This window comes from Apus apus, chromosome 15 (genome assembly GCF_020740795.1).
Source record: "Apus apus isolate bApuApu2 chromosome 15, bApuApu2.pri.cur, whole genome shotgun sequence".
Taxonomy (NCBI): Eukaryota; Metazoa; Chordata; class Aves; order Apodiformes; family Apodidae; genus Apus; species Apus apus.
The window spans coordinates 12513550-12584033 of record NC_067296.1 but is presented as its reverse complement, the minus strand read 5'-3'; the positions used below and the strand labels follow the sequence as shown (position 1 = coordinate 12584033).

Below are 70484 nucleotides of genomic sequence, written 5' to 3'. Positions count from 1 at the left end.
GTGGTTTAGTGCCCTTCTTAAAAGCATCAGGTCAGTGGAGCTGTTCAGAAGGATTTTACTCAGCTTGGAAACTCCTCGTGTTTCAGTTTGGCAGCAAGAGGCAGGTTTTTCCCTCACTTACTCTGTTGTGGATGAGCTCCTGCTCCCCCTCGGTGTCTGCGCCCTCTGATGCTGCTAAATGATGGAAGCTGCAGAGGGCTTCAGCAATTTATTCTGTTTAATTTTCTCCACAAAGGTGTTTTATCCTCACTAATAAAAAGAGTGGAACTTGATCATTTCTAAAATATTGTCCCTTCTAAATCTTTATGGCTCAAAGTGGACTGAGATCATTAGAAGTTACTTTATGTGCAGCTCAATCAGCTCCACGGGGCTACCTCAGTCACTCCGTGCTCGCTCAGAGCAGATCCCATTTCCCAGAGGCAAAAGGACAATACTTAATCACTTCCTCGCTTGTTAGGTGTTTTAACAAGTTGTATTAAGCTTAATCAGTTGGAGCCTTCATGCCAGATTAAAAATGATAGTTCACTTCTCTGTTATTATAGGACATCATTTGTTTTCTTTTATTTTGCCGGGCACTTGCGTGTCGCTGTAATTTCACATGAAAATATATGAGTGATGTCACCCAGAAGTAATTAGGTTTTAAAAGCCTTGATTGCAATAGACAGGAATGTTACAGCTTTATGGTGCCAGCTCATTGCCATCCATTTGATGGCTGTTGATTCTGCAAGTATTTCATAGATCTGTCAATAGGAATAAGTTACCTGATGTTGACTGGAACTATTAATCAGAAGGAAGGAGAATATACATTCATATGTATGTGCTCAGCCTTGGTAGCACAGTGACAGCCTCCCTCCCAACTTTGCAGCACTCCAGGGTTGCTTCAGCACTGAATCCAAAGAGCTGTGGGGAAATCCCAGGCTCCTCAAAGGGTGAGAAACAAATTGCTCTAACACACTGTGCTAGAGAGATCTGTTCTTTGCCATCATTTAAATACTGGCCGTTGCATATGGCCTGAATGCATGGGGGAGAAGACATTGGATTGTTTCAGGCTTCAAATAATATTTTTTAAGGGATTAATCAGATTGCAATGAGGGGGGTGGAGTGCAGGGTGTGGCTGTTGCCTTCCCAGTGTGCTCGTTAGGCAAGAAGCAGGTTGGAGTCAGGAGCTCAGGGGTTTGCAGCTCTTCATTTTAGCTGGGTTGCATTTACATCTGAAATCTCAATTCCAGTTGTGTGGAATTAGACCACTCATGTCCAAAAGCATTTCTGCTGTTGTGAGAATTATGGAAACCTCCTGGTGTGGTGACCAGCAAGGAAACGAGGAGAAACACAGTGTGATGAAATCCTGGTTCTGCTGCAGGTGAGTGCAAAGCCTTCAGTGATCTCTGTGGGACCGGGAATTTGTCCAGCCAGCTAAAGGCTGATTTAGGTTTCAGAGAGAGTGCAGGGCTTGGGAAACAAGGTAGGATAATTTAGGAGAGTTTGTGTGCAGCCCAGCAGTCTGAATTATTTCATAGAGTGATCAAAACCCCTTAGGATTTGTCATGAGAGCTGCGATAAAGAGAAGTTCAGCTGCTTGTTTCACTTCAAGTTCCTAATTTTTAAAAAGTTGGTCCCTTTCCACTAAAGCAGAACTGTCAGATATTTGCTTTGAAAGAGCATTTCTCCTACCTCACCCATTCTTCTGATGTCACCTCACCACTGAGGTGCTCCCCTAAGCCCAGTGAAGGTGCCCCCGGGTAAGAGCTTTGTTGTTCCTCACTCTGCAATCCTTCCCCATGAAATGGATGTGCTGGGACCTATCCCAGTACATAAGAACCTCATCTCTCCCTGGTTAAAACAACCTTTTAATCAAATATTGGGCGAATGTCCCAGGTAGCAAGAGTGGACTTTGCTGTGCCAAGAACAAAGAGTCCATTCCAGAGCTGGGGACCTTCTCCCGCTCAGTTCACTCCAAAACACATTGCCTACAGCTCCAAAAACCTTGGAGTCCAGCAAAGTGTGGCAAAGAGGAGCTCTCCTCTGGAGCACTGCACTGGCATTTCTTTCCCAACATGGGAGCTGTGCCCAGAGGGATCTTATTGTGCCATCCCCAGGAGGTCCAGCCATCCAGGAGGCAGCAGGAGAAAGTTTGCAGGTTCAGGTGCCAACTTCTGGTCATCAAAGAAAGTAGTGAGGAAACTTCTGTCTGCTCGTTATTTTCCTACACTATTGCTGGAGCTCTGACCTCCCTGCAATTTGTAATAGTTTGGTGGCCCCAAGGGTTTCACCATGCAAGGAAGACATCCCCTGGTTTTTCCACCCAAAGTGATCTGCCTTTTATCTGCCAGTATCCCTCAGAGAATCCTTCTCTTGAATCCTGATTAAAATAGAGGCTCTTTTACACTTTCCTTTTTTTTCTATTTTATTTTTTATTTTTCCTTCCCAGAGGAAAATTCTAAACAGCAAACACAGGAAGAAAAAGAAAAGGTTGAATTGCCAGCAGATAAGCACTATTTCACTTGACCCCTGAGCTCTCTCAGTCATTCCTAACAATGGGATGTACTCTTATCTCAGCACACCACTTAACACCCATTAATGCTTTGGGGAGTTAGTCCAGCTCTTTAAGATCCCCATGTAAGGATTTATTTCAAACAGGGAGATGAGGGGGATGCCTGGCTTAGGCAGCTGCTGTGCTGGACTGTCCTGCTCTGTTCACTGTAAATCTTTAACTCAGTCGATTAAGGACCTATTAAGAAAAAGAAAAAACAAACAAACAATCACTTAAAGCAGATTTGCAGCTGGTTTGAACTGGTAAAGCTCCTGCAGTACACACTGGTGCCCATTGGTGCCAGTTTCCTTACTGGGGAGCATCAGCATTGCTCCACAAAGGTAGAGAGGTGAGGGTTGCATCTCCTCAGTGAGCATTGATTCGTTCAGGTTCATTGGCTGATGGTCATGTTGACATGCAATAGAGGAGGGTTTGGTTCCTTGTGGAGCTTGGAGACAACTCCTGACTTTGGGTGCAAATTTTGGAAGATTTTGTTGGGAATTTGGAGTTTTTCTGAATTGTCTCAGTTTGTTTCATTCTTCTGGGATGGCATGAAAATTTAGACTGTACTAAAAATAAAACCTTTTAAAATATAATATCCTGAAGTGCCTTAAAATTGGATTAAATTAAATATTGCTACAAAATTCCTCTGTTCAGGAAGCTCTAGGGAAAAACTCTGGGATAGCTGAGACAGATGCACAGATTTTTCAACCCCTTCTAAAGTTTTTTGTTACTACCAGGCAGAATTTCAGAACTTCAGTGCAAATTTGAAGTGTCACCTTTATAACAGAAATTAATCTTAAATAAAGAGGAAAAAATGGATTTGCCTTCTTATAGCCTACAGTAAATCTACAGTGAATCTACAGTGATTCCCAGCACCATTTGGCAGATACAATTACTTTCAGCAGACCCTTGTTGGGGAAGGCTGGCATCAGCTGAGAGCTCCAGTGCTGTTAGAAAAGTGTTCTCAGACTGACAGCAAAATTTACTGCCTCCTTGTGTGCTTAGAGGAATGGCAGAAAAGTTGGCTTATACCGCTGAAAAGGAAAATTAAGCAGTCAAAATATAAAGAATCATTTATCTTCTTGATTCTGCTGGAGTAGAAGAGGCTGAAAATCATAGAAATGAGCTCATCTCTGCTCTGTCTGCATCTGTCCCTGGTGACTTGGTCCCAGTCACTGGTCCCAGCCAAAATTTGGAACAAGTGGCTTGCCAGAACTGTGAGCACCAATCCCCTTCGTATTTCCAACCAGTCTTAAGTTTCTCAAGGGTTTTGATTGAATGCAACATCTGACTTCAGCCAAGTGTGTTTTCTTTCTAAAACGCTTTCAGCCCCGATTCAGAACTGGTAGGGGAAAAAAAAAATCTATGGCATGAAATATGCTGAGGGTTTAAAGCAAATATTTAGGCAGAAAGCAGCTGGTAAAACTCTAATGAAAGGCTGTATGTAGAGCTAACACATGATTCACTGCATGCCAGCCAGAAGTCTAATCCACCTCCTCTGCTCCTAACTCCTTGTGACACCCTGGGAGCTGGGGCTGAATTGTGTGAGTTGGAGGCAGGAGAGGAGATGCATCCATCGGCCTTTCCCTGTCTGTCCTGGGCTCTGGAACAAGAACCTTGATGGTCATGATTATTTTCCCTGGTTCAGCTTCTCCTGTCCTGGCTTTAAGGACAGATTTTGTCACAGGGGAGCTCAGGTGATGTAGGTTTGGAAGGACAAACTGATCATCCTTAGCAGATGCCATCACTGCTAAATACATCCATGTGCTCCCATTCTTCTCCACACACAGGAGCTTAATAAAATCCCACATATCTGATAAAGAATCCCATTTTCCCCTTTACTTTAGTAACACTTTAAAATAATGGGACATTGATACTGCATTACAAAGCAATCCCCTTGGATAGATCCATGGCATAGTTGTTATTAATATCAAGTGAGTTCACAGTGATTTATGTTATCATGGTGATTTTGCATCTTGTTTATTACCTTCTAGAGATCACTTTGCAGTGATTTTTAAGGTGGCACAGAAATTACCATGTGAACTGTGTCTTCTAAATCAATGCAGTCTTTTCCTGCCTGATAATAAAGCTCTCTTATGGTTTTCAATGAGCAGATATTAGCTAATGCTTAATTACTGTGGAGGGGCATGTACTAAGCACAGGAGAGCCAACAGCATGAATAAAACTCTTAGAGTAAAAATAAATCAGGAGGTACAATAAGGGGCATGTTAATGAATGAAATGTTCACCTCCAGCATTGCCTCAAGGGGGACCAGGGGCTCACTGTGAGATTTTAGGTGAATACTCTGGAAGTATCAATAGCTCTTGTCTTGGCTCTCACATTGACAAAGCTTCTGCTGAGGTGACCCTGTGCTGCAGCACAGCAATGCTTGTGCTTCTGCTTCAGTATTTCATAGCTCCCTCTCTCCTGTGAAGCTGTTGCTGACCCAGCCCACAGCTGCTTAAAGCCCCTGAGCTTTCAGAGGGCTGCCCCACTGCAGAGCTGCCATCTGGGGTTCTCTTCATTGATCCCTGACACCATTTCCCACCGATTTGCAAGGATCAAGCTGCAATTGGCACTGGCAGTTTTGCATCAATGCATCAGTGGTGAGCAGCGAGGCAGGTTTTGCTCTGTTGATGTGGCAGCAGCTGATGCTGATGAGGCTTGTGTGTATCTTCATTATGGGTCAGGTCTTAACCATCCTGAGCAGCTCCCATGGCCACACCAGGAGCAAGAGGAGGCTGCAGCGAGTTCATCTGTGCAAGAGCTGTGCCCTCCATCCCCTGCCCTTGCAATGACCCTTCAGCCTCCAAACTTTCTCCCCTTCAAGAAGACAAGCTACCTTATCCTCTGTTTCATATAATTATAGAATTGTTTGGGCTGGAAAAGGCCTTTAAGATCATCAAGTCAAATCATTAAGCTAGACTAGCAAATTATAGCTGCAATGCCCAACATTGAACAAATCACAGCTGGGCCTTTCAGGAGGTTCCCACCTGCTTCAAAACCAAGACTCATCTTTCTCCCTGGTTTCCCATGAGGAGGCTTTAAAAAAACATATTTTCCAGTTTTTCTCTGCTCATGTGGAGGTGAACAAATGCACTTTACTCTGAGAACAGGGACTTAGCCTCTTCTTCCATTGCGGGTCTCCTGGAAACGGTGTTTGGTGGTGGTTTGGGAGCAGTAAATGGCAGTGATTATCATCATAGAATCATAGGATGGCTTGGGTCAGAAGAGACCTTAAAGATCATCCAGTTCCAACCCCCCTGCATGAGCAGAGACACCTCCCACCAGACCAGGTTGCTCCAAACCCCATCCAACCTGCCCTTGAACGCTTCCAGAGATGGGGCAGCCACAGCTTCTCTGGGCAACCTGAGCCAGTTTCACCTTTCCTACAAGGACAGGCTGAGAGAGTTGGGGTGTTCAGCCTGGAGCAGAGAAAGCTCCAGGGAGACCTTAGAGCACCTTCCAGTGCCTGAAGGGGCTACAGTAAGGCTGGGAAAGGAACTTTGACAAGGGCTTGTAGTGAGAGGACAAGGGGTAATAGATCAAAACTGGAAGAGGGGAGATTTAGGTTAGACATTAGGAGGAAGTTCTTTAGTTTGAGGGTGTGATGGCTGCATGCAAAAAGATACTCAGGTGTGGGAGGGCAAAAGGTACCTGCAGCTGGGTCTGCTCCAGAGTCTGAGTGGAGGAGCAGAAGTACAGCCAGGTTGTTATGGATTCAACAGCTCCTTTTGGTCAGCAGAGCCAAACCCCTGTGTTGCCACCAGCCTGATCATCCTTCTGCATATCATGCTTTGCAACAATGCTTAACCAAAGCTGAATTACAACAGAAGCTTTGAGGATGATTTAGCAAAACATGCTGAACTCAAAAAATCCAGCACTAGCAATAAATACTCGTTGTAATCTTCAAAACAGGAAGCTTAAATGTGACCAATACTCAACAAAGAGCATGCTCTAATTCTTGTCAGACACCCCCATTACTTCCACTTCTCAGCAGGTTTATTTTCATTCCTAGAGGAGCTGCATATAAAATAGATCATTTCAGTGTTACTTCGTAACACGTTCTTACAACTGATACATTGTGTAAATAAAGTGAAACATTAATAAAAATGGCTGATGTCTACCTCTGGCTCTAATTTTAATACTTACGGGGGAGTGAAAAAAACCTCTTGGAATTGATGCTAACAAATTTCACAAACAAGGCACTAAGAAAATGTGAGCACTCCAGGAGAAGGTGGCCACATGGCCAATAAATCGTATTCCTTAAGCCAACTAGTTATTGTCTATAATGCTCATAAAACTCTTCACACAGAAGACCCTTCTGGATGAAATAAACCATCAATCTCCTCTGCATTACTATTCATTTTCCATGTGTGCTGAGAGCAAATGTCATTCAAGGCATTACAGTTCTCTCAAACTATATTAAAATACATAGACTGATGTTATATCTTTTCAAGCCTCCCTGTTCATAAATTGTCGCTGCTGATTGGAACATAAAACATATTTTATAACACCATAAAGCCCCAGAAGATACAAGATCACTCATGTTTGTCTTTATGGCTCAATGTGTAGGACTTTGAGATGCAAAAGCATTGTGTATTTCATAACAGAAATGGTCAGGGCTCCATGGAGAGGGAGCCTCAGACATTTCCATAAAACATTATTACCATATTCCTTGATGACTGAAACACCACAGTGCCCAGAACCCTGAGCCCTTAACTTATGGGCAGTAAAAGGATGAGTTTTCCTAATAAATCAGCTTTGTTTATGGGCAGAGTTATGCTGTCCAATGTTTGGCTGTAACAAGTTATCTCCAGGTATCAGAGTAATGATGGCTTTTTTTCCCATTTTTCTTTTCTTCCCAATATGGTTTAAACCCCCTTGCTTTCTAGGAATAAGTCCCCTGAGAAGTCAATGAGATATTTCCACATATTAGGAAAATAGATCTGCACCTCAGTGGTGCTCCATGGCTCCATCAGACCTGCTATTTCTGGATCCTCCTTGGGGAGTGGTGGCTATCACCTGCCAGCACACTGAGATGGAGGAGCAATTCCTGCCACCAGTGCCTGCAATCCCTGACCCTTTGCCTTATCTGCTCCCAAAGGAGAGCTTTTATGCCCTTCTTACTGCGCTAGAGCAGTGCTGGGATGCTCCAGCACGGAGCCCTGTGCTGCCAGGGATGCACATTATTCTCTAGATGGTCCAGGAGCCTCATGGTGGGGGAAAGACTGGGTTTGGAGCCTCCAATGCTACAGCCAGCCCAGTTAAGAGAGCTGGCAGGAACAGCCCCAACCTGCGCTGGCTCCGGCTTCCCAGGCACAGCAGCACCAGTGTCCCGACAGCCCCAGCAATCCAGCACCACAAGCCAGACCCCTCATCCCATGTGCCATGTAGCTAATACCTTGCTGTTCCTGTGGCTGCCTCTCCACAGAAAGCCATGCAGTATTTCCACCCATTTAAAGATCTATAAGAGGTCTCATCAAAGCCAGGTACAGTTTATATTGCAGAAGGCTGCTGACATGATATAATCCACACTAACAGACAGGCTGTTAAAGGTCAGAGTCTCACTTCACTTCTTTTACTGGCTTTGATGTTGGGAAGATGCTGAATCCTCTCCATGTCTTTTTCTTTTAGAAGGAGAAAAAACACTGTTTACTGTCAGGCTCTTCATCAATGTAATTGGTGGCTTCTCTGGAATCGCCCCTTTAAAAAGTGCTATAAATCAGCTGGAGGAAGCCTGGTCTTTGAAAAAAAAAGGATCATGAGCAAGAGCCTGGAGGATCAGCTCATGTTTGTGCCAGATGTGTGCAGGAGGCAGGCAGGGCTGGAGACTTTCTGTGGCCCTTAGCTGGCAAACCTGGAGGTCACAGATTTCAGACATGAGCATGCCAAAGCCCCAGCAGTTTTGTGGAGCCCCCAGGAGATGCTCCAGGTCTGGATGGACCTTTGGATCCATTTGATGCTTGCATCCACAGTGGAGATGCTGCTCCCAGCACTGTGTGCCAGGTTTTAGTGAGGCTGCTTGCTGCCCTGAGCAGGCATATAACCTGCTATCCCTGGAGCCCACACAAGGTTGCATCCTGCCGAGCTCCCCATCTTGCCCAGCTCCCCATCCTGAACATCTCCCCATCCTGACCCTCTCCCCATCTTGCCCCCCTGAATCCCACCCAACAGAATGGGGAAGGCAGCACTGTGGGAATCCCCAGCCCTTTCTGCTACCCCCTTTCTAAATAGGATTAAAAGGGAGTTTTTGCTGTTGAATCCCTTACTCAGAAAATACTGACATGACCCAAACTTCAAGCTTGCTGGGCTGGAGTTTACCTGGTACCAGGTTCAGCTTCTGGACAAATTTCTCAGTACTGAATCTCTAGCAAGAGACACTGGGCCCATCACTGCAGTCCTCGGGAAGTCCCTGCTGATCTTGCTCACTCACCCCTATGGATCCCAGCAAATGCCAAAGATATTCCTGGGCATGGTGGGGTGAGGTTTGCTGCTGGTGCCATGCTCAGCTCTTTGATCTCAGCAATATTTAAGCTTTGCCTGAAGATGGCACTAAAGAATGGCTGGGGCCAGCGTGCAGCGTCCCAGCAGTGGCTGCACTTGCACTGCAGTTGACACATCTGTTACCATCTGGCTAAAAACTACAGCTCATATTGCCCTTAAATTATGTGTGTCCATCTGCTTTCTCCTGCCAGGTTGGGGTTTGCTGAGAAGAAGACAGTAGAGGTCACTCTGTGCCCAGCAAACCCCAAATCCCTGGGCAAGGGCTGGGCTCTCTCCCTCTCCCCTGCAAAACTTGGGCTTCCCAGTGAGAAACTGGTCTCTTGCTTTTCATGTTCAAGAGTTTCAACCACCTTGCTCCTGATTTGGTGAAAGTGAGCAGCAATTTTAATCTGTTCATGCAAATGGCACTGCAGAGGCTCCCAGGGAGCAGTTAAGGTGCTGAAGTGATCATAAACCCCTTGTAGCAGGGCAGCATGGTGGGGTAGTTGTTCCCTCTTTCTTCTCCTTCCCCAGCACACACTTGCAGCTCCATTAAAAACAATCCACAACATGGAGCAGTTACCCAACAGCCCAGCATCCACAAAGGGCCTTGTGTCTCCCTCCTGCAATACTGACCATGAGGTATGGCTCCCAAAAAATTTAAATCCCTGGGCATTGATGCTGAAGATCCCCAAAGTCCCCAGGCTGCCCAGGTGGAGACATTTCAAAAGCACTTTCTGGAGGGTTCCCAGCGGGCGACATGGGCAGCTGAGGGAGAATTCCTGGGCCAAGGGCCAGGTGGTGCAGGGAGTGACTGGGGAAAAGTCAGAGATTACCTGATTTATGCCCATGAGGGTTCTGGGGAGGAGGCCACGTGCCCGGGCACGGGGCAGCACTCGTCCGGTGACGGGCAAGAGCGGCTCCATGTTATCGCTCCATGAGATGGGAACTGGTGCTGCTGGTACCGCCTCACGCCCTGAGCCTTTGTTTCCAGCTGAAGGCAGAGAAAAGTCTTGGTGCAGGCAGCAGGTGGGGGTTATGGACAGGAAAAGATGAACCTCACTTAAAACCAGGGAGCAGTTCTGCTGGAGATGGCCAGGAGAAGGATGCTGGCTCTGTCAGTCACCCCCAGTCCCTCTCCATCGGGAACTCTGCTGCAGGCAGGACAAGCAGGCAGGAGGGCAACCTACCAGGCTGATCTCACCATCCAGTCACTGAACAGCATGAAGAATTGATCTGAACTCTCAGATTATTCTTATGCCTGTGCATGAGTATGAACCTGAAAAACTATCACACGTAAAACTTCTCGTTTTTTGGTTACCAGCAATTTCCTGACCACTAGGAAGGGCTCAGGAGAATTTGGGTCCCAACCCAGGATTGATGCAGCCACTCTACATCAGCAGCTCTCACCTCCATACTGCACAAGGCTAATGTCTGGGGAGAGGGGTACATTGCTGTTCCTCCCCTCTGCAGCCTATGCAGAAACATCCCTGGAGTTCAGCCAGACATTTCTGATGCATTGTAAGAAAAAAAGGCGTTTTTTAATGACAAGAATAAAGGACCATGATGGGGTTTAGTGTATTTTCAAGCCCGTACACATGGTCTTTGAATGTGAAGTATACCCGAGGGCTTCCCAAAGAGGATAAGATACGAAAGGAGAGGATAAACTGCCATGCCAAATATCCATATGGCAGCACAGTGTTTGTGTTGGAAGCAGAGCCGAGCCACAAAGTTCAAAGCTTCAAGCAGAGATCCTCCAGAGTTCAAGGTCCCTCCAACTTGATGGGACAATTTTTTCTGATATAGCTGCACACCATGACGTGGCACTGGCACATGCTCAGCAGGGCTGGTGATCGCTCTCTAGTTTGACCCACGACCCAGCTATAAAGTTCATATTTGAGCTGCTCCAGTGTTTTAGCTCATCACCTTTTCTAAGCCATTTCTAGGCAGCTGAAGTTACAGGTATCATGATGTGGACTGGGGCTGCCGGCCTGCCCGGCTCTGAATTCCTGCTTTTCCCTAAATCATGTCATCTGCCTGAGCATCCTTCACCAGCTTCCTAACATTTCCCATTTGTCTTGGCCATTGGAAACCCTTTGGATCTCCCTTTTGTTTACAATGAGTAATGGGCAGGAGTTAACAGAGGTTCCAGAGGAAAAGGTCAGTGTAGTTCAAGCAGCATTAGGAAGACACTCTCAGCCCCGCTTTGATCTGCAGAGGATTTAAGCGGTCAATAAGGCAGCGTGGGGAGCAGCAGCATCTCCCAGATCCCCCCATGGCGGAGCCGCTCCGAGGGCTCCGGTCCCAATCCTGGCCCCGCCAGGCTGCAATTCCTACTGGTCCCTTGGGGTTTATGGCTGGGGAGGGTGTGAGTCACCCAGCCCCGTGTCTGGCGGTGCCATGCACGGCTCCCGGGGCAGCCCGGCACCGCCGCAGCCTCCCGAGGCCTGGTGATTGCTGAGGCAGATTGTTTGCTTCTGCCACGTCCATGGCAATCCAGCAGAAGTTTACAAAGGGCTTGAGCTCAATCGTGAGCTTGTGAAAACACCAGTCAGGGCTCCCTGGCTTCGGGGTTCAAAGTCTGAAGTGTGCCCCATCGATTTGCACCTTTATTTCTTTCTTTTACGGCGGAGCCGCGGATGAGAGCCATTCCGCAGGGATTGCCCTGCCAAGGAAGCAGGATGAAAGCCCTGGAGCTAGAGGGAGTGGGTAGGACTTTTGCTTTTTAACCTTCAAAAGCCTTGGGTTCCTGGAGCCTGCCCAAGTACAGCCAATCCATACGACAGAGGCAGGGCTGGGTATAAGGCAGCCCCATCGCTGAGGCTGCAGGTCAGGGTCTGCTGGAGGGGGGATCACTTGTTCCCAGCAAGGATCTTTTATCTTACTTTGTACCAGAATAAACTCTGGGGTGAATTTAAAGATGTATTTGCCATCTGTAATGCCCCCATGCACAGGTGCTCATTTCATATTCATTACGGCTTTTCTTCTGGTTTATCCTTTAGAAATCAACTCAGCTCAATTAAAAAATGGTGCTGTAATTGTAGTGCAGCTGTTGCTGCACAACTGCTGCTGCAAAGCTGCATGAGTTCACACAGCAATAGCAGCCACATTCCCTGTGGACAGGAGACTTGGCCCCATCCATTGAACTTCCAATGCTTTAACATTTCACCCCACAGTGCACTCACCAGGATTGCAATGGAAAAACAATTATCACTCCACAGTTTCCTCTCCACCCCTTTACCTTTGTGTTTCTCCCTCAGTCTCACCTTTCTTCTGCTCCCTGCCCACGCACAGCCCTTGTGTTTTGCCACCAGTCCCTTTGCCATCCTGACATTTTCCTCTACACCTCTCCCTCTTCTCTGAGGAACATCTCTTCCCTGCCCAGCCTCCTTCTCGGCTCTCTCCCTCCCTGCTCAGCTGTTGCATCTAGCAGCAGGATGCATTTGGAAGGCAGCTTTTACTGAATAAACCATATAAATGAAGTCACTCAGCATCATATGTATCTCCTGCTGGTTCTCCCAGCAGGCTTCCAGATTAGGGGGAAAAAGAAAAAAAGAAAAAGAAAAGAAATCAAAAGGAGCCAGATGCTATGGGGATTGATTATTTCTGAATGATCCTAGGGATAAATAAAGTGTTTGGAAAGTTCTTAAAATACATCAAGATGCTGGGATCTAATTTGCAAAAAGCAGAGGGCAGGAATAAATATGGGTTCAGAGTTTCCAACCACCAGGAAATTATGTTAGGTGGGGTTTCCTCAAGGCCATATCAGGTGTGAAGGTCCAATGGGTGCCTACCACCCTCAGGCTGAAAAGTCTCCATGGATGTCTCCAGGTGAATAATTTTTGGGACTGGTGCCTGCAGGAACAGACTGCAGCACTTTCATTCTCTGTAGGGTCCCGTTCAAAGGACAGAAACATTCTCCTCAGAGCCTGATGGGGCTTGGCAGAAGCAGCTGCTTTACATCCTCTCTTAATCCACCCACACCCTCTCAACCTGGTTTAAATAAGTAGGTGGGCTTCTCCCAAGGCTTAAGCAGGGATGCATATGCTCCTGGGTGCAGGAGACACTTTGGAAATGGGGTCATGAAAGGATATGTCTGGGAGAAACTGCTTGGCAGCTGAAATCCAGGGCTGTGTGGCTGCCTGGGGCTTCCATGGGATGGAGCAGAGTGGTGGGGGGGAGCAAGGGGTCTTGCACAGGCTTTGGGGGAAGCCAGCCTGGGGGCTATGCTCTGAGCTGGCCATAGGGGCTGCACCCTGCACATCCCCATCAGGGCATCCCTGCCCCTGCTACCCCCACCATCCTGCTGCCAAGGACTGAGGGTCCCCCAGCAGGGTCTGGCTGGAGGGGCAGTGAATGCAAACCCAGGAGGGGCAGGACAATCCCTGCATACCCTTGGTGACACTGCAGACCCATCCCCTGCCCAGGCACAAGGACCACAGGGGCCAAGGCAGTGGGGAAAAAGGCAGGCGGATCCCAGCCCCAAGGACATGGGGTTGCTGGAGGAGATAAGCCCTGGGAAAGGTCATTAACCAGAGAGGTTAGTATTTATCCGGACTTAAGACAAAACTATAAGGAAAATACAGTAAAGCAACAAGGTAAATATTTCAAGTGGTGTTTCCATTAACTGCAAAATCCCTTTGCAGGTTTTCCTTGGTTTTGCTCTTGGACTCAAAGTCGTTGTTGCCTTCGGTGACTTTTCGGTTCTTATCTCAGTTCTAAATGTTAAACTCCTTGAGTCAACTGATTCTAATATTTTAGAATGTTGTTTCAGTGATTTATCAGAGCTACACGAGCCAAAGTGAGGTGTTATTTGTAAAAGTTTGTTTGAAGCACTTAAAGGAGAAAACCCATTTCTGAAAACATGAATGAGGTTATTTTTTAAAATAAAGACCTGTACGGGAAAGGACTTGAAATGAAAGAGTGTCATTTTTCTGAAGGAGTTTGACAATGAAAAGCTCTGAAATGAATCACCTTATGGCTCCAAAACAGTATTCCTGCAAGTCTTTCTAAGCTATTAATAAGTGTTAGCATTTCTACTGTATACGCTGTTGTGCAGGATGCATTTCTGCCATCACCACCTTCATTTATATGAGCCTTTTTTGTTGTGCTTTCATTTTTTATATATTTGCAAGCTATTTATTATTTGTTTATTTAAAGTAACTTCTCTGTGTTGCCTTTATATTTCTTGACTGCATTAAAAATACATATTTCAATAGTTTGTGTCTCTTAAGAGAAACTATCTTAATGAGAAAACATTCTATATTCACTCGTTTCTCTCCTAGTACCAACTTCTGCAGGTTTTACAGTCTCTATGCTTCCTCACCCTCTTTTGCAAAGGCTTTTTTTCCCTGTCATGTTTATGCAGGGTATAAAGCAGGTACTGATATTATTTGTTTACAGGGCACCTAACACATTTACAGCTTGGGTCCAGAGGTTCTCCCATAGTACAAGTAAGAGAAATGCAGGTTATTTTTAGTGCAAAATTCCCATATGGCTTTATAAGGGAGATATTTCTGGTGTGCAATATTTGCTTTTAATGATAAGGATTCCAGCTCTGATGATAAACCCTGAATCTTGCAATAAGTGCTGTTTCTTTTTTTTTTCCTTTTCCACTACTCCTGGAGTTGTGTTATTGTGCAATTACCTCCGCTTTTGTTTACTGTAATTTTTTTTAATACTTTATAGCTGCCAAAAATAACTTGAAATGGCAAACCTGATGGTTTTGACATTCAAAGGTATTGAGAAGTGGAAGGTCCTGAGGCTGAGCCACAGCATGAGGATCCTGCTCTGTGATCCAAGGAGTTTGGGTGCCCAGGGGAGGCTGTAAGATACCTGTAACACAGGCACATGGACACGGAAGGTGCCCAGATCAGGAGCAGGCAGCTACAGCTTCCCACAGCATCCCTACTCTGCACAGCAAACCCATTTAACCCCCCACAGGCATCTTCTGAGCCCTGGACAGCCCCGATGTGCTCCTGTCCCACTGTTCCCCCAGAGTGCCAGTGCAGGGACCCTGTGCTTGGTCACCTTTGCAGGGTGACCTGTCAAGAGCAGGGTCAGCTGCAGGTCAGCCCCAAAGAGAGAAAACAGCAATCGCCTCCTGGCTTATCAGTTCTTGGGGCGGGTGGAGAGACACCCATGGGGTGGGCGTGGGGACAGGGGCTTGCAAGGACAGGCCAGGAGGGTCACCCCGGGGTTACTGCCAAACAGCTGCTCTGATGGGGGAACCAGATTTCAAGGCAGATTAATTCCTTTTTGGTGCCTACCTCCGACGCTGTTATGGCTTTGATATAAAGCCAATATACAAGTACCTGCCCTGCTCAAAAAAAAGAGGTGCTTTTCCAGCCAGAATGATAGACATTTCCATGCCTGACGCAGGAGAGAGCAGAGCTTTGCTGATGCGCTGGACAACCCTAAACAAAGCTCTGAATCCTGCTGATATTTGCTCTCATGCACCTTGCAGCCTGAGTATATTTATATATTTAAGGCTTAAAAGAATGAAGCATTGGATCATGAGCTTAACATCAAGGCCACCAGCAGTTCCTTGACACCAATGAAATTATTCCCACGTGGAGCACCGAGCACATCACAGCCTGCTGGGTTGGGACACAGGCAGAGCCTTTCCCAAGCCCTGCTCAGAGACGTTTTGGGGCACATGGGCACAAATTCAGGAAAAACAACCCCATCACACAATGCCCTCTGAGCAGCAAACCCTATCACGGGTAGGGAAAAGCAGAAAACTTGATACCACCCAGAGCTGGGTGAAGCAGCTACCTCTAAACTGCAGCCAATGCTCAGCTTTGGGGGATTTCTCATTTTTTCTGGCTTCTGGTGTGATTTTCCCACCTCAGATGGTCTTCTGTCTGAGCCACACAGCAAAGTGTCTCCAAGCCACTTGCCTCTGCAGGCTGGGAAGCATTTTGAGACCTCCCCAGGTCCGTGTGGCCCTGGTGCAGGGCTGAGTTGCTGCTGCTGGGGCTGACTCTATTTTTCTTTAGCCCAGCTGATCCAATCTGGGAATAAAAACAGAGGGAAACAGATGGTCCATTGTACATGCTTCTCCTGCCCACACCAGCTTCCAAGAAACCTGTGCTGGGGCCAGCTCCTGCCTCTGATTTTCCATGTTTCAGGTTAAATGTTTGCATTAAGAGGAATTTGAGCAGGACAGCTTGTGCTCCTGAGGGTAGGGGAGGCACCTCGGTCACCTCATGCATTGGGATGGTTTTCCTGCTAGTCCTGAAGGAATTGGGTAGAGAAGAAGATCCCCGGGTCAAGAAGGAGTGTCCTGGAGCCAGGATCCCCAGGCATGCCTGCAGGTGTCCTTTTTGTCATCCCTGTTAATTGCTGGGTGGCATCTCAGATGCTACATCAGTAGGAAAATTCTGCAGTATGAAATGTTATTTGATATCAGTAGTTTTGTCTATTACAAATAAGGAAGGGTTTTTACACCTGCAAAGGAAGGCACTTCATGAAGATGTTTCCAAACTCTGTGTTACCATCTTCCTTTCCATTTTTATTGTACCGTATAATAATTTATTGACATGACAGCAGCTTCAGTATCAAACTCTGTTTCCACTTAAACCAGCTCCAAGGAAGTTTCTGTTTCACTTCTGCACTGGGAGCGATGGCTGTATCCAACACAGCAAACACCAGACACATGCAGCTGGTAGCTCCTAACCCTGCTCCCATTTCCTAGGCTTTCTTCCTACCTTAGGAGACAAGGAAAAGCAGAAGGCTGACCCCAAGTATGATGAATTCCTGCTGAGCTTTTTCCCATTAACTTCAGTAAGAGCTTAATCCCCTGCTTTTCAGAAGCTGGGTGGCTGGTGGGGATTTTTGATGGAGGCAAGGGAGAGAAGACAGGGTGTTAACATGTATTTCTGATTAATTACAGTGTTCTCAGGAATAAATGAATAATAGTACTGGTCAGAGCCAGGCATCACACGGGTCTCAGCCCTGCAGGGTAAATGGTGTCTGAATTGTGAGTAATGTTGACCTGGCAGAGGCCAGATAAGATACGGATTTTTCACGTCCAGGACTGGACAGAATTCCACATATTGATAACTAAATGCACCAAACTCCAGCCACGCTTAGCACGCAACTCTTCCTCACTCTCTGGAATAGTTTCCAGCCTGGCAAGATAGCAGAAGTGCCGAGCAGGGCAGCTAATTGGGTATGTGAACTATTAGCCAGGAGATTAAACGGCTTCAATAACTTCCAGCTTGGCTTCCTATCTGGAAAAAGAGTATCTTCTCCTGCTGACCTGGGCGAGAGCTGGAGGCCAAAATCTCACAGCCCTTGGGAAGGATTTCTGCAAGGACCCTGAGAGCTACCGACCCAAATCATGCTCCAGTGCCACCAGATAAAATAACACTTAAACAGGTCTTGGTGCCAAACTGTCCAAACAGCAGAGATCTGGAGAGGATGGTGTTGTTCCTGGGTGTATTTGTGGGCTGAACACTCACCATGCATGTTAAGCCAGCAACTTTTATAAATAGCTCCTAAATTTACCAATAGCTGTCAAAGCCATCTCACTGACCTACGTTAGAGCTGCCCAGAACAACTAGAAGCTCACACAGTTGTTTTCCAAAGCATATTGATCTGCCTAAAATCACCTGTGTTTGTTCTTCAGCATCTTGCAAACATGGAGATACCTCCTTGCTCTGAAAATACGCAGTAAGAATTCAGCAAAAAGAATAGTTTTACTTTCCTGGTTTTATTCCAGTGTATGTTTCTCATATCTATATCTCATATATGCATATTTAATACATTTTTCTATTATTGACTTGTTCAGATGTTTCTTAATGGAAAATGTTCAAAAATTCCAGTTTATGAGCTGTTTTTTGAAGGCAGGTGACTTTTTGACACTGATTTGGATTGAGAAATGGTTTGAGTACTTCAAGTTTCCTACAGAATGTAAACTCCTCCTTCCGGCCAGGTCTGGGAGTGAGGGATAATTTTCCTCCAACTCCAGGTTCTCCCACCTATTCAAAGAAAATTGATATATGTCATGATACACACTTGAATCTCTTGCATTTTTGCCAGGCTAAGTGGAAGAGAAATTGGTTCATCCTTTTTGATGTTGCTGGTGGAGATACTGAGAAATGAGCCATGTTTAACTATACCCTTCTATTAGGAATCTGCTAAAATTGGGGCAGAATGCAAGAAAGCATTTCTCTGGGAACAATTCCTAGCACACACGTGGTAGGAACTAGGTCTCCAGCAATTCTCCCTAATGATGTGGTTCCTATTTGCAGAAAGACACACTCAGGGGTGGGCAGAGTTAAACCAACCTTCGATATTTTAGCAAATAAGGCAACATTCAGTTGCCTTCTTACAAGATGCCAGAATGGCACCCTGCTTCTAAAAAGGTGACAAAAATACAAAACCAAGCAGAAACGTGGGGCCACCCCACTGTGCTGAGCTTTTCAGATCCCCCAGAGCTGCTTTGGTTTCCAAGACATGTCCTCATGGTGTTCATCTGCCCAAACCCGGAGAATTATAGGAGCTTTCCTATTACATTAACAGCTGTTACTACTTGGTGTTGGATGAGTGGGGCAGGGCACATCTCTCTCTTTCTGGACTTTGCAAACTCAGGAAGGTTGTGTCTATTTAGTATTAGATACTATCTCTTGCAAACATGACTTGGAAGCCTGTTTAAAATACCCCTGGGCTTTCCAGCCCAGTACAGCAGCGACACGCAGACCCACATCAAATGCTTCTTTTATGAATCACAAAATAGATGCTCTCCTGCTTATGAGGATGTGTAAACTGGGAGTTATGACTAAAACCAGCATTTGACCTCCTCGCATTCCCAGTTGGATGCATCCTGGCATGCCTCATTGAAGATGCCCGAGTTCTGCGCTTTGCCTTGTCACTCGGGAGATATGGCATACAGATGGAATGATCATATTGGCCTCCAAAGGAAAATATTTAACCCAGAGATGTCAATGGAATATAGAAATGATGGTTAAAATCCCAGAAGCCTGCCTTGTTTTTGTCTTTTTCCTTTCATCTAGCACTTTGGGTCATGCCATCACTTATATGCTTCAGCCCAAACAGGCAATTGCTGAGTTAAGAACCTGGAGTTCAAAGTGAACCATAAACCTTAGTCTATAAGATAAATCATACAAATTACTTTACAGAAATAAATAGAACATTTGGGAGAGAGGTTATCTTCTTGCCTTCAGTTTACATCTCTAATGACTGTAAGTTCATAAATGCATTCTGTCAAGAATATAAACATTGCTTTTATTATACCAAAGACAGATATTTATTGCCAACTTTTACAGTATGGCCAGCCAGCTTAGAGGAAAACCCTGGAATCTGGGCAAGAATGTAGAAACTTTGTGATTATTATTGTTATTAAGTTTGTGGGCATCTTTTTAAGCTCGATAAATGCTTCTCAGAAAAACCTCACCCCACGTGGGTTAAACTGCAGAGATTAGGTTTTTAACCAGTGGATGGGGCTGAGCTTTGCTAAATTTTTCTTGTGCAGGTGCTGCTGATGGGCAGAAAAAGATGTTTCCAGACAAACACACCCAGGTGGGATTTTTCTAAAACTTTTAACTCATTTTTCCTGCAGTTCTCAACCATGATATTACTGTAACTTTGTGGGCTGTGTTTTGGGGCACAGTCCTTGCTCTCCTGCCCCCACTGCCTGAGGATTTTCATTCAGATCAGGCTGTCACACAATCTTTTTTTCTATGACACATCATAATAGGGAGAAAAGAAGTTATTAGATTAATGAACAGCCTTTTGCTGAATGGGTGCTGGAGAGGTCAGGGCAATATGGAGCAAACCCCAAAGGGTGCTTGACTCCTGGATCCCAGCATGGAAATTGGTCTCAATTCCTTCCTTAAAAAGCCACCTCATCCTGCTCTGCCCAGACCAGATTATCGACCCCAGTGAAAAAATACCTTTCTCAGTTGTTCTTTGAAATGCTCCTCCTGAACAGCAGGGGAACAACTCCCATAGGTTTTAGCTCAGGTACCTTGACTGTAGTTCCTGATGTGCAGGAGATATGGGTAGATAACATTTTCCCTGCATGGGTCTGGGAGCACCAAGGTGCCAGGAGGCTGCCTGAGAACCTGGCCTCTCGTCCGTGCTCTGGTGTCAGGATAAGGCTCTCTGGGGAGAGGTTGGGATGTCAGAGACAAGAGGTCCTGCTCCTGTCTCGGGAAGTTGTGACATCCTGTGTTTTCATTGCTTGATGGACTCAGGGTGCTTCTGGAGAAACAAGAGACCAGATCCGGGTCCAAAAGGATAAGAGCAAAACCTCCCTGGGCCCCAGAAGCAGCTATGCAGGGCAGGCAAGAGCCATTTGGGCTCTGGTCCATCTCATCTCACTTTCTCCTCCAAAACAAGTCCCACTGAGCCCAAGCTAAGGTTAATTAGCAAAGCAAATGTGGGCACATTTCCATTCTCAGTGCCTGGGCTGTTTTACATAAGCCCACGGGTATTTCTCAGCTCGGCCAAATCAGCACCTCTCAGGGGCCCTCTTCTGTCCCAGCAAAAGCGCCTGTTTTGGAGCAAGAGCAGAGCAAAGACTCACAGCAAAAGCTTTATCTGCCGCGTATCGCTGGCCTGCATGTGTTCTGTGATTGCAACAGGCATGAATAAGGTATGAGAAGTTGGACACGATGTTGCATTTCCTGCTCGTGCATCTGTTGGATAAGCTGTTTGGAGCCGCCACCGCAGCCAGAGATTGTTTCTTCTCTACATCATGGCAGTCCCTGTGCCTCAGGTCGGTTGGGCTACGTTATGTCTGGTGAGGGAAGGAAGGGAAAGGGAAGAAAGAAGGGCACGTTGAAGACAAAAGGATTTAAGCCCGGACACGCCTGTCAGCACGTGTGTGACACATTCATGGGCTGGTGTGTCAGAAGCAAGGATGTAAAATCTGTGCCTCCCGTTGCGCTCAGCAAATCAAAGGCTGGAAGAAAGGAGGAATTCCTCTGCTCTGGCTACCCCTGCAGATCTTGCCCAAATGTTGCTGGTGTGCTGCTTCCCCATGGTGGTGGGGCTTGGGGGAGCTGTGGGGAAATCTGGGGTGCAGATCAGCTCCGGTGCCCCCCAGGTCCCTACTATAGGGTTGGGAGGATGGGAGGGCTCTGAGTAGCTCCTCAGTGCCAGTGAAAGCAAATTCGTCACCAGTCAGGAGAGATCTCCAGGCCTCTCTCCAAAACAGTGCCTGGCCAGGAAGTAGATGGCAGTGGAAGGGAGAGGAAGGACCATCACGGTTTGGGCACGGGTGAGATTTGGGGCAAAGAACGGGCAGGGATGGGAGGGGGCAGCAGGAGGCAATGGGCTCCATCTCCAGAACAGTGTCAGCAAGTGGTGGCAGCCCTGGTGTCCCCACATTCCCAGTGCCACCACACCCAGATCTCCTCTCCTGGCCCCATCAGAACATATTGGGGGTTGTCAGAACCCCTATATCTCTCCTTGCACATTTTTTGCGTTGCAAACAGGGGCTGCAACGCTGAGGAGAATCTCACCTCAGCCATATAAATCCAGAGGAACATTTAAAAACCTTCCTGATGGGGGGACAACTCTGCCCTCTCACAGCGATGCACCAGAGAGTGTTTTGATAAACTGATTGTCTCCACAGCTCAAGTGGATGGGGGTTTCTGGAGAAAGTCCAGGGATTTTCTGTTCCATTTGACATCTCCCACACAGACTCCTCCCTTTCTTTCCAAACAGAAGTGTTATTTTCCTGCTCTTCCCTTACCTTTTTTGTTTGTTTGTTTTCCAAAGGGAAACAAGACGTGGGATAGAAGGAACACAAACAAACAAACAAAAAGCCAAGAGAAATTATTTTTGCATTGAATCATGCAGGAAAAGGCACACTCCTTTCAGATGGAACCAAACAGCCAAGAAAATTCTGAGAAAAATGTGATTTAATGGGAAAACACATGGAACAAATGGATTTTGTTTCCTCAGAGATGTTTTGCAGAAAGGTCTGTGACTTCTCCAGCACCTCCAGCACCTCCTCCTGTGCTGTCTGCCTTGAGCATGGGGACCACTGGCATAGCCAGAGCCCAGTCCTCATCTCCATCCTCAAGATTGCCCTTCATGGAGAGCTAACCATGCTCTGTAAACAGTGTGTTAACCTTAGATTGATATAGGATTTGATTAATATTTCAATTTAAATGTTGTCTCCAGGCTCTTTATTTCTTGACAGCTCAGTTGGAAGCATCAGTAAATATTTTGCATTTTAGCAAAAATCTGAGAGCAAGAGCGTATTAATTATATCTCTGATGTAGTGTCCATGGTTCAACAAACCCTGTTCCTTGGGAGACCCAGACATCTCCAGCTTTTTCCCTGACAGTCCTCTCTGCTGCACTGGAGCCATCCTCTCAAGGGCTCTTTTCTCATTAGGAACTTTCCAGAGTGATGAATTAATTACAATTTGCACTAAAACCGGGGCATCGTAAGATGAGGTCTGTCATAATCATAGATGAATGAGGTATCTGGATGAACACAGTGAAAACTTCTCTTGGTTGAAGCCATTTATAACACACAAGAATGCCAGGATTAGACCCGTTGTAATAAACAGGCCAGAACAACAGTGATTAGGCATGAAATTGAACAATGGTAAATGTTTAAATACAATGGTTTATACAAGGAGTAGTGTAACAAAATATCTCCCAAGCATGTTACCTGCATGATAAATGAAAACTGAGCTTCAAATAATAATAACAATGTAAAACAATTTGTGAAGCCTTTCCTAAGCAGCACCCTGGTTAGATTCCAAAGAAAATACATGCAAAAAATATTCAAAATCCCATGCATTACATTGACTTTGGCCAGCTCCCAGCTCTTGGGTATAAAGCTTTCTCCTGAAGTTTTGCAAGTAAAACAAGTTCTTTGAATGAGGGCCTGATCCAGCCAGCTGCTGAGCACCCTCTCTTCTTGTGGAGGTCATTGACATCTATGGTTTGTAGGACAGATCTAATATGTAGGTCAAAAACTATAATCCAATCTTGAAATCCATCATATCAAACAGACAAAAAATGAAACTTCCAGGATCCACCCATTGGCTGTGTAATGGGTTCTGCTTTGTTTTTTTTAATGAAAAATATCAGAGATTTGGATGCTTAAGTCACTGCTGGAAACTTTCCTTGCATCCAAAAGACTGACCACGAGGCCCACGTAACTAGAGAGCTGCTCTCAAGGGTAGGGCCAAACCCTCCTTGCTCCACTCGTGGGAGAAGCCTGATGCTTGGAAGCTGCTTCTGGAAATGCTCCTGCACACGAGCAGCCCTTTTGCCCCGAGCACGGTGCAGGATTGGGCTCTGAGCCCTTAATCCCTGTGGTAAGAAGTGGAGCACTGCACACAAGATGTAGCAACAAAACAGATTTAGTTCAAGGTTAGTCTCCAGAACCCTTATCTGATCACTGACAGTAATTTATCACACAGAACCCATCATTAGTGTCAAGCTGTTTTATTACCCACTAACTTAACACTGTTTTACCAAGAGTCAAGTGTGATGTCACTCATGTTAAAGTAATTTACAGCTAATAGATATGAGGTAGGAGTCAATGTTGGCTTGCTGAGTTCCTTTCATACTCAGTGCTAGCTCCTTTCATTTTGCCCAGTAAGTAAATGAGAGAGCAAGGAGAAGCAGCAATAAAGAGGAAACCATCCACGCCCGTGTGCGCCCATGCACACACAGAGGAGCTTCAGAGTTTCCCTGTCTCTTTTCACTTCAAATACAAGAGTTCATATTCATGAACTCTGATATTGCAGACTTGAAATGGCCAGTAATTTAGGAGAGAATAACTAGTAATCTAGTTTGTGTGGTAAGAAATGTGTCATGCTTTGGTCATGTGGAAGCTCCAGCACATCAGCTTAGAGGAAATCCCTTCTGGAGTTACATCATGTACCCCCAGATCCTACAAAATCTGTCTCACCAAGGAAGAATAAGTTGATTTTCAGGGAGAAAATTCCCTTTGTTTGGAACATAAGAAGAAGTTAAAGAAACCTCAACAATGAGTTTTGTTACAAAAAATTGAGATGGTTACGGATGAACATTGTTTTGCTTCCCTGCCTTCCCCATCTCTCCAGCCAATTCTGTTCAGTCTTAAGGTCAAGCCCAGTGCAGGCTGTGTTTATAAGAGAATACATTTCCCATTTCCAAGCACTTGCAGTCTCCTCTAATGAATCCTCCTGCTGACATCTCCAGGATCCATATTCTTACCCCTCTGTACATTCAGAGATAATCCTGACTAATATGCATATATTCAAAGAGGTTTATTGTGGAGAATTGTACATTTGGGATAAGGGAAAGGACATCCTATATCAGTTCACCTCTCCCATTTTATACCCATTAAAAACATTTTTAATCTGTATCTGCTCATATTTCCCCTGGAAGTTCCTAAACTCTGGGCTATTTGTGTGTTGACTTCAAATGTGACCCTTCAAGACGCTGCAGAAAAAGCAGAGAAGGTCTCTAGGGATTAAATTTTAACAGTTCTTGGGATCTCGGGTAAATATCTTGCTCTGACAACACACCTGGACTGTAAATCATTGGAGCATCACTTTGTCAGCCCTGTCACTAACTGTCCTGGTCTGTAAATTCTGTTTGACCAAACAGCTCTTGGAAACACACGATTTCAATGGTGACCTCAGCTTCAACCCAGGACGCCGATTGTATGCAGATTGGCCAACGTCCCCTGAAAGGAAGACCCCAACATTTGGCCGTGGGAAGGGGCCAGCTGACCAGATGTGGGGCTGAAGGTTTGGAAAAGCTGGACAGTGACTAAACTGTACCTAGAGATTGTCTTGGATACAGTCAGATGGGATATAGACACTCATAATTCTCTTCCCTTCCATGGGGAACTGAATAAAGGCTTGCCAGGACTTCTGCTTCTGCGTATCTTTGCTCACTTAAAATTATTCCAGTGGTTCCTTGTAACACATGGCTTTGCTCAGCTTGTTTCTGTGAAATCTCAAGAGTGAGCAGGAGATTGCAAGTGGCTCATTGCCATGTCCTCCCCCAAATGCTGCTTTGGCCGTGGGACTGGTGGGTCTCCACTTTGCAAGGAGAAGGCAGCTGGGTAGGACCAGCTATGGTCTGTGCCCAAAACTCATGTGGTGCAAGATCAGAGTCTGACTTATTTTTGTGTTTACCATCCAGAGGAATAGGAAGAAGATCTTCCCTTCTCCCCAGCTCCAGAGTGTTCAACCATGAAAGCCACCATTTCCCTTGGACAGCTGGGGTGCCCAAAGGCAGAAAGAGGTGCTGTGCTCACAGAACTGCCTCTCTTCCTCTTCCTCTCCATACTGCCTTTTCAACTAATTGGAGCCATGTTTTCATGCTGAAGCAGATGAAAAATGCAGCCAGTGAGGGCTGGAAGGTTGCTGAGAAGGTGAAAAATGAGGCTAGGAGAGGTCAGAGCTGCAGCCAAAGAGATGGAGAGAAGTGGGAAGAGGAGTTTCAGGAGGTGGAGGAGAAGATTGGCTGACCCAAACCAAGGCAGTTCAGCTGTGGCAGAGAAACTGAGAGGGGAAAGCACAGGCTGCAAATGCAGTGAGCAAAGGCAGGAAAAATACGGGGCAGAGTGGCCTTAAAATTAAGCATAGGAGAGCAATGCAGAGAACATCAGATTTCATTCTAGTAGATAAGAAAGAGTGCACCATTCATTTGTCACACCTTTTCAGTACCTTGCTTAGGAGAAGCCATAGTGCCATTTCTCCCTGATGGAAGATTATTTTTAGACACATAAAATATCTGAGGAGAGAGGTGCAAAATGAACATTAGCCCATAAGGCAGATACTGTCCCAAGTTCATTCCTAGGGCATCTGTGTTAACTTCAGTGGAAGACTTCCACAAGAGATTAATTCAGACCTGTATTTATAAGTGCATGTCCGTGTAATGCTGGAGTTTTGAGTCAGTAACTTTACACCAAGACTGCAATGGAGGAAAAAAAAGTGTTTCTACTTATAGATGCCACAATTAAATGGACTATCAGCATTAATATCACAGCTGAGTTTGCAGAAGAAATTGTAGAGGATCTGAAAGTCTGACCATGTTGTTGCAGAGTTAAATAAAACTCCACAAAGTAAAATGAGAGGGTATCATGTTTAGAGACTGTGCTGCCTTCTGGGCCTTCAGAATCACATCCATGCAGTCTCCTGGTCAAAAAACACAGACATCTGCAGTCCCTCAGACCTTGGAAGAAGAAACCATCTTCCACGCAGCCAGATTCTCAAGTGATTTGATTTACTAAGCACTTAACATATTACTACTTATTTTTTAAATCCAGAATTTCTCACCTCCATCTGCTCTGTGCACTCTTAAAATGGAAAAAAACAAAACAAAACAAAACAAAAACAAAATAGAAAATGGGGATCTGGATTCAGAGCAGCTATAAAAACCCCAGCTGGTTTATATCACTGTGATGCAGGTTCATCCTGGCCTGAAGCTACATGCAGAAGAGGGCAGGTGGACCTGCTTACAGCCCTCCAAATCTTTCCCACACTTTTCTCCGAGCAAGCAAGGACAAAGACCCAGGAATGTCTCCAGATGGTGAAGAAACAGTGAGGATGGGAATGCAGGTCCAGCCTTACTGCAGGGAGGCTTGTGTAAGGCATAAACATTCCCAGATGTGTCTCTGTTCTTTGGGTGATTTTGGAAGACCTGCCTCCAAAAGAGACCCATGTTCAGGAGTCATAGACCATCCAAAAGCTCTCTCATTTTTCAGATACAGAGTTTAATGTTGTATTGGAAAAAAACAAACCAGTCTTTCCAGCAAGAAGGCTGGTTGGCACAGTACCCAACTGGGAAGCAGGGGCAGAGCACCAAGGGAGGCAACAACTTCTTGGTCTCCCACTTTTCTCCCAGGCAAATGAATTCAGTAAAAGTCATGGCACTCCTAAAGAAGTGAGGGTCTCTATACTTGCCAACTGGATTTTTCTTTTTTAATCCTTGATATCTCCCCATTTCCAGTTTCTTCATAGTCTACATTGTGAGGTGCTCTGTTTATGAGAGCACTGCTGTTGATATTAGATCTCATGACTCCAGAATCCAAAGTTTTAAGGAAGAATACCCAGTATCACGAGACTTCAAATGAAAAAATGAGCTCATAACCCAGAGATGTCCAGCTGAGAGATTCCACACTACAGGAATGTTCTACAAAGGTCTCCAAATGACTTGGGCACCAGCATCCCATCTCCCAACATTTAGCAGTAACATAATGGTCCCAATTTCCTTCTATTGCTCAGGAAGAGCAAGATCCTTTACACATTTCTCCCAACCAAGCAACAACCAGGTTACATCATGACTTTGGTGGCCAAAGCTCCTCGCTTTCCTCCCTCCCCCACCCCAGGAACAATGGCTAACTGTTCTTTTTCCATCTATAAATTTGTCTGAGTTAACAGTTCCCAAGATCTGGCAGCAAGCTGGAGCTGGGAGTGAGCTGAGAGATAGGAGAGTGACAGTCTGAAATGAAACACAGAGCTGCTGGGCCTGCAGCCGTCAGACAGGAGCCTGGCTCCCTCCCTTAAAGATTAGCAAGACTCCTTCCCTGGAGCCCTCCACATTCCCCAAAATCCTAGCAACAAAGTGCTGTCTCTCAGCCGCCAATGAATCATGTGAATTTAACCTTTCACCTGGCCGCAAGGAGGTTAATATACCAAAATAGCCTTTTTTTTTTTTTTGCCTTTTTTTTTTCTTTCCCCATTTATTGGCCGTAAAGGTAGTGGGGAGTGTGGTGGAAACCCTGCAGAGCTGGAAAGGCTCTGGACATGGTTTTGCTCTTTGCTTGCTGGCTTCTGCCGGGACCAGGCTGGCATTGCCAGCATCAGCCCACCAGCTCACGGGTGTGAGTTTATTGAGGGAAATATTTTCCATCTCACAGTATGGAATGTTTTGGCCTCTCATAGCCTGGCTGGTGGCTCTTTGTGCGCTCATGCTTCAACCCCACAAACATCTACATGGACAAGAAACAGCACACATAAGGTGTCCCCCAGCATGCCTACAAGGCTGGAGCCTGACTCACTGGCTACTCCCACCTGATCCTGCCCAGGGAAAAAACTCCTGGAGGACTTCCCAGGTGTGGTCAGGTCCTCACCCCTTGTGAGGTGCTGAGCCCCTCCTAGGAGGGAGGGGCTGAATATCCATGTCCTTTGGGCTTGGGGCAAAGCTGGAGCCCACAGAGTTCCTCATCAAGGAAATCTGGAGACCACAGTCTGCTCACCTGTGAAGAAATAGGTTTATCACTCTTGGGGTACTCCCAGCAGTGGGTGCTGCAGCTCTGGCCCATGTCCACTGGCACTGACATCATTAGCAGAGGATTTCATGACTGCTCTGAAGCTTGGAGCTAATTCTGCTAGATAAGTCTGGAAGGAAAATGACTTTAAAACAAGCAATGGTCATTTTCAGGAGGCATGTGCCAAGTTACCCGCCTTAGGGGGCACACATGGCAGTCTGCACTCGTACCCTCTAAATATTGAAGGAAGTGGGGTAACTTGTGTAGCTGTGTGTGTAGCTGTGTAACTTTGGCCAGCAAGCAGCTGGGGGAATGGCTGTGGCTGAAACATCCCCATACAACCATTCCACAGGGGACAGCAGGCAACATCAGCTCTATGGGACCTCCTTTATTTTCCATGCCAGTGAAAGCCTAATGGGCTAAGAACACAGGATCTGAGAGAAAGAGGTGGAAAGTTTTTATATACTTCCCTCCTCCCTCAGAGCCCTCATTCCTCAGAGCCACTGCCACATGCATCTAACAGGAGATAAGTATTTTTTGGTGGAGCCTGCTGTTTATTTAACCCTTTTGAGACACAGCCCTCTGGCATCCCCACACTCCTCCAGGCACAAACTCCTGCTGTCCCTGGCTGGCTGGGTTGGGGCAGCTCAGTCCTTGCCCACAGCCCCTTGCTGGCCGGGGCCTCCCCTAGCCCGGGCTGTGTGCATTTCTCTCTTCTCTCCAGCGCTGCCCTGTGAATCAGCCTGGTCTCTGCCTCAGAAGGTACCTGAGCTAGGACCTTGGGCACGGGCCAACCCATCCCCTGGAGACTGGGTAGGAAGGGGCTGGAGGGAGGATGGAAGGAGGGAGGGATGCAAACCGGGGAATGGGGACCACGGATGTGGACCGTGGGGTGCAGAACTGGGCATACAGGCCCCGACGGTGCCCTCCCGTCAATCCCCGCCATTTGTAGCCCACCTGGCTGAGGGAATCAGGCCCCGGGGAGCTTGCTGTACCCCCGGGCAAGTCGTCCTGCGTTTGGGAGCTGGGGGCAGAGCCGGGAAGCTGCTCGGTGCTGCCCGCCGGGGCTGCAGGGGCGCGATACTGGAAGGTTTCCCTTTGCAGCGGGGTGCTCGGTGTGGGCCGGCTAGAAGCGGGCCCGGTGCCTGCTGCGGGGCGGGCAGCCCGGGGCAAAGCTCCCCTTGGGGGACAGCGGGTTGGGCTCAGCTCTAACGCCGGGGCTTGCCCTCCCCGGCATCGCCGAGGGCAACGGGCTGCGAGCCGCGCCTGAGCCCCTGGAAAGGATGCTGCTAGCCCGGGGGAGGCAGAGGGAGGAAAGGGGACCTATTTAATTAATTGCCACCTCCTGGTGCACCAAGGGGGAACGTGAACCCGCAGTTCCCCACTCAGGGTGCGTCTTGCCTCTCCTCTGCCCGGAGCAGCAGGACCAGGTATGTTTCTGCCCTCCTCCCTCCAATTTCCTTTTATTTTTTTCCCTTGGTTTTCACTGGGGGGGGGAAGGGGGAGCTAAAAACCCCCTTGGGGACCGCGTAGGACGCTCCCACGCGTCCGCCCCCGCGCAGGACTCACAAATCAGCCGGAGCGGGATTAGGGCCGAGGGGCCAGGGCGCCGGGCAGTCTGTCCCGGCCCGGGGGAGCCTCACCTGGAGGGGTCAGGGCTCCCTCGGGAGCCGTGCCGTGCCGCGCCGAGACTCACCGGCCCCGCTCGCACGCAGCCGGAGCCAGGCTCTGCCTGGACGGGGGAGACAAGGAGCAGTGACCCCTTCCGAACTCATCCCCTCCCCAAAAACATGTGGCCGTACCCTCCTGGAAGAGCAGGGCTAGGTCCGATCCAGCCCGTCTAATGGGCCGGGAGCCCGGTAAGGGATGTGCATCGGTGGTAAAGCTCCCGGCGATACCGTCGGGGTGACACCGGGATCTCCCGGGAGGCCTTCACGCCTGGCCCCGCTCTGGGCAGGATAGGACGAGAGTGTCTGTTGTTTCCTCCGGGGGTTCCGGGGATCACCGGCGCCGGTGCTTCTGTTAGGGTTTTTTTTTGTGTCCGTCTAAGCCTCGCCGTGAGTCGGGTCCCGGGTAGAGGTACCCGGTGCTCTGTGCCCCGCTGCCACGCTGGGGGTGCCCTCGGTGGGGCGGGGAGCCCCTGCCCGTCCCCGCGGGCTCCGGGTGTCCCTCACCCCGCCGTGACCTCCCCGGGCACAGTGCGAAGACTGCGGACGGGCCATCGAGGGGGGCATCAGTGCCACGCTGGCACCTTCCCTCCTTGCCTCACCTAAAGCATCGCCTGCTCCGGGTCTTCCTCAAAGGAGGATCCCCGTATCCCCTCCTGGCCTCCTGTTACCGAGCGCAACATTGTGAAAGTCGGGTGCTCACACCCCCCGCCCGGTGGGCAGCCCCACGCAGGTCTCACGGGTGGGTGACACCAGCCCGGGCCGCTGTCCTGCTAGGACCAGCATATGGGGACAGTCCAACGGCGACTGGAAATCCCCTCCTGTGTCGGAACACCTGCCCACAGCGCTTCTCCGCGCCCGCGGGCGCTGCCGTGCGCGGCGGCGGGAGGAGCAGCCCGTGGAACCCGCCGACCCTCATCGCGGCCTCGGGTCTCCCAAAGCCCAGCAAGCCCAGGAACCGCCAGGCAGAAAAGTGGTTTGGAAAACTGCTAAAAAAAAAAACCCGAAACAACTGTATGGGTCTGAACACAGACACGCAGCGCGTCCGCGGACAGGTTTTCTCGCACGGCGGTTTCTTCCGGCGTGAACATGCCCACGGGATAAATCCCTTCAGATTTCAGCAGCGCCTCGTTTCTTTCAATGTTTTCACATTTATTTCAACTCCAGAAGCGACCGGACTGGGAAGCTCACACTCATTTAAAAAAAATAATAATAATTAAAAAATCTGATTAAGCGCAGTTAAATAACACCTTGAAATGGTGGAGCCTGGAGAGCCGCGGGTCCCCGCGGCTTCACTCCGCTTTTAACAACCGAAACGAAACGAAGGAACCCCCGGCGGTGGGTCAGTCACAGCCACGAGGGGGTTGAGGCTGATTTTCCGCGGGGACGTTCCTGCCCGTGTTGCTGCGGGGCTCGCTGAGCAGGAACATCCCTTGATTGTAATTTTCTTTTTCTATGGCTTTCCCCCCCTTTTTTTCTTTATCATTTTTCCCTTTTTCTTTTTTTCTCCACCTTGTTTTTTTCTTGTTTTCTGTTTTTTTTGTTTTGTTTCTTTTTTTTCTTCTTTTTCTTTTTTTTGTTGTTTGTTTGTTGTGTTTTGGTTTTTTCCCCTCTTGCTCTGCGGGCACAGGGATACCCTGCGAGCCGTAAACGGCCGTTTTCACTGGCAAATAAATACATCTCCAGCCAGTTGCGTTGCATTATTCCGAGGGAAATAGCTGGCATTCCTACACCAGTTTATTTTGGAGCTGAAATTTCCCACCCTTCCCGCAGCGCTGGTCCCTGCAGAGCCGGGACCGGCCGGGCTCCCCCGGGGCCGGTACCCCGCCGCTGGGCAGTTCTCAGCGGGGTTACCGGAGAGCTCCCGGGACCCAGCTGGGCCCGATCCTGTCGGCAAAGACCTGCGGGCGGTAAAGCTCTGTTCGCCCGTGGATGGAGCAAGTGGCAGATGAGACACGCCGAGGCCTATTTCCCCCCGTTTTTCAGAGGAGGAGAGAGCCGGCGCCTTGGGGCAAAAGAGCAAAAATTCCCCCGTACGCCCCGGAGGCAAAACCCGATAACGATGAAATGATTTCCTAGCTCCGGCGGAGGGTGGGGACCGGACCGGCACCGGGGAGAATTTAAATTGGCCGAATTACTCGGGCTAGGGGGGCAGCGGGAACGAAGTGCTCCTTCCCCTCCTGCACCCGATCCCGTGGAAAAGAGCTTTTGTCCCCGTCGCTGCCCAGGGGTGCAGGGGGGAGGACTCTCTTCACTGTTCCCCCCAGGGAATAGCAGAGTCCCCGCAAAGTGGGGCAGCCCGGCGGCCCCGAGAGGACGGTGAGGGGCAGGAGAGCTGCTCTCAGGAGCGGCCCGGTGGGGCAAAGCAGCCTTCAGCCCCGGGCACGGCCGGGCCGGGCAGGCTGCGAGCGGAGCCCCAGCCTCGGTGGGGCCGTGGGCTGCTTCAGAAAGGCAGGGCGGGCTGGGGGCAGGCTGGTCAGACCCCTCCCTTCCCTCTTAGAATGGGGTTTATTGCAAAGTAGAGCCGAAGCGCTTGTTGGGAGCAAAAAACTCCCTGAGTCCCCCCAGGCAACTTTTCGGTGTATTGCCCAGAATTTACCGGCGGCCCTGGGGGGCTTCGCCTCCCGCAGGGGTATCGGAGCGACCCCCAAACACTCAGCAAGGCCCGTAAAGGAGGGACCCACCCCCCAGCCCCTCCCAGGGGGGCGGGCAGACACCTCCAGCCTTACGAAAGTTGGGGGGGGTCAGGGGGGCGACCATCGGGCCCGGGGCGGTGCGGGACACCCTCGGGGGCCTCATCCTGTCCCCGCTCCGCCCGACGCCCGCGGCCCCGCGCCAGGGCCCAGCCAGCGGGCGCGTCCCCCCCGCCGGGAGCGGAGCCTGAGGGATTTATCCCGGTTCCCCCCCCGTGCCGGGAGGCGCCCAATCCTCGCCGGGACCGGGGCTACCCCCGCCGTCCGTCACGTGGGCCGGGCCGCACCGGGGCCGCCGTAAAGAGCCGCCGCCGCCGCCGCGGCCGCCACTTCCCCGCGGGGCGCAGCCAGGGACGCACCCACGGGAGACGGCGGCGTCTAGAGGGGAGGAACCGGGGGAGGGCAGCCCCTCTCTGCCGGGCGTTCCTGGTTGCTTTGTTTTTCTCCTCCTTCCCCCATAAACTTTATTCTATTTTTTATTATTATTATTTTTATTATTATTATTTTTATTGTTGTGTTTTGTTTTGTTTGTTTTCCCCTGGGATTTTCCTGCATGGTCTGAACGCAGCTTCATGTCCACCCGGCCATGCCTGGCTCCGCTCCCGACCCGCTGCCATGTGAGTACCTGTGCGAGAGGAGCGGCCCGGGAGGGGGGCAGGGGTGGGATGCTTTTGCGGGGATCCGCGGCTTCAGCTCTCCACCCGCACGTGGAGGGCCTGCCTTAGGGTTATTTCGCTTTTGAACATGAAATTGGCAACGCTGGAGGATGGGGGAGATAGAGGATGTCCCGGGTCCGGAACTGCTGCCCGGGGCTGCCGGGACTCCGCTCCCGCGGCCCTGCCCTCCAGCAAGGCCCCGAGCCGCGCTTCAGGCCCGGGGCTCCAAAAAAAAGAAGATGGGAAGGGAAATACTTATTTTGGAAAGAAAAAAAAAAAAAAAAAAAAGTCGAGGTTTTTTTCCACCCCTGAGCAGCGCCCGGGCGGGCCGCGGTGGGAAAGCGCCGGCGGGAGCTGCTGCGCGTTGTGCGGAGCTTGTTTCTCGCCGTGACTCGGTTGCTGCTCTCGGCCCAGCGCCGCGGGTTTCCCCTGCGGGACGAGCTGGCGAGAGGAAAGTTTAAAAGGGGGGAAAAAAAAAAATAGTTACAAAGAACAGCCCCTGTTTGAAAGAGGGAAGAGGCTCTTTCGCTGCGGGAAACGCTGGCGGGTGTGAAGGGCCGCGGGCCGGCATCTCCCGGGCTCTGCTGGGGTCTCATCCCGCGGATCTCGGCTTTCCCCCCACCAGGTTCCTCTGAGTAACCACCTCGGCACCGTCGGGGCGCAGCCGGCCGGGCCCTGAGCAGCCGTCGCCGCCGCTGAGGACGGAACATGTATCAGGGTCTGGCTCTCGCCCCCAACCATGGCCAGTCGGCTTATTCCCACGACTCCAGCAACTTCCTCCACTCGTCGGCCGGCTCGCCCGTCTACGTGCCCACCACCCGGGTACCCTCCGTTCTCCAGACGCTGCCCTACCTGCAAGGCTGCGAGCCGCACCAGAGCCACCTCGGCAACCCCCCGGGCTGGGGGCAGAGCGGCAGCGAGGCCGCTGCCTTCAACGCCGGCAGCCCCCACCCGCCGTCGGGCTTCTCCTACTCCCACAGCCCGCCGGGCAGCAGCCCCACGGGCCGCGACGGTGCCTACCAAGGGTCCCTGCTGCTGGGCGGCGGGGGCCGGGAGCAGTACGGCAACGCTTTGGTGCGCTCCGTTAACGGGTCCTATTCCAGCCCTTACCCCGCCTACGTGACCCCAGAGATACCGCCTTCCTGGACGGCCGGACACTTTGAGAGCAGCGTGCTGCACAGCCTGCAGACGAGGCAGGCGGCTTTACCCGGCCGCAGGTCCACCTTCGGTAGGTCGCTGTCGCCTCTCGTCGTAGCCTCCGGGCTCTGAGTCGTTTCTCGGCTCTCGGCATCCCCATCCCCCTGTGTGTTGGTAGCCCGGCCCCGGGTCGACCTGCCGTTCCCGACGGGAAAGGAGGGGATGACTTTTATCCAGGGATGGAGAGGTGGCCCGGGCACAGGGTGTGTGTGGCTGACCCTCGACAGAGGTGGGGTGTGTGTGTGCGTGACACGAAGGGCAAGGACCGCGTTTCAAAGGAGAGCAGTTCCCCCGCAGGACAGAGGAGCAGAGGCCGTTCAACCCCTTCCCCCCACCCCCCACTCCGATATCTCCTTCCCACAATATCGACTTTGTGCCTGTGCTTCAATACTTACCCTTGTGTTTAAATTAGCGGGGCAGATTTATAGCTCACTCCCTTTTAAGTAATTTATTGTGGTAAATTAGTTTATATTTGAACAGACTCTCGGTCTCCTAATTCTCCTTCACCCAAACAGGTCCGCAGCTGCATCGCTCTGCGGCCTTTAGAGAGACACTGAAACTCACTCAGGCGTTGAACAATAAACCCCACTTCAATTCGTTTGCATCCACACCGCAGAGTCCTTTTAAACCAAGCCCCGAGCAAATAAAACTTTGGGGGTTGATTTTTAAAAGGACTCTCCGTGCGCGGGGTTTATAGCCCGGGGGGTATTTCACCATCCTCCTCCTGCGGTGGTTTGCAGAAGTCCTTTCAAAGCCACTTCAAGATCTCAGCCGCGTTATCATCTTTACTGCGGTGAACCGAATTATCTTATCTTTACCCCAAGAACAAAGTTAAAGCAGGGAAGCAGCCCCCTCCCCACCGAGCTGCCTCCCCGCCTCGGCTCTTCCTCCCGCGCCGGAGGTGCTCGGCAGCGGGTTCTTTCCAGGATTTTCTCTTTGTCTAGGAAAATCCGTTGCGTTGTGCGGGAAGGGATCAACCCGGTCCTGTCGGGGGAGGTGATGGCGCGGAAATCCCTTCCGCGCTTTGATTTGGGTGGTTTGGGATCCGGAATAGCGGCCGCCGTCCTCTCTGCCGTTTATTTTTGCTCTTGAATAATGTAAACGGCTCTTAAGTGCCGTGTACTATTCCTTTTAAAAAGTCAATTAATTATTGCGACTTTTTTTTTTTCCCTTTTAAACTTTTTTCCCCCACTTTTCCATTTTTAATTGTTTTGTTCTGTGGGGTTTGTGTTTTGTTTTGTTTTCCTTTTTCTTTCCGTCGGATCATTATTAATACGATCGAAGTTTAAAAATAGTAATAAGAAGAAGTGTATTTTTCTTCGGAAGAAAATAACATTTCAGATCAAGGGAGTCACTTCAAAAAGAGAGGGAAGGACCATGGGAGGAGAGAGACCGACTCTCGATGGAGGGGTCCCTCGGTTTTGCTCCGGGCTGCCCGTTTCCCGCGGAGCCGGCACCGGGGACGGTGCTCGGAGCGCGTTGCTCCGCATTTTCTTCCCGGGGCTTTCGAAGAGGGGGAGAAAAGTGAGGAAGAGCCTCTCTAGCTGGATTTTTGGGGTCGGGGCGGGTTCCGATGCTCCCCCGGGAAGCCCCGGGCAGCTCAGCGTTGCCAGCCCGGCCGGTGTGGGGCGAGGGGACCACGGGCAGCCCCGAGCCCTTCTCCAGCCGGGCCCTCCCTAACGCGCCTTGTTGGAAATCAGGAAAATCGACCCATTTCCCACCCCTCTCCTCCCCCCCACTTATTTTTTCAGCCCCGTGCAGAGATAACACCGCGCTGATGGGTTCCCTGCCCTTTCCCATCCTGGGAGACCCCAGCCGCGCTCGGGCCTTTGGAGGGGATGGGGAAATATTCTGGCTTTGAGCAAAATATTAAAAGATTAAGGTGGGGAGGGAATAAAGGGGTTTGGTCCACACCGTGTAGGGTGGATGTAAATCCTCCCCGGGCAGGGATTGTCCGGAAGCACAGAGAATTAGGGACCCTTTCCCTCGGGGTTCCCCGTGGGCAGCCCGGTGCCGGGTTTCACTGTGAGGCGGGGGCGGGCACTGACCCCCACATCTTGCCTCTCTCTTCCAGAATATCTGGAGGAGTTCCCCGGGGACGGCCGGGAGTGCGTGAACTGCGGGGCCATGTCCACGCCGCTCTGGAGGAAGGACGGCACCGGGCACTACCTGTGCAACGCCTGCGGGCTCTACCACAAAATGAACGGCATCAACCGGCCGCTCAAGCCGCAGAAGAGGCTGGTAAGAAGGGGGAAACCCCGCAGGGATCCCCTGCTGCAGCCGGGGGGGAGGGGGCTGTCGTGGTGACCGCGCTGTCGGGGTCTCTGTCCTTGTGTTGGGGCCTGTTCCTCCCACTGTTAAAAGGCCATCAGGAGCCCCCGGCTGTGGTGCAGAGCTGGCTGGAAGGCAGAGGGCTTCTTGCCCCAGCATGGCTGGTGGGCAGCGCTGAGATGGGGCAGCAGGGACTGGAGGGGTCCTGAGGCTACACTGGGGGGCTGCACCACAGCTGGGCAGGGCCTGATCAGCCCTGCCTGTCATCCAGAAATCTGGGGGCTTCCCCAGCTCCGTTCTTGCAGTGGGTGCATTGCTTTTTATTCAGTAATAAAGAATAATAATAGTAATTGTAATAATAATAATAATTTCCTGCAGACAGACATGGTCTAGGCAGGGTAGTTGAACAGGAGGTGGGGCTGATCTTGGACTGCCCCTGACAGGTTTTCAGCTGCTCACAATGGGAGCAGGATGAAGCCCAGTTCCCTTGCTGCCTAAGAAGGAGATTTGGAGTTTGGTAGTTCCTGGTTTCTCTACAGGTTAAAGCATTGATTCCCCCCACTAACATGATAGTGGGCTTCCTCCAATTGGGATCCCATCGTGAGAGAGGAAAGAAGCCTCTTTTTTTTTTTTCTTCTTTTTTTTTTTTTTCTTCTTTTTTTTCTTTTCTGGAGTCACTTCGGGATGTTTAAATTTGGTGGTAACAGTTTTGGTTTCAGAGCCTGTCATCAGAAGCCATCATTACAAACAGGATGTTTGTGGGAGCCATGCTGGGGAACAGCTGGCAGCTCCTTTTGCTTTCACTTGAGGTGTATTCCTGCAGTTATTATTTTGCATTGCAAAACAAATTATTAGCAATAACCCAACAGTGACAAGTTTCTGTGTCAGAAAACCATTTTAAAAAAAAGAGCAAGATGTTTCATTCAGATTCCAGAAACGTGGCTCTGGATTTGCAAAATGAAATGAGCCGTGGCTCAGTGGAAAATCACTCTGTTTTGTTCATCATCTAAAAATCGAGGAATTCCAGTGAAACATTTTGGATTATGGTTTCCTTTAGTGTAATGACATTAAATCTGCACCCCAGCAGTGGGCTCTGGTCACTGCTCTGCTGTAAATCTCAGAGATATGTTGCCGATTTCTTCCAAGCAAATACGATCCGTGCATTGAGAGATGGGTCCAAACCAATTTAAACCCAACTCCACATCTCAGGCTGGAATTAAAATGTGGCACTGGACAAATTTCCAAATTACCAGGTATTTGTTTTGTTGTGTTTTGTTGTTTTTTTTAAACAGCTTTTTCCCAAAGGAGCTGGAATGGTCTTTTTGCTGTTGAGTAATTTATTTTGGCGTGTGGGAAGGGAGCCAGCCTTGCATTGCCTGTAGCCTGCCCATGTGGTGTGGGCAGCACTTGGGGATCCTGAGCTCCCTGCCTGCTCCTCTCTCACTGCTGGCACAGCCTTCTACGTAACACCAGTGAGAAATTTTTTGGCAAACATATCAGCAAAGTTTTCTGGTGGAGAGCATTGGTTTGCAGTATTAAGACCGTTGCCCAGTGATGAGCAAATCTTGCCAGGAATTATCAAAGCATTTCTAACCTTTTTTAGGGTTATTTTGGCTATCAAGGCAATAATGGTAAAGCCCAAATGAAAGAGCTGATGCTTATTTGGAGGAAACATTTTGAGAAAGGTGAAGTGTCTGAGGAGATTTTGGTTTATGGGTTAGAAAAGGGGCTGCAATTTTGACTTTCCATCCTGCCTTTCAAATGAAACATTTAAAAATCTTGGATTTTTCCAAGGGTTTGAAATGTCCTGTTGCAACAAGGTCTGCCCTGTCAGAGGAAGAGGATCCACTGATGGTGGACAACAGGGTGCTGGGCATGCTGTGCAAATGCAGCACTGAAGGAGTGACCTGCACCCCTGTGGTGTGGGATGTTTCTTTTCCCAAATGAGTTCCATGGCAGGGGACGTCTTCCCTGCTCATAACCTCCCACATGGGCTGGGTGGGAGCAGAGTGGTGACCAAGGTGCCACACCACTGCTCTAGCAGTGATGAAATCAGCTGTTTCACAACGTGGTGAAACACAGACACGGGGAAGAAAAAATGGTTGGTTTTATCCTTTACGTTACGACCTTTGTTCTGTAAGTAGATGCTGTGCTGGGAGTTACTCTGACTTCTGTTTTCACAAAGCAAAGTCCTGCTGAAAGCCCTGGAGAAGGCAATGTGGCCCAGATGACAGGGGGAATGATGTCCTGCAGCTCAGGAGCACTCAGCCTGCTTGTGCATGGGAGAGCTGAGCAGTAGTAGTGTGGTTTCCAGTTCATTTTTTGGTTTTTGGTGGGTTTTTTTGAGGTAAGGGCAACATCCTCTATGCAGCAGGGACAGCCCTTTCACTACAGCCTCTGTCTGGGTTCAAAGCACTGTGGTTTTCAGCTCAATCCTGGCACATGCAGCTCCACCAGGTAGGAGCAGAGCTGCCTCACATGGGGCAGATCCAGGGGTGGCCACAGCGGCCGCCCTGTGCTCAGCAGCTCCCACACCACCCTCGGCTGAAGGGCCAACCTGGAGTTGAGTTTTGCTGGCTTGGCTCAGGGGATATCTTTTCAGCCTGTCCTTTCTTACAGTTTGCAGTGCTTAGTGGTTTTGGGGACAGTGGTGGAGCAACCTGAAAGGACCTGGAGTTGACAGTGTGTGCCTTAGCTTCCTCCTGGACATCATTGGTTCCCGCTGCTTCCTTGTCCTCTGTGGTGTGGGTTTGCCCAGAGCCATGGTAGCAAAGGCACATCTCAGATGCTGCTGCTGCCTTTGGCTCTGAGCCTTGGATCTGTCTGCTTTCAGGAGCTGAGCTTGGGCATCTCAGCATGCTTTGCTGCAGCCCCTTTCCCATCGACACCACCTCCCTTCCATCCCGCTGGCAAGGGGGACATAGAAGCATTGACTAAGTCTGGGAGCTCAGAGGCTTCTTCCTCTGAAACCCTGTGGTTTCATTTCCACTTTTGAAAAAGAGGTGAAGCAAAGTCTGTGATGGCTTTGGGCTCCTCCAGAGGGACCTGCCCCGCTTACTCTGAATTTTTTGGGCTCCCCAAGCAGCACTTGCACACGGTTGATCCGATAGGCACCAACTCACCATTCCTTGAGCTTATCAGCAGCTCTTGGCTGTCAAGCCCAGACCATGAAGAGTTTTTGTTTTAATGTATGCTGCATTTGTATAAATAAACACTGGAGCACAATGTTGAAGTCAACAACTTCCTAGACAAGGTCAGAATGGTACAAAGGCAGCTGGGTGGAGGCAGGCAGAAATGCATTTTCTTTTAAGGGAACTGCTGGGAAGCCAGCAATAAAGTATTGTGCCCTCGTCCTTCAGAGAGCAACAGTAGCCTTGACTGTCTCTTTCTTGCTGAGCTGTCAGATTGTGGTGTAGGGTCAGGTTCTTGAGGGGTTTCTGTGGTTTAAATTGTAATATTTGGCCATGGAGAATGGTTTCTGCTCTCCCTGGCTTTGCTAGGAGAAGGCAGCCCACAGTGATGTGCAGGAGATGCAGGAAGGACATGCTGAAAACCTGTGAGGAGGTCATGATGCAGTGCTGGGAGGGTGGGCATGGCCCATGGCTCACTGGAGCCACAGGTCTCATTGCCTCCTCATCTGCATACACAAAGATTTGTATGCAATAGGGGAGGGTGTCCCTCCTTTCCAGGGACTTACGGTGGCCCATAAATCTTGGGGCTTTCCAAGAGGCTTTTTGTTGGCCTTCCTCCATCTGCAGGCAATGACAGATCTCAGCAGCCCATGCTGGGTGCAGTTACCCCAGGGCTGAGTGGCTCGAAAATCCCCTCCTCACCTGCAGCAAGAGCTGGATCTCAGAGCCCTTGGACCCCTTGGGTGCTCAGCACCTTCCATTGCTCCTGTTCAGGCTGAGGTCCCTCCTGATTGTAGGGATGAACAGCACAGCCCCAGCAGCTGAAAAACTTTAAGGAAGTTCTGTAGCTGCTCCAGGATCTTTCTGTGACGCCATGTCCCATACTGGGGACAAGGATTGCTGTCCCCTCCTCTGTGCCAGGCTTTTCAGCTCACACTTCAGTGTATTATTATTTTTGCCTGGTTATTTCTTGAAAGCTAAATAATTTCCAAGGCAACATCATTATTTGCAAATAGTTGCTGAGACCTCTTTGCTGAGCAACGAGTGAATCAAAGCTTGGGCATGTCACTTGTGTCTCTTGAAACTCAAAGCTGATCTTTATTTGACTACTAACCTTGTAAAAACATTTCATTTTTATTCCGACTCTTCCCACCTCATTCATCATATTGCTCAGTCATGATATCAAGCAATCAGGGAAGAATAAACAAACAGGGAGTTCTTTATTGTCTGCATCACCTATCATCTGCCTTTGAGAGGAATCAAAGAGATTTTTCTCAAGGCTGAAGGACACGTTCAAACACCTGAGTGGGGAGAGCATGTGATAGTAATTCTGTCACTGGTATCTTTTACTTAGTGAAGTATTTGATTAAAATAATTTCAGTACCTTGTGTTAGGAGACTTTCCAACAAAATTCCTATTGAGCTGGCAAGTCTGTAAGTAGAGACTTGTGAATTTTCCAGTGGCTTGGAGTACAGTTGTCAGAAATGAGTCTGCTGCTTCTGCCAGATTATATCCCTTCTCCATTTGGAAGCATTAACATTTCAGAGCCAGCAATCACTGCACCCACAAAATATGTCATCAATAAATGTTTGCACCGTGTTTCTGCAGCCTGTGAGAGAACAGACTGTCTGTGAGTTGTGCAAAGAATAACCTCCCTGGTCCCATCATGGGCCAGTTCAGTTTGGTTTGGCTCAGTTCAGCCAATTGTCTTAAAACAGAGATGAACTGAGGTGTTGCTAACTTTACTGGTAGTTCTGAGCGCAGAAAACCAGAAGAAGAGCTTGCTTAAAGCATGAGGAGTTTTCTTTGTGGACTTGAAGCCTGGCTGGCATTTTCCACCTCCACCCCATCTGAGTGGATGTCCTGGAGGAAAGTTTTGTGTGTTCTGAGTCCTGATCACATCCACCAGATTTGTTGGAAGTTTGTGAAATGACTTGCAAGGATATTTTCCAGGTTTATCATGCTCAATAAGAAAAGCACTTGCAAATTAGGGTGATCTCATTTGAATGTAATTTCTTTGGTCTGAATTTGCCTATTGCGTGTTTCTCATTTTCCAGGAAACCGGTGTAATTGGAGATTTTCTTTTTAGATGAAAGGAAATTTCCTAATTAATCATTTCTATGTGTGCACTCATGTGTGTGTTTGCTTGTTTTCAAGTCTTCATCTAGACGTGCTGGCCTCTGTTGCACTAACTGCCACACAACCAACACCACCCTCTGGAGAAGGAACGCCGAAGGGGAGCCCGTCTGCAATGCCTGTGGGTTGTACATGAAGCTCCATGGGGTGAGTATCACATCCACATCAGGAGGGACCTTTGGGAGCTGGGGTCACCACCCAGCAGGTTCAAGATATCAGGTCTGGAGACACTAGTCTCTAAACTGGACCCAGAAGAGTCCTAATCCAGTCCTGTCTCCTTAAATAGTTAAAGGCTCAGTCTACTGAGGTTCTCCAGAATAAGGCAAAAGGAGTACTGGAACATCCTCAGGAGGTGCTTGGATAGAGGAGATTTCTGGCACTGGGTGGCTCTTAATTAGGTTATTTGCTGAGTTGCTCCCAAAACAGAAAGCTTAACAGGCTCCAGTAGCTGGAGACTGAAGCTCCCCAAGCCCAGACTGGAGATAAGGAGAACGTTCTTCTAGATGTGGAAAAGAGTGCGTGAAAGATGCTAAGGAGTCCACATGGAGACTGGTGGATAATGTTTATCCACAGAGGATGGGAATTGTTGGTAGCATGTCCATCAGTCAAAGAGAAGACTTCATCCCTCTACATAGGCCTCTTCAAACTTCTGCCATAAAGGTTGAAGTTCCTGTATCCTGTGACCATTCCCTCTGAGCTGTGTAGGCTTCAGTCTGAAACTGTAATTTAATAAGGCCCTGTCATAAAGGTCACTAATAAATCAGGAAAAGGAAAATAGGAAATAAAGGAAAAAACAAAATTTGTGGGAAAGCCTTAGCTGTTAGCCTTATACATCTTCCAGCCAAGGCCTGTTGCAGAGAAAAATAGCATGTAGTGAAGGACAAGGACTTTAGGTGCTTTGCATGAGCTACAGCACATAAATAGGAGAGCAACAATGTATGGGAAGGAGCTAAGTAAAATACAATATTAATGATTCCAAACTTTATGAATGTCAAGGTACCACGACCTCTGGCCATGAAAAAGGAAAGCATCCAGACGAGGAAAAGGAAGCCTAAAAACATTACCAAAGGCAAAACCTCAACAGGTATAGTGCTGCTATGATCCACCACGGGCACTTGGAGCACAGTGCTCCTCAACATGTCTTCTGCAAGAAATTATGATAATTAGAAAATAATATTGTAATTTATTTATTTATTTTCCTCTGATGATTGCTTTACATGTCAGAGCTGTATTAATGCGTAGACCTCATGTGGAAGGAGGATGCTAGGTGGGAAATCTCAGTGTTGGAATATTCCCATGAGGTTCCTCTGTCCTGTGGGCACTCAGCTCCAGCCCAGCTGTGCTCATGTTCAAGCAGATCTGGGCTTAAATGAGTAATGGGGAAAATGGTGCATTAAAGAGTTGAGGGGAAGATATCCTCTTGCATTCAATATTAGTCCATGCAGCCTGTACCAGGAACAGCACTGCCAGGCTGTGGGAGGCTGCTTCTGCTCCTCCATTAGCATCTGGGCAACCAAACAGAAATTCTTACCCTGGTAGAGATGTGGTGGAGAAAGAGAACAGTAGAGTTGTGCCATGAGATGTGACGGTAGCCGTTAAAATACAAATTTACACAAGAACAGATTTGAACCCAGGTTGCTTCACTGTCCTGTACTGATTGTCTTCCAGGGTCTACGACCTCAGCCACGAACTCCCCCTCTTCCATCACCAACTCCGACAGCACGGTCACTTTAAAGTCAGAGCCCAGTGCCACCTCACAGTACCCCGGACAAACCATCGTGTCAGTGTCCCAGGTAAGGCCAGGGGCCTGCAGCCATCACCTGCCAGGGTGGATGCTCCACACGCCTCATTAGTCACTAATCTGAGGGGGCTTGATGAGGCTAAGCAATTAGTTCATTGCCTTGGCAGTCACCAGTCTGATGGGCTGCCTCAGATGGAGGAAAGCAGGGAGCAGGAGCCAAGACTTTGCAGACAAGGAAAGGCTCCAGCCTGTTGGCTCCTCAGCAGCTCTTACATCTTCCAGTGGGGATCTGGGAGGTCCAAGCCCTGCTGCTGCAGAGGCAATCAGTGCCAAACAGGCTTCAGCATAGAGCTGCGTTTCGTTCCCATCTCCTGCCATGAAATCCTGGGAGTTACAACCCTGTCGAGTTGATGGGATCAGCCCAGAGATGCTCAGAGCTCATGGAGCTGCAACACTGTCAGATACCCAGACTGCAAGGCTGACCTCCTACCCCAGGGTTTCTTTGGAACAGGTTGCTGTTTTGCGTTGGCAGAGGGAAAAATGGCTCTAAATCAACCCACACTTCAAAATGTGGTGACCCAGCACTATCTTTGTGGGGTTTGAGCCCTCCCTGAGCTGGACATGTGCACGTGGAGAGGAAGCTCAGCTCCAACACCTGAGTGCCTGACACACTGCCAGCTGTGCTGCATGGGAGAGGGGATTTTGGCTGAAACTAATAAATCTGGTTTGTGCTGAACTCTTAAAAAATATACATGCACCTAGAGAGCTCCAAACTTGACATGTTTAGTCAATAAATAAATGCAGATGGGCCCTGGGATGCCTCCTTCCTGCTGGGTCCTTGTGCTTGCTGGGCATGGAACATCCGTGCTGCTCTGGGATGCTCCAAAGGGCAGAAGCAACATCAGGGATAACCCATCCTGTTTGTAATCCATCCTAGTCCTACCACCACGCTATGACAAGGGGCTGAGTGACCCATTGGCTAATAACAGGCTTTCTAATGACTTTCTGCTTCCCTCCCCGGGGCAGGCACAGAGCCAGTCAGACGAGGGGATGGCCGGTGCCCACGGCGACTTCAAATTCGAACCTGAGGACTACACCTTCTCCCCCACCAGCATGACCCCCCAGCCTGGGCTGAGCATGCCGCTCCGGCAGGACTCCTGGTGTGCCCTGGCACTCGCCTAGAGACCCCCGACCTCCAGCAAGAAGCCTGGGGACCAAGGTTTTTTGGCTGGCCCTGCTAAGGGCTGGCAGGCAGGACGGGCTGCCCCAGTGCTCTGGGGCTGCGGGCAACGAGCGTGGCCAGAGGACAGGTTTCTCTTGGAGGATGCACGTGGAAAACACTGGCTGGACAGGGCTGGGATGGCCCTGCTGTGGCTCCAGCTCCCCAAAAAGCTCATCCTTGGCTGGAGTGACCCAGGGTTGCTTCCCTGAGGCTGGAGCTCTGGGGCCACCTTCCTTTTCCTGGGGAAAGCCTTCTTCCTTTGAGATGAAACCAGCAAATAAATGCATCCCAGAATCTATGTTTATTCGCAGTGATTTCTCCCTCCTATGACTCCTCTGTGTGCAATTTATTCCACTTTCCAATAAAAACTGTAATAACATGGCACCAAATAACTTAATTTTATTAAAATGTAAACTGTGTGGCCTTCTTCATGTTTTATTGGCCACAACAGGAAGAAAAGAAAAAAAAAAAAAAAAAGAAAGCAAAAAAGAAAGCACAACAGTTGTTTAAAACATTTACTGTTTTGTATTAAAAACAAACATCTCTATAGAGTGTTAGCTTCTGAAGCATTTAGCATATCAACACTGAGCTGATGAGTCAGACATGAAATAAACACGCTGCTCTTCCCTTTCCAGCTCCAAATATTTTTTTTATTTTTATTCTGATGTTAGGCAAACCACATGACAAACATGGTCAAAACCGCCCAATAATAAAAGAATACTGAAATGCTGGTTTTCTTTTGTATTTCCTGATTGTTTTTCGTGTTGCCAACTCTGAGCGTTAGGAAGTCAGAAGTTAGCCCTCCAAAAGTTAAGGGGAAGGTTTGAGGGACTGAAAAATAAAGGATGTGTTGGAGGTACATTTGTTTGCATCCAGTTTCAGGGATGTTTTGAATAAAGAATTTCCAACTTTCAGCCATGCAGAGTAAAGATTCCTTTTAAATTATTTTCATGCAAGCCAAGTAGAAAATAATTTATTGGAGCTGAGCTGTGGCAAAAGATCATCGGTGATGCAAAAACAACATCACAATTCCAAAAGCTGGGATCTGTGTTTCTACAAAGCTGCCCCAGGGAAGTGGGAGAGGGGGAGATGTGCTCTACTGAGGGTGTATGCAAGAGGATCCAAAAGCTTCAGAGGAGCATGTGGATGAGGAGAAGACCATACCAAGGAGGGGAGATGAGTGGAAAATTAAAGGGGAGCAAGGTTGTGAAGTTACTTCTATGGCCTGCTTTATTTGTTATTTCTAAATAAAATCCCCAGCCTGGCTGTACAGCGATTTATGGCCAGGAAGCTGTCAAGTAATAGACCCTTAATATAGAATTTGACCTGTCCAGACTTCCTGGAGCAACTCTTCCTCTTGTCAGAAGAGATGGATCACTTGATTTTTATTATAAACAACAAGCTAAAGATGATCAGGGAGAGTGAAGTCTGACATCAAGTCACAACTCAGCTGAGATGGAAGATGATGGTTTCCACTACCTGACCCTTGCTGGGGAAAAGGAGCCTCAGGCCCCTCCAGTGCTGCCATAGCTCAGTGGTTGGTCCCTCAACGTAGCCCTCTGCAGGCATGGAAGGTTTCAAGCCACATTTTTACCAAAGCCCATGGATAAAAGCTATCTTTGGAGGAGATTTTCTTGTGCTTCCAGAGCTTTATTAGCAGGTTGCATCATGCCAGGCTCCAGTGCTAGGGCAGGGGCTGTGGTGCAGGCGCATCCCTCCAGCACTGGGCAATGGCACAGCATGTTTGCATGGCTGGGTGCTCACCATGGATCCACGTCTCCACCGTTTGTTTTTCCACTCCCTGACCTGCCAACATCCACAGCCAAGCCAGGCACAGCCATGCAGTGGATAAGCCAGCAGCACGGGGCTGGCTGGGTGACGCTGTCCCCAGATCCAGCCCAAATTGTGCCTACGAGCGTCAGGAAAATGAGGGATGTGGCTTGGGCTCAGGTGACTTGCAGGTGTCCAAGGTGACATGATGGGACACGGGCAGGCAGGAGGGAGCAGGAGCCCTGGGCATAGTGTAACGTTCCCAGGCAGCTCCCCAAACCCCAAGATTTTCCAAGCAAAGAACAAGGCAGCACACGGCGAGTCGTGGCAAGATGATTTCTATGGACGATGGCAGGGGGTCCTCGCTTTTCGTCTGCATGACCCCGACTGGGAGAGTTATTTTAAAGGCAAACAAGAAGACCCAAACAATGCCAAGATGTTGACACCAGTGGCTCCAGCACTTTTATTTATTGCCTGTTGGTAACAGTTGACCGGGCGTCGGGATGCGCTGGGGGCTGGTGGCTGATGAAACGAGGCAGAGTGACAAGAAGTGAAACAACCAGGACGTGTGTAATTTTTCCCTGCTGATCACTCCCTGCACTCACTGGGCAGCATCTTCCAGGAGGCTGGTTTTTCATTTCTTGAGGGTGTCTCCCAAACTTTTGCTCCCATCTCCAAGGCAGGAGCCATCCCTGCACACTTCTGTCTCCTGGTCAGTCCTAATGGGAGAGGCAGCACTGTTTCCACAGCCCTGTGGAAGATGGGAGGTTTCCTTTCCTCCTTCTTGCACCCCAGAGAAGTCAGCACCCTGAGAAGCTCATCCTGTGCAGATCCCAGCCTTGCAGCAGCCACATCCAGGGGGAACCATGTACCTTCCAGCCTTTTCCTCCCCAATCTGCCATTTGAAGACCTTCTTTAGGGATTCCACAGCCCTTTGCACTCCCCATTTCATGGGAAAGAGGAGCATTTTTCCCCAAGAAGTGTGAACAAAAAACAAAGGAAAGGTTGGGTCTTCCCACCTCATGCTACATCCTCAACCCCTGCTCCTACAGGTTGGACAGCCCAGCTCAGCTCCCATGTTTGCAGGAATTTGAATGCTTGGGGTGGTACCAACAGAGGAGAATGGACTCAAAACTGAGGTCCAAGAGAACTGGACCTCCAGCCAACCTGGAGGTTATGGGCTTCCCATACAGCATCAGGAGCTGCCTGTGCTGTGCTGACAGCCCCCCCCCCCACCTCCTGTGAGCCGGGTCACCACTCCCTACCCCATCCCCAAACAAGGCTGATTCCCAGACACACTTCAGAGATCAACTTTGACTTCTCTTTCCCAAACCTTTCTGTCCCCTTGGTGCTCTCTCCCCTCCCCAGGCATGGCATGTATTTACTCTCCTACAGGTCTGGTGGCTTGTGGACAACTATTATCTTTACTGCTGTTGTACAGCTGCCTTGGAACTATCAATTGCCTTTGTTCAAAGGTCACCTGCCCAGATGATTTTACAACATGACTACAATGATCTGCTCCATTTTGCACTTTACACTGATGCCACGGTGATTTTTACCAAGTCAGCGAGTGAGTAATGAAGCACTTGGGCCTATAAATACATGTTGATGTTGTTTATGATCATATTAATAGCACAATAAAATCATTGCTCACCCAAGCAGTTGCTTTAAAAAAAAAATAATTTAAAAAAATATTAAAACTTTGCTCCTTTTTGATTCCTGCATGGAAAATGGAAAGTTGTGATTTAGTTTCTATTGGGAGCCCTAAAGCCCAGACTCTCTAATGGGGGTGTCACTTTTATGTTGGAGGACAAAGAACCATCTTTTTTTCTGCCTTCCACACAGAAGTCTTCAGCACAACCTGTGTGGCAGCTCAGCTGCTGATCAAGCTCTGCCTGATCTGCCAGTTCCCCCCCAGCTGGCTATGAGGTTTGACCCTGCCTTCTCACAGGCTTTGGGGATCCCTCAGGTGAAGCTTTTCATCAGAGTCACTGGTTAGGTTGATCTGCACCAGCTGAGGAACATGCTCACTGTGGGTATAAGAGGATGGGGGCATCACACCTCCATTTCTTTGGTGCTGGTGTTTGGTAAGCCCATGAAGTGCTGTGTGGATCCAAGAGGGGTTTTTTTTCCTGGGAAGCAGATGGAAACAAGGCTCTAAGCCAGGTATGGCAGTGCTCTGGGGGCTGAAGGAGGGGGTTTAGAGGCTCTGGTTTTTTTTATCACTCTGGAACTGCTTGGTGGTGCAGAGAGGCAAATTCACTGTTCCTTTCTAGTCCTTGTCCAGCTTCCCTGCTCCTCTCCAGTGCTTTTTATCACAAAGTTGGTTGTGTACCAGCCGGGAAAACAGCTCATGTTGCTTTCCAGATCAATGTGCTGCAGTGATTAGATGTCCAAGCTATTTACTTGTGCATCAGCTAAACCAGAGCTAAGTATTCAATCTCACCATTGTATGTATAGAAGGTGGAAACAAACAGCCCTGCTCCTTTCATCACATCAGGTGGTCCTTGGAGAAAGCTTTGTGGCAAGGGCTTGGTAGGAGGTGGTGTCTCCAAGAACCTCTCCTGTTTAGCATCAAATTTACATTGAATAACTCAAAAGACACTTAATGAGGAGCAGTAACACCTTTGGCAAAGTGTTTTTATTTCAAGGAAACCCCTCCTTGAGGGGAAGCTTGGTGAGAAGCAGCACATGCCATAAAGGACCTTGTTAAAGGGAGTTGATGCCCATATCCTGTTGCCTTTTCTGAAAACCCCAGATTTGTGTTTTGGTAAGACTTCTACCTGAGAGTACCAGCACAGGTGATGTGCCATGGATACAGTGGGTGCTGAGGGAAAGAACAGGAGCAGTGTTAGACTGTCTATATTGTCCAACTTGGCACAAAGCAGCTTTATCTACAGTGCCCCAATGGCACTGGGACTGTCAGCACTGACCACCCTTTTCTCTGTTCTTGCAGCCTATCTCTAATGTCACTAGGAAATGCATTAGTGTTGGAATTTACAGAAAGATTTTAGAACATTAATTTCCACAGGGGTGTTAAACATGGCCAAGAGAAGACCTTGACTATTGTGCTGTTTGAAAATGTTGGAGTCTGAGCTGCTTCCAGGGCCAGCTCCTCAGCCAGTGCAAGGTAGCAGTGCTGAATCTGTCTTCCATGCAGGTATTTAACCTCATTTACAGGATGCTATTTACATTTCCTGATAATTCGGATAAAAATAGGAGAAAGTAGGAACATTTTATTATTAAAGTAGAAAAGACTCTTCTGCCTTGGGTGCAAAACTAGCTGCTTCATACCTGTGAAAGCTTTGGGAGCCCTCATCTCAGGGATGAGTGCCAAATAGCATCAAACATGGGGGAAAGGATGGACAGAAAAGCAAAAAGGAAGTGTGTCTCTTTTTTTTCCTTCAAACCAAGTGAGTGGCTTGAAGCAAACACTGGTGGAAACTTCCAGCCCTTGTCCCAGCCTCACCTGTGCTCACATTTCCACTGCTCCAGGGCAAGGTGTGGGACTGACCCTCCTGCAGGAGTGCCCTGAGGATTGAATGGGAGGAAAGGAGAGGTGGGCACTGGTGGGGTGTGGAGCAGAGCCCCGGTGTGGCTGTTATTTCAGGTGTCTGTATCATTCTTCCTATCTGTTCACTCTTTGCTTCTAATAAAGAAGAGCTCCAGCTGGTGACATGAATGGAAATGATGGGCATTTTGCTGCAGGAGCCTGCTGCCACAGCTGACTGGAGCAGGGCTTGAGCTGCTTTTAGTGGTATGGCCTTAGTGAGGGGGAAGGAAAATAGTGCTGGAGGCACCACCCCTCTGGGTGGGAGCAGGAGGACTAAGATGAGCAGAAAGGTGGGATTGGCAGTGTTAATTATTTACCCTGAATGTGATGGAGGCTGTAATAGACACTCTGTGGGTAGGGACCTGCAAGCATGCATGTTAAATGGAGAAGCTTCTGCTCAAAGGGCACCATAAAGTGGCTTTTTGGGGAGTCAGTTTGTTCAGATCCACCTTTGTTTGCTTGGTTGGGAGCATGTTCTCATGCCATGGTGTCCTGTCACTGGCAGGGCCAACACTGCAGGACAGTGTGGATGGGAACTGCAGGGTGACCATCAGTCCAGAGCCTGACCTTGACAACATTCCTTTCTGATTAATAATGCCTCAGCACCAAACAGGAGCAGAGGTCTTCTGTGTCAGGTGATGGATAATGGTGAACCTCCAGGAATGATGGTTGTGTTTGAGCCTTGGGTGCCAGATTGGCCCTGTGCTCTGCATCCAGAGGTAAAGTATCTGCAGTGTCTGTGGCTCCCAGGGAAGTCCCAAAGCGTGGAAAGATTGTGTAGCTTCTCTTGGAGGAGGGTGATGACCCAGCAAAGCTGCTCCAGGAGAGTGCAAGAAAGTTGGTCTCATCAGCATTCATACCGCAGGTTTTGCTTCATGCCCAGGAGTAACTGGCAGTGGCTTGAGCTTTGCTTTTAAATCATGGGGTTTTGCCTCCTATTAAAACATGATTAGAAGGGATTTAGCAATTTAAAATATTAATAATGGAGAACTTGTTCCTGAGCAAGTTTTAATAACAGTACTTCTCGGACAGGCTCTGTTCTCAGGTGACTGACTTTGACTTTGCTGCTTACCCTTTATCTTTAGATAAAGATGGAAAATTGGCCCCAGTGTTGCTTCTGTTTCCCAGCTGTGTGGGGTGCCCTGAACACCCTCAGCTCAGAGCCAGCATTGCCTTGGCAGTGTTCATGACAATAAACCTGGGGAGAGAAGAGACACATTCTGCCCCACTGCCTTGAAGCTGCACAGTTGGAAGAACATGAGCAGCACCCCAGGGTGCTGGTGGGGAGAGAGCCCTGCCTTTGTCACCTACCCTTGGACATTTGTACCTACATTTAGAATGAAGTTGCAAACAGGAAAAGAACTTCCTTGTACAATTGTGGGGGCTGAGAGCAGGGGCAGGTTGGAGGCACCCCTTGCTGATTTGAGATGTAGGCACTTTTCTTCCTTGGGAGCTCCAAGTTTCAGGATGCCTCTCTGCTTGCACAGAATGTGTTTTTCTTAAACTTGTTGAAGCCTCTCACTGCTCTGAAATGAAGATACCTCTTGACTTTTTCTGGCTTGCCTTTCCTTTCTGGTTTGGTTTGAGCATCACCAATAATTTTAGTTACATTGGTGTTGATGGGGCTTGACAGAAAACCACCAAATCAGTTACATCTGGAGTCTGCTGAGTAAGGTCACTTGGGATGGACTTTCTATTGTTTTTTGAAGGCAGCCTGAATAAATGGTAACTAAGGCCTCTTGTATTTGCAGCAGGCAAAAGCCAAAAAATAAACCACAATAACATCCATGTTTTCCAGTTAAAATAGCTGTCTTCTACTCTTGTAATTAAATTCAGTTTTGATTTTACCAAAGAAAAACAGTCCATAATCAGTAGGAAATTGGTTTGGATAGAATAGAAAATTACTTATTTCTTATTCAGAAACCAAATCTAAACAAAACTAGAATTTGATTTGAGCTTTGGAAGTTTTTTAAAACTGTTTTTGAATGCTTCTGAATATCCCACTGAGATCCAACACCAGGAATGGAAAAAAAGAACAGGGAGAAATCCCTATGATTTCCCAGTCCTATTCAGAACCAGGAAATTTGGGGACTTCCTTGGGAGGTTTCTTGGGAGGCTGACATGCTTTTTTTTCTCCTTGATGCCTTTTCTGAGATGCACAATTGGGCTGCAGAAAACACCACAAATGTTTAGGTTCTTTTTCCACACTGAGTCAGGCTGCCTGAATATGTTAATTCATTAAGTTTGCTGAGTTCCTGCTAATTGCAAGCTTGGGGCTGGGCTTCAGCCAGCTCAGAGCGTATCCTCGGAGTGCAGGCTTATCTCATGAGCTTCCTGAGTCTGCAAAATTGAATGAAAGTCTCACCAGGAAAAGTGGTTTGTTTTGCTTCTAGTTTGTTTTGTAAGAAAGCTGAGAATTTCCCTTCCCAGCCAAGTCTGAATTGACTGCAACGAAGTTCAGAAGTTCCAATACTTCAGATCCTCAGGCTACCCAGACTCCAGAAGTGTTAAATTCCTCTATTAAAAAAAAGTAAATCTAGCTGTGCATTTGCAGTCCTCCATGGAAATAGTATTAATTCACTTAAAATTCAGAAAGAGGCTGTGAATGTGCTGTCCTGTTGTCAGCTGATTTCCTTCCCTTCCCCAGAGATTTTTTGGTAAAGCATTGGTAAAATGTTTAATTTCTGTCAGGCTTTCAAGCTTGGTTCCCCACCTTCAGCCCTGTGGTGATAAGGGCACTTTCTGGTGTCATCCTCATGTGAATGGTCATCTGTCACACCCATGGCTTGTCAGTGATGGAGTTGAGATGCATCAGGCAAAGTGACTTGCTGAAAGTCCAATGGGAGAGGTCAGTGGTAGGGATGGCTCTGGGTTCTTCTCTGTGAATTTTGTCATGGGGAGTGAAAACAGGCTATGGAGAACTGTAGAATTGTTTGGGTTGGAAAAGACCTTTAAATGCATCAGGTCCTTGAGAAGTGCAGTCAATGCTGGGGTCAACTAGTAGGTGTGGGGTTGTTCTGCTGGCAGACCTGAATTTGCAAAGCTTTCCTAGATGCCTGAAGTAGCACCATGCTGTCCTCCCCAGGGCTGGAGCACAGCTTCTCCTCGGCTTTTGTGCTCTCAAAAAAAGAGCCTAACTCAGTATTGAAGTCAGTAGGATATTTATACCATTAAGGTGATGCTCAAACCAAAACCTCATCTATCTATATAAAAAACCTGTAAAGGCAGATGTGTAGTAAATGAAATTATTCCCTGCTAGGTGGACTTCCAATCCTCTGTGCAATAGTCTTCCTAAAAAAGACCATTTCAGGCTGAAAGGCAACAAAGTGCCTCCATTTCAGAACAAAAAGGGATTTTGTTGGGGGGAAAAAATAGACTAAATTTGGAAAACACTTAATAACAAAGTTGCCTTAATTTAACAACAGCTTTTATTAGATTGCACTTGTCCAACGAGATTAATGGACGTTTTCCTTTGAAACTCTGGGAGTCTTTCCTAGACACTGGGAATAAGTAGGCTCCTTCAAATGTTCTGCTTCCTACAGGATTTACTGGTGAAAGATTTAATACAATTCAGCACAAACATCTTAACCTTTCCATCTAAAATGCTGAATTCAACCGTTTCCTGAATGTGTATAATTTAAAGGCCTGTGTTTTCCTGTGTCATGCTCTCTGAAGCATTTTATGTCGCCTTGCTCCTATTAACTCTTTTAAGAAAACACTGCATAAGTATACAGTCACTTTCAGATAACTCAGATGTTTACTTTATGAATGAAGGAGGAAATTGAATACTCAAAGTTATGCATCTGAGTGCCAGAAGCCAACTGCCTTCTTAAATTTGCCTGCCTTCTTGCAAGAGCCTTTAAATACAATTTATGACGTCAAGAGCCTTTCCATAGTGCTGAGCAGCATCTCCACTGGCTTGGTTATAAATGGATGTTCTCAGCAGCCACGTGTGGCTCTTCCTGATGTCTGGGCCAGGGATGTTGGAAAGGCAGGGACAAACATTGTGACTCCAAGAGCTCATGTGCATCCCACTGATCTGGTGTGGGCTGTAAATGAACTGACTTCCGCCCAGGCTGCTGTTCTGTTGGTTTAATGTAGTTCTCTACTAGTACAGGCAGAGCTATGAGTGAGTAAAAAGCAAAAGGAAGGTTTCTAACTTCATTTAATTACTGTTGTGCCCAAGTTTAATACCAGGTTGAGGTGGCAGCATGTGGCTGCCTGGGTGAGCAGTGCCATTTGCAGTCCTGCTTCTCCTGCCCCTGGTTTGGAAAAAAACCCTGCAATCTGGTTTGGGTTTAGGGACATAACTCAGACCAGTCTCTGGTCATGCTTGTCCCTGCAGTGTGTTGGCACCCAAGGTAGTTTTTCTTAAAATAGCTGGCAAGCATGACTGGATGTTCCCTGAATTAAAAAAAAAAAGGATTCCCCAGTGAATTAGTGTTGCAGGCTCCCCAACCTGTTTCTTCTCCCTTTTTCTTTAAGAGGGTTTCTCCCAGGCTCTCATTCCACTGCACTAACAAATTGTTACAGTAATGGGAATGATTGATATGTTCAGTGTCCTTCCTTGAGCCAGAGTGACTAGAGGATTGTGAACACGTAAAGGCACATGTGGCAAGTTTGGCTGTTTCAGCCATGGGCAGGGCTTGGTGGGAGGCTTGGTGTGGCTGGGGGTGCCAGAAGGACTCTGCTGCAGCTCTCCTGATGGAGCACATGGCTTTAATGTTCCTAAGCTCATCATTTGGTCAAGGGCTTCTCAAGTTCACTCTCAAATATAAGTCTGACATGTATCACTTATGAATAGAGAAAAGGTTTCAAAGTCCCTTTGGGCTTGATTGCAGGATGAGGGGACAAGGTTTACTTGTTGGATGTGAAAGCTTGCTGGGCTTCAGCTCCATCCTCCTCAGCTCAGATACCAGAACCATTATATATTCAGAGGAGAAAGTAGCCATGAAGAGCTGCCTGCTCTTGTCCGAGAGTAGGACCATGGGCCAGACTCTGTTTCATGAAATAACCTTTGAGCAAAGGACTGGAGTAACCCACTGTCTGGAGCCTGTGCAGGGGTGCAGATATTACCCCTGAATGGATTTTTCAGGGGGGAAGAAGTTTCTGCTGTTGCAAATCCACTCTGGTTGTTACAGTTCAATGGGTTCCTATAACTTACTAGACTTGGAATATATTTTTTAATGATTCAGCTCCTGCTTTCCAGCTATTATGTGTCAGCTTGTGCTTTAAAAAGCAGTTGGTTATCTCCATGGGTGAGGGCAGTTGGATCATGTAGGTCCAGTGACTTGAGATGGAGCCTCGGGTGACTGCACTGCTCATTTAAGAGGTCCCAGACCTTCCTCTGTCCTCCCAAATCCCAAAATCCCCCATGTTGGAGCAGAGATGTGCTGGGGGCTCTGCAGCAGGTGAAGGCAGACCTGTGAGCCAGGCAGAGGTCACTTTCAAGGTCCAAGCTCTCCCCCAGCACAGGCTGCCCCACCAGAAGGATCCCTATCACATGCTAATATTGGATTATGATCGTGAGACTCCACAATGTCACACTGATAAGGGTGAGTTTTTCCCCCGTACAAGCCTGTTCCATTTTGACACGTAGGTATGTCAAGTGAAGGGAATATTTTCCCTCCTGCATCAGACTCCAACTTTGCCGAGGTCAGTCACAGGAGCCTGCTTGCAAACGTCAGGGCTGGCAAGGATTGCAGTTCTGGGGTACAGGGTGCTTCAGAGGTTCTGGGGAGGGGGAGGTTCTGGAGGAGCAGCCTCTGAAGGGAATGGGATGCTGTGGACCAGGAGCTGGTGAAGGAAAGGCTGGTGCTCCTGAGCTGTGCTGGCAGAGCTGCCAAACTGCATTTCAGAGGCTACTTGCAAGGTTATAAGGACAGTTATATCATGTAGTTACCTGTTTTTCTAAGGTTATCCAGGTAGTGTTTCTAGAGTTGACTAGAACACCCTCACTCTTACTTGCTCAGGTTCTTTTGATGTGAGCAAGAGCTTGGCACAGCTTTGAGGGTATCTCATCTCCATTTAGCCCATCTGCCAGTGGCCAGCATGAGGTGCTTCAAAGCCAGCTTTGGACCAAGAGGTCATGGTGGAGGAAACAGCTTACTTTTGAAAAGGGTTTTCTCACTCATTCAGCAATCCTAGACAAAAATTTCCACCAGAAAATGATGTTGCTTAGGCAGAAATACCTTGAGACTGAGAAACCTAATGCTTTTTCCACCTGAACATGGCCTGCTTGCCAAGTGCACCCCCAAATGAAGTTGTCTTTGAGGAAGGAGAGGTGGCAGTTATCTGAAGGAGGAAAAATACAGTGGCAAAATACAACTTTGCGTTGGGGAAACTCCATTGTCAGGGGCTGGTTTCTACTCAGGATGTTCAATCATCTTGGTCCCTCCAAACCCAAGGGTCCCTAGGGGAGAAGATAAAGTGGTATTTGGGGAAGTGCACTGGCTTCCCTTGGGCTGGGCTCTAATTAATGACTTAAAATGCAGAAATACATCACAGCTTGTGTTCTCTGGTCATTTCCTACTGAAAAACCCCTTCAAAACCTCTGCCAGATCCATGTGCCTCCAAGTCAATGTTGTACACCAAAATGTCAATGTGGACAATAGCAACTAAAAATAGGCAGAGACAGGAACCTGCCTATAATATTTTTAAACTTGGAGGATACCAAAGCTATATATAGTCAATACAAAAATTAAAAAATGGATTTTGTTGCTTAAATAAGGAAAAAAGCCTGGTTGTTCAACTGGATGACTGGCTTGAGGTTGATATTGTTTCAAAACCAGTAACCCTTGCTGGGCACCACACTTTTCTGCACTTACCTGGGCCATATGCAGTGTGTGGGCTTCCTGAGGGTACTGGGGGGTGAGCGTGGATGATATAAAGGCCCTGCTGGGGATTTTGGGGATTTCACCCCCTTCTGTTTGCTGTTCAGCCAAGCAGGGGAGAGGGGTGGCAGGCAGGGCTGGGATTGCAGGTGGCTGCCTGGCTCTCCGGGTTGTGGAATGATGTGTGAGGTGGCTCCTCACTCACCTCTTGTTCTCCAGTTAGTGCTGGAAAACTGCGATCCAGGCTGTTTCTCAGAGGGACAAGGAGACTGGAGCAAGTCAAGGCTGCTGCTCCCTCTGCTGACTCTGGCCAGAGTGAGAGGCTCAGCCCAGGGCCAGCACCCTGAGTCCCAGCTGCTGCCCCAGCCTGAGCAGCACTTCGGAGGGTGCAAACCCTGTTACCAGAAGAGCTGCCTTGGCAAATATTCAAAAGAACAGTTTTGCCCTATGTCAGAACTAGATGAATAAACAGGAAATAGGTGGTTGAGCAACTGTTTCATTTTTTTAATGTAACTCTGTGACAAATCATTTTTAACAAAGAATTTCTAGATGATAAGATGTTCAGTTAGGATCAAATCCTGAATCACAGAAAACTTTGCCATTGAATTTAATGGGGACATGTTCAAGTCTGTAATCTGCAACTAGAGCTCTCTGCTTTTTTCCCTGCAGATCCCTTTAATCCTTTAGCAACCATGTGTATTTTCTAAAGAGGTTTTCTCCATGTCCCAGGGGTATAAAATCACAATGGGGAAGGAGTGCTGCTTATAAACTCGGAGCAACTGCTATCTGCCTCCAGCTCTGTTGGTAACACCCTGTGGATATTTGCTTCTCAGAGATTAGAGGAACAAAGCAAGAAGAGAGCAACGTTCCATTATGGTGGAGCATATAATATTGTGATTATTACTCATGCCCCTCTGTCTAATTAATCATTTTGTGTGTTATTTGAAGGCAAACAGGGCTTTTGCTTCATTATCGCTTGTACATACACAGAACTGGAGTCACTTCAGTGCTGCCAGACTTGGTTAATCCCTGCCTGGGTTTTGTACATGTCTGGGTATCTGAATCATGTACATGGCAAATGATCTACTAATATGTTTGCTCCACCAGTTTGTTCATATGGAGCCAAATATATGGAAGCATTCAGACTCCGGAAAGTGCAGATATGGTCCTAATGGACTTGACAAAGGCACCTAATGTTAGAGGTTGAGAAAAAAGGAGTTGGTGATGAAATGCTGCTTTTTTTTTTTTCTTAAAGCATTTTGTTTGGATTTCTTTTATTTGTATTTTATCATGCTTAATGTTTTGAACTGTAAGGCAGGAAAGGGGATCAGGAAAACTCTGAACTCTATGAAAATGGAATTGGGGGGTAAAACCATCAATTTAATCTAAAGCAGAGGGAAAGTGGTTGCTGTAGGTTGGTGTTTTGTGGTACCCAGGAATGGGAGCCAGGCTATGAGCCGCAGCTCAGCCAGTCACCAGAGTTACTGTGATGCTGCAGTGGTGAATTAAATCACAGCAACCACCTGGCTGTCCAGGTAGCTACAAGGTGCAGTTATCCTGCCTGTCTGCTCCATCAGGGCAGCTGCCATCACCCTGCATGGCAGCCTTTCTTACTCCGTCACTCTGAAAATCTGAGCCATGAATTTTTAAATTTAAAGAAGTTCTGCATCCTTTTCTTTGCTCATCTGTACAAGAACATAGTTTGCTTTCAGGCTCCACACTTGGAAAGACTCACATTAAGACTAACATTTTGATTACAAGTGATATAAAATGCAGTTTGTTTTATTTCCTAATTAATGACACTACATAAGGCAACAGTAAACTCAATTGCTTCCAACAGCTTTTTATATTCACTCAGAGGCATTTTCAGAAATATGACTCCTGTAGCCAGCAAAATCTTTCCTTGACCAGATGTGGAAGGAAAGCACTTTTATTGGCTCCATGATAATATCACTAAAGAGGAAACAAGCTATAAAAATAAAAGAAAGCCCAAACAACCCACACTGAATTTGAGAGTTGCTAAACTGAAAGATACAGAAACAAATAGAGAAGATAATAAGGCCTTTTACTGATAGTGGTGTCCTGTGTAAATAATGCAGATGCACAGAATAAGTCCCTCTGCAACAAGACTCATTAGAAACACGTACATCAGCCCAGAGCAATTACTTTGGTGGTTCCCTGGCTGATTTTCACAATAAATGTCCACAGACCCACCAAGGCTGCAGCCATTTTGCTCACTGCACATCCTCGCAGATGCGTGGCAGTGCTGGAAACAGGGAAGGGCAAAGTGTTTCCCACCCAGGTTCAGAGGCTTCTTGCTTTGCAGACCAGCTTTCATGAGAGACTAGCCCAGGTCAGTGTGTTCAACCAACAGGCAGAGAATGAAGCACCCACTTCTACAAGAAATGAGTATGGCCAAGGAATATACTGACCTATGGCTGTTGGCATGTAGATCTTGTCTTGGGTTTGTGTCTGTTAGAGGGTAAGATGTTCCAGAATTGCAATGAAACCCATATAGACACCACTTTCCTAAACACCAAACTTGTCCACAAATTAGTCTAATTCACTTTTTTGCTTAAAATTATAGATAATGGACTTCTCTACACATTGGTGCTCCATGAATTCAACAGTAGGTTATCAGTGATGGGACATATCTATCTCCTTGAAGCATGGGGATGAAGGTGGGATTGTCATATTCCTTCCTGGAACCCCAGGTTGGAGAGTCATGTGTATCCACATGTTAATGTGGGTTTTGGGAGCTCAGCACCAAGGCAGGAAACGCCCAATAGGTGCAAAATTATGCCTTATGCCACCCAACCACAAGAGGAGGGGGGGGGAAAAAAGAGCTGGGGAAAATCCTAAGAGTTTAGATGAAAGACATACTGGAGGGTGGCTCAGATCCACCAGCTGCTGTTTACTGCTTCAAGTCAGAGTCTGGGTGCTAAAGAGCTCATCAGCTCCTTGGAGAGGCTGCAGCAGTGAGTTGTTAGCTGTGGGATCCCTTTGACAGCCTGTTCAACTGAGAGAAAAGTTGCCACCAACTCACTAGAAACACCAACAACCTCCTTCTCAAGTGATCTTATTGGAAAATGAGAGCTGCATGCTGTTGTGTGCCTGACAACTGGCAGGTTGGGTGCTTCATTTAAACGTATAAAATTCAGGTGTTGGTCATGCAAACAGCTCTATTAAGGGAAAATTGGAATATTTTTGAATTGCCTTTTTTTTTTCGTAGAAAAACCCCATCATTTCTCTTTGCAGAGGTGCAGCACAAGAACCACATTGCAAACCACATTTCTCCTGAGGGAGCTGCAAGGAGTCCAGAGAAGTGTTTGGCTGAAAGTCACAAATGAAATCTACCTTTTCTAAGGTAAAGGGGTTTTTTGGGGTTTTTTTGTGGTTTGCTGTTGTTGTGTATTTTTGTGGTTTGGTTTTTTTGGTTGTTTGGTTTGGTTTCACTTTGGTTTTAAATATTTTGACTAGGAAAAGGTCAAGTGGAAGGACAAAATGGAATAATTGAATCACAGACTGGTTTGGGTTGGAAGGCACCTTGAAGATCATCTACTTCCAACCCCTCTGCATGGGCAGGGACACCTCCCACCAGATCAGGTTGCTCCAAGCCCCATCCAACCTGTCCTTGGACACTTCCAGGGATGGGGAAGCTACAGCTTCTCTGGGCAACCTGGGCCAGTGTCTCATGGTAAAGAATTTCTTCCTAATGTCTAACCTCAATCTATCCGCTTCCAGTTTAAAACCATTACCTCTTGTCCTATCACTACACACCCTTGCAAAAGGTCATAAATAAATGAACATGGGACACTTTTGCTACTGTATTTGTACTGCACATTGGTACCTGAGGTGGGTAAATGATGCCCAACAAGCAGAGAGACTAAAGCTGACCTGAAGGTGCACAATTTCCTGGTAGCACAGGGAAAGATGGGCTGTGAGAGTCAAGGCTGAGCAAGACATCAAGTAGATTTTTTTTCATCATTTTTCCTAAGTGACAATCACCCCCATTTCCCTCTTCTTGGTGCCACAAGTTTCCTCTTCTTTGTGTAAGTTTTACAGAGGGGTTGGACAAAGCCAGCTCAAAGCCTTTCTCCAGCAGAAGCAGGGCAGTTGCTAAATGTCCAGCTTCTGAAGGCAACTCTTGCTTTGTGGTGTCCATCCTGCTATGGCAATGGGAAGCAGGACATCTTCTTTGGCAAGGCTGGAAAATGGGACCCGGGGAGCAGAAAAACATAACAACATATGTGGAAAAAATGGAAGGGAAAGCAAGGAGTTGCCTAGGATTTCCCAAGGCTCCCTTCCTTTGGGAGGCCCCAGTCCTGGTAGACCACTTGGGATGTGTATTTGCTCAAAAGAGTTAATCTTTATGAACAGCCCAGAGTGCCCTTCAGCTGGTGCACAACCTGGTTCAAAGGTTTTCCAGAAAAACAACGTACCATAAACCAAAGGGCAATGCTAATTAGAAGCAGTGTAATTTCTCTGAAAGCAGCACTGCCTTTCTGTGGGTTAATAACCGGAAATTAAATTTCATGTGTGTTAACACAACCCATCATAAAGCACCAGATGAATAAGGGGCACAGGCAACCAGGGCAAGGGTTCGGAGCACGCACAGTCACTGTCTGACAGCAACCCCTATTCCTGGCTCATGGCCAGCATTCCCAAAGGATTAGTCTTCAGCCTTGATCCCCCTGGTTGAAGGAAAGGGTTTGGGCAACACTGCTGCCCTTCCCATTTTGGGGGTGGAATAAGGAGGGACATAAATCCAGCTGTTCCTAGAAGCAGCATTGCTCTCCTCATGTCCTGGCATGTGGAGGTGGGAGAGAAGCAAAGGGTTGCTGTGACTTGTCCCTGCAGCTTGGTGTTCCCCCAATCCAGGTCACTGGTTATTCAGATGACCTGACCTTCTGCCCTAGAACCACTAATGAAAGACTAGCCTTAAAAAATAATAGAGTTTTGATGTTAAAATGTCACTAGCTGGAGAGTGGGTACAAATGCATGCTGGGTTGAGTTTGCTGCTGATGACGTTGCCTGAAATGGAAACTCAGCTAATATTTGAACTGCAGGGTGTGTGTCTCTTATAAGGAAACAGTTTAATCTGAAAAAAAAAGAGGCAGAACAGAAGGCCAGCTCCTCACTTCTGTGCCCTCATTTCCTCTTCTGGCTGTGCTGGCTGCTCAGACACTATGGAGGGGTGAAGAGGCTGATGTCTCCAAGTCCAGTCTCCAGGGTGTCTTTTCCCAGGATTCCCACAGTGTGAACCTCTGCCCCAAACCAGGGTATCGGCAGCTGTGAGGAGTGGGCACTGGGCAGGGGTGCTGGAGCACCTCTGGTTTGGTGACATTTTGCAGGTAGTATGGTCCTGAGGAGATGGATCCTGCTCAGAAGTCCTGACCCCACACAATATAATTAAGTCATCTGTCAGTCAAGCCAGGCTGATGACATTCAGTTGGAGATACTAGTGTGGACCATCTGCTTTCCTGGGACCTCAGCTGTGAGTAGAGAGAGTAGTGGCCTCAGGCATTTATGGTGCCTGTGGTGGCCCTCCCTCCACCTGGAAACTCACTCCTCTGCTTCGTAACACACAAGAGAAATGTCTGCTACTATTGGCTTTATTTCCAGCTGTTGAGGTTTAAGCTGAAGGGTGGGAAAGCAGGAAAGTCAACATATATCTGAGATGAGATTTCCATCTCCCACATGCAGAAAAGATGGTGACAACCAGGTGGCCCTGAGGATGGACAGCTCTTGGTGGCTGTGAACCACGAGCTCTGCTCACAGCAAGTTGCTGCCGCTCGGGGTCTTTTTTATTTTTGCCTGTCACTGTGTTCATGAGACTTTTTGTCTGTAGGCCTTACTCCCACTGAACCCATCCATCACGGGTGCTGACAGAGGTTCCTGCTGCCTGAAATGGCCAGGAAGACTTGGTGGAGCCAGAATCTCAGGGGTCAAGTCCAGGTTGCTGTGTCTGAGCGAATGCTGCTCAGGATACACTCAGTCCGACGTCGTGTTTGGAAGGCAGCAGAGGACTGAGAGGGAGGAGAAGGAAGGATAGGATGTAATCTTTCATCCTGCAAGCAAGCACGTGGGATGGGAATATTTCTTTTTGCTGCTGCTGAGGTTCTGGCCCCAAGCGGGTGGAGGAAAGGGAGTCCCCAGCCCGGGCAGGGAGCAGCTGCTCTCTCTGCAGCCCTGGAACTGCTCTCCTGGGAACCTACTCCCTGATTTTGGCTGTAGAAAAAACAATGTTTGGGGATGTTGGACTGAACTCAGTGGTGCTTCTTGAGTGGATGAAGAAATAGAAAATTTAGAGGCACAAATGTGCTGTGGTCCAGCGTGGGTGTGTGAGCTGAGGAGCAAGGCTGCGTGTGTGGCACCCAACTGATGGACACAGACATGAGCCCAGGGTGCCCAAGGCAGCTGTGTCCCATCTTGCTCCATAAAGTGGATGATAGATGCACTGGGATTCCTCCCTCCCCAGAGTACCACCACCATCTTCCTCTGCACTCTCACCAGTAACTCCAGCAGCATCAGTACAGTAAATAAATAGTACATGCAGCTGGTTTTACCCAGAGCTATTGCCCAAAGTTCCTTGTGCCAGGTCCCGCAGTATTTCTATTCCCAGTGTCAACACTCAACTGGTCTAGGCTGGCAGTCCTTGTTCACCTGCCAGTCTCATCCACAAGACCCTCTCTCTCTCTTCTGAGTTGGGAGCATTGCCCTGGGGCTGAGTTCCCAGCACGTGGCTGTTCCCATAGCCTGCCTCAGCTAATGGGGTGCAGTGCCAGAGTCCCTTTTGGCAACCCCCTCATATCAGGCAAACTTCATAAAGTGACCTTGCTCACTCAGAGCACTGGGATGATGTTCTCAGAGATGGGCATCCACTGGTCTTCCCTCATGCAGGAGCTGGAGATCTACTGATCACTGGGCAGGGACACCCTGCTCACAGCACGCTCCCAGACAGCACATTATCCCATCTCACCTCCCTGGAAAGATCCTTTTCCCTGCTGTGCCCTCCTCAGCAGCCCCAGCCAGAGCTCAGGGGACTGATTGCCTGGTCACACTCACATTGTTTCAACACATTTACTTAATTAGTTTATCAAGAAATGTGTTTGGCCCCATCTGATGCTCGGGAAATGCTGTCTGTCCTTTGCAGGCATCCTGCAGGGCCCTGGGGAGCTGACAGACCCTGGCTCCTTCCTATCTCTCCTTAACTCCATTTGCTGGGCCTATTTCCCACTACTTTTTTTTCCCCATGTAGCACTCCCTCACCATTTTGGGATTAAAGTAACAGATAACAAAATTATGCCTTAAAAGAAGACCATGACCAGCAGAGGAACAATGTGAGTAGGGACTGGGAAGAGCATCTGGAAAAATGTTAAATGAATGAAAGCACAGGAACTGGAAATAGGCTTTTCATGTCACTCCAGCTAAGTTCTCTGCAGATTGGAGCCACTTCATAGAAGTTACAATGAATTGAAAGTGACTAATGATGGATAAAATATTCATTCTGCACTTCCCTACACAGAGCAGAGGAAGCTCCAGCAATGCTGTGTGGCCCAAAGGAGGTGGGCACCACCCACATCCACCCCAGCTGTAGCATGTCCATCAGCCCCTGCCCAAAGCTTTCCTCTGCAGTCATCTCCTCCCAACAAAACCTGCTCCAATCAAGATGAGCTGGATCCAGAGAGTACTTCTTTAAGAGGAAGCAGAATGTCCCTCAGCCCTGTCTGGAGGGGCTGGGCTATATTTGGCTGTGCTGGTGGAGAGAGGTGATGAAGGTTCTGCTGGTCCTAGGTGGGCTCAGGTAAGCAGGACCCACCCTTGGTGATGCAGCATTTTCCTCCCTGGGAGTACTTGCTGCTCTCCTGGTGCGCAGCAAATGAGGTTCAAAGATGAAACAGGGCCAGGACAAGCAAGAGCTGAGGATCTGCTCCTGCCTGAGGAGCTGGCTTCAGGGTCTGAAGTAATCTTGGTTTCTGCCAGAGGTGCTTCATTCGTCAGTAGGGAGCCTTGAGACCTTCCTCCACCAGCAGGGCTTGTGTCTGAGACCTCTCTGCTCCTGCTCCCAAACTGCTAACGAGGATGTGCCACCTACAGGATTTCTGTCCTCAAATTTGGCAGGACATGGCCCCTGGAGCTCACCTGATAATAACCTGTGGCTATTTATCTGTAGATGGGTTTCCTGGGTAGTGCAGGCAGTCCTGGCTTCTTCATTAGCTGAAAACCAACCTTGCTGGGATAACAGCTGAACAGTTTTTTAGGGATTTTTTCTATTCTAACCCTTCCCATGGCTCCTGATGACATCTTTGGGTGTAACTCATGTTGTTTCCTGCTGTTTCATAACCATCTTCCATCAAATTCAGTTACTAATGTGAGGGTTTGGGTGTGTAAAATAGTCATAGGGCTCTCGTTGGTTCTCCTCTCACAGCTGTGTTAGGGCCAAGCTAGCAGACAGTGATGAAACCAGCACTGGTGGGTACTAACCTACTGCATCTGGTCTTCTGGTCTATAACAGCCAGTTAACTACTGGTTGGCAAAGTCCCGTGGTGTCTTAACTGGTGTTTCATTTGCTTAATGACTCTCTTCCAATGCCATCCATGTCTCAGACCCAGTGAGCTGCAGTCAGCCCAGTCACCTTGCACAGCAGCCAGTTTGTTGCCTGACAATGCTACCATCAGAGCAACTTACTGCTGCGAGCAATGCTGGGGTAAAAGGTGTCTGAAGAGGGTGATTCAAAAACCAGTTCTCAACTTGGTGGGCTGGGTGCATATACCTCTATTCTGAAATGAAAGCCTGAAGATGAGATTTAACTTGCACAAGCTGCAGAAGGAAGCAATACTGTGGCTTTTTCCTCCTGACAGTCATCCATTGTTAAGCTAAACAAAAATAGGTGTGGGAAAAAAACCACCTTACTGTCATCAATGCCTGGAAGAGGAACACATGAGGTATTTTCAGACTTGTCCTAAAGAATATTCCCTCTAAAGGAGTCAAAGTTTACCCCTGAAAGCCCCCCATGCTATTGCATCAGAGCCCTGTCACCCCTCACATAACCAGTAATATTTTGTAATTTATTAACAAGTAACATTTGTCCCCATGCAGGCAGGTTGCTGCTCCAGCAGAGCCAGCTCCAGGGAAAGGTGGAAAAGCTCAGCGTAGACCTGTGGCTTCAATGTGTGTGCTCCCAAAATTCTGTGAGTACTTCTGATGATCCCAAAGAGATTTCCTTATATTTATATTATTACTCGGAGTTCAGGAGTGTGGTTGAATCATATAATCTAAACAGTAGGTGACAACACCTGAACAGCAGCAAAGGTCTGGGTGTGCTGATAGGCCAATGTCTGCTCATCACTGGTGGGATGGAGAAAAACATCTTGAAGTGCTGCTGTTAAATGTATAGTTACACTGTTGGGAGCACTGTAGAAGAACTCAGCGTGTGATGGCAGCTCCTTTGCCTTCAGTGTGTCTCATGCTCCTGCTCATGTTGAAACTTGGGCATCATAATTTTGCTCCCCTGCTTCCATCAGTTGGACCCAGGGTCTGTCCCCTCTGTCATGAATCAGACAGTAGATACTGTAACTCACCCACCTGGGAAGTGATGTCTTTCTCTTCCCTGAAGATGGGTGTAATTCCACTGCTCCTTGTTGGGATTAGGAGAAGCATGTTTGCAGGCTCCCGTTATCATGGTGGAGGCAAGGTGGTGTGGAGGGAGGTGGTGTTGGGTGATCTGTGCCAGGTACCCAGCTGGTGCTGCCAAAGCACGTGGGGCTTTCCTCTGGCAGAAGAAACATGTCTTCTGCTGCCAAGGGTACAGGAATGTCACTTGGCCTGGGGAAGGCAGGCTGTTGCAGTGTGACAGCCACTTCACCAGTCAGTCCAGCAGCACCCTGTAGAGACAAAAGGCTGTGTGCTCTGTGCCAGAAGGACTATCTTCACTGGCAGGGGGAGACACCAGATGTCTGGCAATTGCAGGGAGCCTTTCTCAGTAAAAACACGAGGAAATGGGAGGCATGAGTTACACAGCAGTGTCCTCTGTAGTTTAAGACATGTTGGCCAAATAGATGTTACGTTCCCATAGCTCTTCTTAGGATAAATGTTGTGCAAGCTCCATCCAGAGTCTACTTTCCTTCCCTGTTCTTCTAGATCCAAAACCATCTGAGATGCTTACATCCTGGATTTAATTTGTCTGGAGTTTTTTTAGCAAATTAATAAAGGTGGGTGCTTGCTTCTCAGATGTCACTTAAAATATAACACCATTCCTTTGACCTCATTTTTGCGCTTCTCTCCCTATCACAATATCCTTTAAAAACCCTGGCAGAGGACAAGGGAACCTTGTCTCCTTGTTTTCAGTAGAAAGCTTGTGCATTCCTTGTCCAAAACTGCAGATGAAGCATATGGGGGTGGAAATGGAGAAGCACTAGCTCTTGGCCACAGGTCTTTAGAAAAATAAGTGAAGTTGGAGCAAGTTGACACTTCCACTGTACAAGAAAAGAGATGAAAAGTAAGGTGAAACATCACTAAGCATTTATAGAGATCTAAGCTCTCTGAGTAACTCTGAATAGAGCTTCTCTTAATGTTGATGGACTTAGTTCTCACCAGAAAAAGTCAATGCATATTGTCCAAACTAACTCCCACTGCAGCCTTTTCATTGAGTTCCATGGAATTTAGACTGGTCTAAGTACTATTTAGGCACGTGGTTAAATTCATGTTATAGTCTAGCTTTGTCCAGAGCTCTGCTATGCTGTAAGGAGTGCTTGAAGAGGGAAAAGGTGACTAGAACTCCCTCCTTGTGCACTCACAGGTCCTGAAGACCTCCACCTACCATGTACATGTTGCTGATTTATTGGTGACTCATTGTGGTCCCCTGTCCTAGAGAGATGGCTTTTAGATATCTAAGCTCACTTCTGCTCTGGAATGGCTGGTAATGTCATTCTTGTTCCTCTCCTGTTCCCATGGGCTGGGAGAGGCCAGCTTTTGCAGATGCATCCTGAGCTATATTTGAAGGAGTCCCTTTTCTGAAGGTCCATGCCTGTATCTCAGTAGCAATAGATTGATGCCACAAGGCCATGCTAACCTGCTAAACATCACACAGATACAGCACTTACCAGCACTGGCACCCACTATAAGTACTCATTGCTGAAGAATGAATAACCACTCTCCTTAGAAAGGAACCTAAGCTTCGTTAGGTGGCACATGAGTTAAGAACACAAGAACCTCTCCATAAGGCTCCAGTTATGTCCTTAATTAAGTATCTAATTAAGTGGCAGTATGGATATATTATATTTGTGACCCAAAAACATAAAGTTCTTACTTATCCCTTCCTATATTCCTTTGAAATTGCTTAGGGAGACCACCTGAATAGTGTTACTTGCTGAAGTACTAGGAAGCACATAAGCATATACCAGCCTCATTCCCAACTTTGCTGAGAAAGTGCATAAAGGGCAGTTAATTAAAATTTGACTCTTTGAATGTGGGCTCAGCAGGAGTGGGTGCCCATCAGGGGCTCTGTGCTGCTGGGACCAGGATCTGGCCCTGGGAGTTTCTCTCATGTTGCACTGAAGGTTGAGATCTCATTTTCCTGTTGCAAGTGTCTGGCTCATCTCTACTGAAAATCTTTGACTTGCTTCCTTGCACATTGTAGGCAAGTTCTCCATAAAAGCCTGTTTTTATGAGAAAACCTGTTCTGAAATGTTAAGTTGGTCAATGAAGACACATGCAGAGTCTTCCATATATAGAAGAGTACACATATATATAGAGAGAAAGTAATGCAAAATGATCTTTAGAGCAGTACCCAGCAAGAGCTGCATCTTCTGAAGATGGTCTCATTCCTTCAAGCAGAGTTGCACCAACTCTGAGCTGTGGTAGTTAATTCTGGGGACTGTTTGAATTGCTGATGATATATTTCATCACTTGCTTAGAGCTAGAAAAGTTCCTTGTACATCTGTCCCTGGTGGAAATAATTAAAAAAAAAATAATTCTCTACTCTACATGTTGCAAATGACCTTTTCCATGGAGGTGGAGGCTGGCACTACAATGGTCTCCAACATCCTCCTCTTGCTCAACCCACCACCAGTGCCTGTGACCAGGCAGGAGCTGTCAGGGCTGGAATTGGGATCCCCAGTGCGGGGCCGTGGCCGGGCTCCCATTGTTCCCAGCCTGCTAGACAAAGGGTTAAGTAAATGTTTGGAGAAGATAAGGTGCCCTGTTGACAAGCAGCAGGCTCCAGTGGTCTCAGCAGGATCTCTCCCAGCGGTGATAAATGGGAAGGTTTTCAAAGTGGGATCAGCAGACGCCAGGGAGAGGGCGGTTGCTGATGCCGTGATTGGCAGCGGGGAAGGAATCTGAAGGTGTTTAATGATCCCACACTCTGCAGCAGCTTTTTTAAAGACTCTGTGTCTAGCCAGGGGAAAATCCTCTCTCAGTCGCAGAGACTCACACTCCCGGCTCTTTTTTGTTGTTGTTGCTTTTTTTTCCCCCACTAAAACATGGGAACATCCACTGAAAGGGATCCTGATAAGGACCCTCTGGGATTCCTCATCCTCTCACGTTGGTTTTGTCCCTTTTAATTTTCCCTTTGAAGTGTCCTGCATATTGTAGGTGGACTGTTTTTTTGGCTGACTTTAGTCAGGAGCTGTGTTTTGGGGGAAATAGGGTTTATTAAACTATCTAGGTGTTTTTTCTTCTCTGCGTCACTGCATTATTCCAATGTTGTCATTCCTTTGTTATTATAAATATCTAACCAAATGACACCAAGGGTAAAATCCTTGGAAGGATTTGAACTCCTGTTGGGATGTTATTGTGTACACAGACCATTAATGTGTTTTCTTCCTCCTGCAAATGGAGCCCAAAAGCTGAACACCAAATACTTTTTTCCAGATAGATGAAATATTTTCTGTCCTTGTCTCTGGTAAAAAAAAAAAAAAGCTGCCCTGGACATTAGGAAAAGCTGCAGTGGTGGTGTGGAAAACAGGGTAGAGCAGTCGGGTCTGGGAGGATGAAGCTCTGCCGTGGGCACTCATGGGCTGCCCCTCAAGTCAGGATCTTAGACAGTTGTGTTCCCTGTGGAGTGAGGAATGGGTATTAAACGCTGCCTGGTCCAGTCTACACCAAATTTATACCAAGAGGAGTGAGCTGGATGGGAAAGCTGCTGGGTAACAGGGATCCAGGCACAGGGAAAAATCTCATCCTTTTGGCCACGGTCATCATGGAAGGATTGTGATGGGTGGACGAGGGTTTTTTTGGGGACAAAGCAGCCTGGTTGGTGCTGCTGAGCTGGGTGGGCTGGAGGGAGCGAGGGATGGGAGACTGCACCGCCGGGCTGAGATGAAAGGATCAGGGTCTAACCCAGCAAAGGGCCAAATGAGTCGGGACATAAAAAGC

General features: G+C 48.0%; 1 protein-coding gene and 1 long non-coding RNA gene across 3 annotated transcripts; both read left to right on the top strand.

Moving 5' to 3' along the window:
* Positions 1 to 11651: 11651 nt before the first annotated feature.
* On the top strand, positions 11652 to 24884 carry LOC127390979 (uncharacterized). 2 transcript variants are annotated; one of them, XR_007890982.1, is made up of 4 exons: positions 11652 to 11728; positions 19521 to 19567; positions 20635 to 20768; positions 24619 to 24884. It is a non-coding gene; the product is annotated as an uncharacterized LOC127390979 (long non-coding RNA). The 2 variants fall into 2 exon arrangements; XR_007890983.1 differs by lacking the exon at positions 24619 to 24884 and adding an exon at positions 21776 to 22134.
* An 8012-nt stretch (positions 24885 to 32896) lies between these two features.
* GATA5 (GATA binding protein 5) lies at positions 32897 to 45678 on the top strand. Its single transcript, XM_051632931.1, has 7 exons — positions 32897 to 33211; positions 33876 to 34478; positions 36522 to 36688; positions 42007 to 42132; positions 42982 to 43069; positions 43654 to 43778; positions 44753 to 45678. The coding sequence occupies exons 2-7, from the start codon at positions 33959 to 33961 to the stop codon at positions 44906 to 44908; spliced, it is 1182 nt and encodes a 393-aa protein (XP_051488891.1). The 5' UTR covers positions 32897 to 33211; positions 33876 to 33958; the 3' UTR covers positions 44909 to 45678.
* Positions 45679 to 70484: the final 24806 nt, after the last annotated feature.

What these genes read in the sequence shown, in the direction of transcription:
- GATA5 (XM_051632931.1), top strand. Translation starts at nt 33,959, where the DNA reads ATGTATCAGGGTCTGGCTCTCGCCCCCAACCATGGCCAGTCGGCTTAT. An exon ending in CGGCCGCAGGTCCACCTTCG is followed by an intron (nt 34,479 to 36,521) that starts GTAGGTCGCTGT and finishes TCTCTCTTCCAG; the next exon opens with AATATCTGGAGGAGTTCCCC. An exon ending in TGTACATGAAGCTCCATGGG is followed by an intron (nt 42,133 to 42,981) that starts GTGAGTATCACA and finishes ATGAATGTCAAG; the next exon opens with GTACCACGACCTCTGGCCAT.